General features: G+C 37.1%; 1 protein-coding gene and 1 pseudogene across 2 annotated transcripts; one reads left to right on the top strand and one right to left on the bottom strand.

Moving 5' to 3' along the window:
• Positions 1-1,313: 1,313 nt before the first annotated feature.
• On the top strand, positions 1,314-1,750 carry LOC113939100 (annotated as a pseudogene).
• Positions 1,751-11,043: 9,293 nt separating this feature from the next.
• Positions 11,044-54,202, bottom strand: SUZ12 (SUZ12 polycomb repressive complex 2 subunit). Of its 2 annotated transcripts, XM_027567678.2 has the most exons (16): positions 53,696-54,202; positions 51,379-51,425; positions 51,227-51,291; positions 46,736-46,804; positions 37,369-37,418; positions 34,109-34,194; positions 31,470-31,701; positions 30,455-30,548; positions 25,229-25,334; positions 21,470-21,647; positions 19,380-19,471; positions 19,017-19,160; positions 17,965-18,122; positions 17,374-17,572; positions 16,828-16,907; positions 11,044-13,536 (listed from the first exon to the last, which is right to left on the bottom strand). In XM_027567678.2, the coding sequence occupies exons 1-16, from the start codon at positions 53,967-53,969 to the stop codon at positions 13,191-13,193; spliced, it is 2,220 nt and encodes a 739-aa protein (XP_027423479.1). In that variant the 5' UTR covers positions 53,970-54,202; the 3' UTR covers positions 11,044-13,190. The 2 variants fall into 2 exon arrangements, with proteins under 2 accessions (XP_027423479.1, XP_027423480.1); XM_027567679.2 differs by lacking the exon at positions 46,736-46,804 and having other exon boundaries at positions 11,181-13,536.
• Between the last annotated feature and the right edge of the window lie 6,746 nt (positions 54,203-60,948).

Below are 60,948 nucleotides of genomic sequence, written 5' to 3'. Positions count from 1 at the left end.
GAGTGGGAGAGGGAGAAGCAGGCTTCCTGCCAAGCAGGGAGCCCGATGCAGGGCTCGATTCCAGGACCCCAGGATCATGACCTGAGCCGAAAGCAAACGCTTAACAACTGAGCCACCCAGGCGCCCCTTTTATCTACATTTTGTAGTCTCCAGCATACAAGTTCTACAAGTTTTGTTACATTAACACCTAAGTGTTTTGTCTTAGTGATTGTAAATGGTCTTGTATTTTTAATTTTGGTTTCCACATGCTCATTCCTAATCTATAGAATGTCTTTGTATGTTTGTCTTGTATCCTGCTGAATTGATGAACTCTTTTTCCCCCTCAAGATTTCCCATTCAACTCATGGATTTCCTAGAAATGTGTTATTTAGTTTCTGAGTGTTGGGAGATTTTCCTGTTATCTTTCTGTTATTGACTTCTGGTTTGATTATATTGTGTTTGGAGAACAGTCTGTATGATTTCTATTCTTTTACATTTGTTGATTTATATGCCAGGATATGGTCAGTTTTGGTGTATGTTCTATGGACACTTAAAAAGACTTGCATTTTCTACTATTAATGGGTAGATTGTTTTGATCTTGTAGAGTTCTGTATCTTTGCTGATTTTCTGTCTAGTTGCTCTATCAGTTCTTGATAGGGGAGTGTCAAAGTCACCAATTGTAATTGTGGATTTGTCTGTTTCTCCTTTTCTATCATTTTTTGACTTACATCCTTTGTAGCTCTTTTGTCTTATGAATACACACTTAGGATTGCTGTATCTTTTTGGTGGATTGACCATTTTATCATAATGTCCCTCTCTGCCTCTGGTAATTTTCTTTCCTCCAAAGTCCACTTCATCTGATATAAATCTAGTCTGTCCTTTCCTCTGATTAATGTTTGCATGATATGTATTTTCCATCCTGTGCTTTCAACTTTTCTATATTAATATATTTGGAGTTAGTTACTTGTAGATAACATATAGCTGAATCATGTTTTTTTTTGTTTTTAATCTACTCTGTCAGTCTCTGAGTTTTGTGTGGTCTATTTAGACCATTTACATTTACTTTTACCATTGATATGTTAAGGCTTAAGGTTGCCATTTTTCTTTTTTGTTTTCTGTTTTCTCTGGTTTTCTTTTTTCTGCATTCTTGTGGGTTGCTTCAACATATTTTAGAATTCCATTTTGATTTATTTATAGTGTTTTTGAGTGTCTCTTTGTGTAGCTTCTTTAGTAATTATTCTAGGTATTAAAAATATACATATAGGACTTCCACTTGTGCGTGAGGCGAGCAGAGCCAGAGTTGAGACCAGAGGCCGAACTCGGGATCTGACAAGATGGCCGGGCTGCCCCACAGGATTATCAAGGAAACCCAGCGTTTGCTGGCAGAACCAGTTCCTGGCATTAAGGCAGAACCAGATAAGAGCAACGCCTGTTATTTTCTGCTGGCCCCCAGAATTCCCCCTTTGAGGGAGGGACTTTTAAGCTTGAACTATTCCTACCAGAAGAATACCCGATGGCAGCCCCTAAAGTATGCTTCATGACCAAAATTTATCATCCTAATGTAGACAAGTTGGGAAGAATATGTTTAGATATTTTGAAAGATAAGTGGTCCCCAGCACTGCAGATCCGCACAGTTCTGCTATCGATCCAGGCTTTGTTAAGTGCTCCCAATCCAGATGATCCATTAGCAAATGATGTAGCAGAGCAGTGGAAGACCAACGAAGCCCAAGCCATAGAAACAGCTAGAACATGTGCCATGAATAATATTTAAAATCGATCTGATCATCAAGTGTGCATCACTTCTCCTGTTCTGGCAAGACTTCTTGCTTTTTTGTTTGCATTTAATGGACACAGTCTTAGAAACATTACAGAATAAAAGCCCAGACATCTTCAGTCCTTTGGTAATTAGAAGCACATTAGCAAATCTATGTCTTGTCCTGATTCACTGTTGTAAAGCATGAGCAGAGGCTAGAAGTACCATCTGGATTGTTGTGAAACATTTAAAAGCAGTGGCCCTTCTCTGCTTTTGTTCATTTCCCCCATCATGGTTTGAGTATAAAGCACTGTGAATGAAGGTAGTTGTCAGGGTTAGCTGCAGGGGTGTGAGTGTTTTTCTTTATTACTTTTTTTGAGGGGGAGAGGTAGTTTTATTTTAATTTTATGGGCTCCTTTCCCCCTTTTTATGGTGATCTAATTGCATTAAAAGGAGCTAACCAGTTCTTTAGAATATGCTCTCTAGCCAAGTCTAACTTTATTGAGACGCTGTAGATGGACAAGCTTGATTGTTTGAACCAAAATGGGAACATTAAACAAACATCACAGCCCTCACTAATAACATTGTGACTTTGCTGTCAAGTGTAGAATCCTTCCTTCAAGAAAAAGCTTGTGACCATTTTGTATGGCTTGTCTGGAAACTTCTGTAAATCTTACGTTTTAGTAAAATATTTTTTGTTATTCTAAAAAATATATATATACATATGTATATAACCCACCTATATACATAGAATACACATATATACATTAACGTATATACACACATTTAAGTGTATTATACATATTACATATATATGTTGTGTATGTTTGTACAGATATATATGTGTGTATACCTACATCCACATTAGTATGGTAATGGCTTTTTTAATAATTGCAGAAGTCCTCTGGATTTCTTTGCATTAGCGAAAACAGGTACTAATGTAGGTCTTTCGTAAAGTAAAGTGGTGTAATGTGAACTTTCGGAAAGCAGGGGATATTGTTCACTTTATGCCATTTCAGCTTATGAAAAGTTTCATAGGAACATTCCACTTTCGGATAGCGGAGGATATAATAAATTTATCAGTTAATTGGTGTCATCATTTTATCAGTTCAAGTGAAATAATCCTTATGTCTCTTTATCCTTCCCCATTTACAGCATAATTTTGTTTCTTAAATATTTTCTCTATATACATTTAGAACTATCAGTGTTGCCTTAACCATAAAAAAAATTTCAGAAAACTCAAGAGAAGAAATGCCTATTGTATTTATATTTCTGTGTTATGTTCCCTGTATGTTTGTGTTCTTTTTTCCTTCATGATGTTCCAAGTTTCCTTCTGTTACCATTTCCTTTCGGTTTCAAGAACTTCCTTTAGCCATTCTTTTATAATAAGTCTGCTGGTGAAAAATTCTCTTTGATTTCTTCTGTATAAGAATGTTTTGATTTTCCCTTTATTCCTGGAGGATATTTCACTGAGTATAGGATTCAAAATTCTTTGGCGGGGGGGGGCGGGGGGTGGTGGGACTTGAACTCATGACCCTGAGATCCAGACCTGAGCTGATAGCAAGAGTCAGATGCTTAACTGATGGAGCGACCCAGCTGCCCCAACAATTCTTTTCTTTCAATACTTGAAAAATATCATGGCACCCCCCCCATGGCCTCTGATGAAAAATCTACTGTCATTTCATTGTTTTTCCTTGTAAAGTGTCATTTCTCTGTAGTTGCTTTGAATATATATATATTTTTTGTTTTGTTTTTTTAAAGATTTTATGTATTTATTTGAGAGAGAGAGAATGAGAGAGAGAAAGCACATGAGATGGGGGGAGGGTCAGAGGGAGAAGCAGACTCCCCGCCGAGCAGGGAGCCTGACGCGGGACTCGATCCCGGGACCCTGAGATCATGACCTGAGCCGGAGGCAGTCGCTTAACCAACTGAGCCACTCAGGAGCCCTCAATATATATGTTTTTGTCTTTAGTGTTTAGAAGTTTAATTATGATGTGTCCTTGCATGGGTTTCTTTGGGGTTATCCTGTTTGGGTCCCTCAGCTTCCTTAATTGTTAGGTTTATGTAACATGCCACCTTTGGAAAGTTTGCAGCCATTATTTGAAGTACTTTTTTCAGCCTTGCCCTCTTTCTCCTTTCCTTCTAGGACTCCGGGGACACAAATTTACATCTTTTGTGTATTCCCACTGCTTCCTGAGGTTTTGTTTGTTTGAAGTTGGTTTTCTGTCTGTCGTTCAGATTAGCTAATTCCTGTCATTTTGCTTCCAGTCTGCCAAGTCTGGCCTCTGTCACGTCCCTTCTGCTGTTGGGCCCATCCACGGAGCTTTTCATTATTTATCTTGGTTATTGTATTTTTCAGTTCTAAAACGTCCATTTGGATGATCTTCATACCTTCTATTTCTGGGCCAGGCTCTTTATATTCTTTGCTGAGGCCATTCATTTTTCATCTGTTTCAAGTGTGTTTGTAAGTGCCTTTTGAAACATTTTATTTATTTATCCATTCATTCATTCGTTCGTTCATTTATTTTTAAGATTTTATTTATTTATTTGATAGAGACATAATGAGAGCAGGAACACAAGCATGGGGAGTCGGGGAGGGAGAAGCGGGCTTCCCGCTGAGCAGGGAGCTTGAGGCGGGGCTCGATCCCAGGACCCTGGGATCATGACCTGAGCTGAAGGCAGATGCCTAATGACTGAGCCACCCAGGAGCCCTTTGTTGAAACATTTTAATCATGGCTTTGGTGATGGGGGGTCTTTTGTGTCCATTCCACTGGGCCAAGGGATGTTCAGATAGCTCATTAAAACATTATTCTGGTTGTTTGGTGAGGGTGTTTCTGGAAAAGATTAGCATCTGAATTGATGGACTGAGGAGAGCAGGTAAGACTCTTCCCAATGTGTTGGGCCTCATCCAATCTGTTGATGGCTTAAATAGAACAAAAAGGCAGAAGAAGGTTGAATTTGCTCTCTATTGAGCAAACATGGATCTCCTGCCCTCAGTGCTCCTGGTTCTGGGGCCTTCATATCTGGACTGGAATCTACACCTTTGGCTCTCAGACCTTTGAACTATATCACCTGCTCTCCTGGGTCCCCAGCGTGCAGACAGCAGATCTTGGGACTTCTCGGCTTCTATAATCATCTATTGGTTCTGCTTTTCTGGAGCATTCTAATACAGTGCTTTTAAATCTTTGTCAGATAATTCAGATATCTTGGTCAGCCTGGTGTCAGCATCTGTTGTCTGTCTTTATTCAGTTTGAGATCTTTCTGGTTCTTGGGATGACAAGTGATTTTCTACTGAAACGTGGGCATTTTGTGTTATGTTCTGAGACTTGGGATCTTATTTAAACCTTCTCTTTCAGCTGGCTTTTTGACGCCGGTCCAACAGGAAAAGATTGAGGGGCACTGCCTCATTACCGCCACATGGAGATGGAAGGATGGCTTCCCCTTGACCTGCATTGACAGCCAAGAGGGGAGCCCTTGTTATTGGTTGCGTGGGCAGGGGAGTTCCAGTTCCTTGTGTAGTCTCCACGGACGCTGCAATGGGGGTGGCCTCGTTGCTCTAGGCAGTGGTAAAAGTCTGGAGTCTCCACTGGTTTTTTCTGAGGCTTCATATCAGAGAGAGGGAGAGCGATCCTGTGACTGCTGGTGGGGGCGGAGGTCCAGGCTCCTCTCTCACCACGGAGGTGGGTGGCTTCATCGCTGCCCAGTGGGTGACACCATTTCTCAGTGCTGTTGGGGTATCTTGTTATAGCCTCATGAGTGTGGAAATCTGGGCTCCCCACTTGGCCTTTGCTGGCGTGGACCAGGGGCAGGACACAGTCTTTTCTGTAGTTGTAGTTCCCTAGGGCTTCCATCACAAATTTCTACAGTCTGGGTGGCTTAAACAGACAAATTGATTCTCACAGTTCCGGAGGCCAGAAGTCTGAAATCCCGATGTTGGCAAGACCGGGCTCCCTCCCAGGGGTCTAGGGAGAAGACTTCCCTGCCTCTGCTGGCTTCTGGAGGCTTCAGGGCCTCCTTCGCTAGCCACCGCCTAACTGCAGTCTCTGCCTCTGGCTTCTCATGGCCCCTCTGCTTCTTACAAGGACACCTGTCCAGATTTAGGACCCGCCCAGGTAATCTGCAACGATCTTATGTCAAGATCTTTAGCTTATTTATATCTGCAAAGATTCTTTTTCCAAATGACGCCACATCACATGTTCCAAGATGTGGACATGTCTTTTTGTGGGCTACCATTCAACCCTGTACAGTGGTGTTTGGTTTGAAGAGAGCCATGGTGGGCGACAAGTTTTCTGTCTTACGAGGCTGCCCCTTTTGTGGTCCTTTGGCAAGAGGGACCAGGCGTGGAGCCCAATGCGGGGCTCGAACCCAGGACCCTGAGATCACGACCTGAGCTGAAACCAAGAGTCAGATGCTCAACCGACTGAGCCACCCAGGCTCTCCCTTTTCTCAGAGAAGCTATATATTTTAATATCAAAACATAAAAATGGAATAGTAAGTAGAGACAAACAGTAAAGAGAGCCTTTATGAGGGATTTGCCTGTAGAAAGGTAAAAAGTAAGCATCTGAGGGCCTCTGTTATATATGAAGGATTAGGGCAAGAACAAGAAGTGAAACATAGGGGCGCCTGGGTGGCTCAGTCATTCAGCATCTGCCTTCGGCTCAGGTCATGGTCCCAGGGTCCTGGGATCGAGCCCCACATCGGGCTCCCTGCTCAGCGGGAAGCCTGCTTCTCCCTCTCCCTCTGCCTATCCGCCCTGCTCGTGCTCTCTCCATTTCCTGGAGAGCTTTTAAAAACAGCAAAAATTCTGATGTAATTGGTGCCAGCGGAGCTCGGGCTTTTTTTGGTGTGTGTGAGTGTTTTAAAAAACAAAATGGTTTTATTATGAAGGCAGTAACTTGGGAGTTAACTGCTCCAAAGTAACTAACTGTCAGTCCCCACCATGATTGTTTTGCAGATCTAAATGTGTTCTACTGAAGACTATCCTTTATTCTGAAATAATCTTCCTTGCTCTTTTTGTACTTTTATAAAATGAAAGTGCCAATAGGTGTCAGGTTTGATTATTTTGTTTGCAAATCCTCTTACCAGACAAAACAAAAAGAAATGTGAAAAATGTGTATTACTGCCCAATGGGTGACACCATTTCGCAGTGCTGTTGGGGTATCTCGTTACAGATGTGTGTACTGTGAAGTACACAACTCGGGGATCTACTCAACACCCCGCATCGCCTGACATATGGCCATCTGAAAAATTCTTTTTTTTTTTAAAGATTTTATTTATTTATTCATGAGAGACAGAGAGAGAGAGAGAGAGAAGCAGAGGGAGAAGCAGACTCCCTGCGGAGCAGGAAGCCCGATGTGGGACTCGATCCAGGGACTCCAGGATCATGACCTGAGCCGAAGGCAGTCACTTAACCAGCTGAGCCACCCAGGCGCCCCTCTACTTACTAATCTTACATATGGCAATGTTAGAAAGCTTGTAGTTTTGTAGGAGAATTAGACTATGTCAATACAATCTCGGGAGACTTTTCCATGTTCTGAAAATAGCTGTGGAAGAAGAAGTTTATACAATGGAGCATGTGATTCTCTTTGGAGGTGAGCACGGAGATTGAAGTTGGTTGTAGGAAAGGAAATGGTGATGTAAACCAAGAGCAGGTTACTGTGCTAGGTATCTTTTGGAAGGAGGCATTTTAATCTCATTTTATGGTTGAGGAAACCCACTCAGTGTGTTTAAGTAACTTTCTGCATTTTGAAGCTGCAAAAGCACCAAAGTTGGCATTCAGATCCAAGCCTATCAGCTCTCAGTTCTCCCACCACTCTAAGGGTAGTGTCCACACTAGCCTCTGTCCCCCAGGACACTACTTTGATATTAGATACTTTGGAATGTGGTTTATTAAAAGATAGTTGAATGTTTCCCTCTCTGGAATTTAAGATTCATGAGGACAGGAACAATGTCTGGCTTATACATCTTTGTATAAACATGCCTAGCTAAGGCAAAGGCCATAGTAAGTGCTCAGTAAGTATTTAATGAGTGAGTAAGTCTCCGTAAGCCTAATGACTCACATGGTAACCCTGGTCCGACTACAAAGCCTCACAGAAGAACTAACCCCCCAAATAAAAGAAATAGGGACACTATAGACAGAATCCACTCAAAAGAAAATCTCAGTTGGATCCCTGCTATAGTTTGGTAGTGCACTAGGTGACTCATAAATTTAAGTGTCAAAATATAAAAAGCTTTTCTTCTGATACCTTTATAACTTCACTCTTTCTCTGCAGTTACAAGCAATGAATCTACTAAAGAAATAGATGCTTATTCAGGGACAGAAGGAAAAAGAAAAGTGACTCTGGTTTTGACCCATGAGGCCCCGGGAGAATCCTTGAAACAGGTTCTGAGTCTTATTCAACATCTCATTCCCTGCTTGGGACAAGCGTTGGCATATTTAATAGATGAATGAAAAAATGGCTGCTAGTGGCCGCATGCTAGAAAGGCAGGTAGAAGCTCTTTGGGTTCTGAAAAAGGATGGAGTAGCTTGGACACAATATGATGGTGCACCTGCACATGGCCCCTGGTTGAAGCTTTGCCATGTGGGTAGGATGGTAGTCAAAAATGGGAAAATAGATAAAATACAGTAGTCCAGGAGGTATCAACCCTGCTGTCTAGAACCAGCTTTATAGAGTGATCCCATGTGACGTTAAAGTAACGATCTTACATTTGTCTCAGAATGTACTTGAGTAAATTTTTATTCCTATATAAAAATGGACCATACCCTCATAGGAACTAGTACATAGGAACAGAAGATGGTCCAGGAATTGGATCATAGACTACATACTGAGAACACCAGAGTGCATGTATGTACTTAGATTCTGCTGTGCCCTGGGACTCCACTTGTTTGGAGGGGGGACTGCATACTGAGATAAGACTGGAGAGATAAATGAAGTCAGGTCAGAAAGAGTATGATTTTTATTGACAACAACCCAGGAACCATTAATGGTAAGATCTCTGCTTTAATATGGTACTTGACATAATTAACAGAACCTCACATATTTCCACTTTTCTAGGAGGGGCATACTATTTGTTACTTTAACAAAATATAAATTGAATTTTTAGAAACTATTTTTGACAATGAACTTCCTGTTTTACTTACTAGAAATTTACTGTGTTCTAAGCTGTGTACTAGACACTCATCCCTTCTGCCTTTTTCCCAATGAGAACATCATCCTTCTTGAACTCCCTTTTCTATTTTCTGTACTAAAAATTGTTTAGAGTGGCGCCTGGGTGGCTGTTGGTTAAGCGGCTGCCTTCGGCTCAGGTCATGATCCCAGGGTCCTGGGATTGAGCCCCACATCGGGCTCCTTGCTCAGCAGGGAGTCTGCTTCTCCCTCTCCCTCTGCCTCTGCTTGTATGCTCACTCACTCTCTCTCTCAAATCAATAAAATCTTTAAAAATTTTTTAAAGATTTAAATATAAGAACTATAAAATTTTTTAAAAATGGGTAAATTGAGATGTCTCAAAAATGGCAGTGAAAAGCCTGCCTCTCATCTGTTTTCTCCAGATTACCTTCCCTAAAAGCAGCTGTCTCTATGTATCCTTTAGACATGCTATAACCCAAACAAAATGGGCACATTAACTTTTCAATTAAAAAATTTGGAGCACACCAGAAACTGTTCTGTACCTTTTATCTTGGCAGTTATTTCACATTGGTTCACACACAAAAAACCCAAACCCTTCCTGACCCTTTTTTTTTTATTACTGTATAGTATTCCACTTACACGGCTTGTATAATGTAGCCAGTTCCCTACTGATGACTTGTGTCTAATCCGTTTTCAACAGTGGTAACAATTTGTAATTTTACATGTGTTTACCTGTAGGGTAACTACCTAAAGATGGAATTGTTAGAGCAAAGGCTGAATGCATTGTTATTTTTTAAAAGATTTTTGAGAGTGAGAGAGATCACAGAGGGAGTGGGAGAAGCAAACTCCCCAAATGAGCAGGGAGCCTGATGTGGGCCTCGATCCCAGGACCCTGAGATCATGACCTGAGCCGAAGGCAGACGCTTAACCCTGAGCCATCCAGGTGCCCCGCATTGTGATTTTATTAAAGTACCAGAATGCTCGCTCTCTCTTGACATTGTACCCATTTTGCCACCAGAAGGGTCTTGAGTGCTTGTTAATATGCCAGTAGTGAAACCACTTTCTATTGACAGCAAGCTGAATCCATCTGTGTTCTTGCTCTCATTCCTTCCTTTTTCTGGTAACTTGTCTTTGGCTTCTGTATATCTGCAATCCTGCTCAACCCTCCCATCCACTCTCCCCAGAATTCTTAACTTTGCCTGTCTCTGTATGGTATGGCCCCATTTTCACATACTCTTCATGTGTGAAGCCTCTCCATCTCATTTCCCATGTACTAGACACTTTAAACCCGTTTCCTATCATGTCACTACCCTGAAGTTGCCATCTGACTCATTTTCTGTGCTGCAGGACTACTGCTTCCTCTCTGAAACCTTCTCCTTGGCTTCATCGCCCCTCTGCCCTGCAACAGCACTGACCGAGGACTTCTCAGGCATGTACTTCAGGACAGGTAGTGTTCTAGTAGTTGAGTATTTCACCTGGGCTACTACTCAATAGCATCCTAGTAGTGGATTCTTCCTGTGCAGAGCTTCTCCATTCTCCAATTCTTAGAGCCATGGCTCGCCAAAAACACAGGTTGATTTGTGTCCTGTCAATCTCCAAGTACTTCCTTACTGCCCGAAATCCAAACTCAGCACAGCTTGTAAAACCCTCAGTTCAGGTCACCAAATACGTATCTGAGCACCAACTAAAACCATTAGGCAGTACTAAGGTAAGTGAGGTGGACCTTGCAATGTAATGAGAAAGCAAGTGTTTAGAATAAACACCTAGAGTGAGCGTTGGAAGCACAGAGGGGCACTCAGCTCAAAAAACACACAGCAGGTGTATAGGAGACACGCTATTACCAGTAAATAAAGAAGAGCTCAACTGTCAGCTCGTCTGTAAAGTTTCTCCTAACTCTTCCAGAGTTAGCTTCAACAACTAACCTCACAGAATGTTGTATTTTATTATACACTATATCATTTTACTTTAAAATTCTCATTTGTATCCCACTCTATAAACTTTCTGAAGGCCAAGATAAATTTTTTCATTAAAAAGAAAAAATCTACAACCAAAGATGGATAGCTGTTAGGTTGACAGCTACACTGACATTACTCTGAACTTATTATAAAAAAAATTTTAAGTATTACCATAAATAACATGCCAGTTGCAACTGATGTTACTAGAACTGAATGTAGGATTTTGCACTTTTTTTTTTCTTAATTTCTTATTAACTGACCGATGGGTGTTACTTTTTCTGGATCCTTACTATCCTAAGCCAAACGAAAATCTTAGTACACACATTAACAATGCATAATAATAAAAACCAAAACCAAAACAGAATACAGCTTTTATATTATTGAACTTTATGTACAAAATCATTTGATTTCAAATAAACATTTAATGTAAAAACAAACGTTCTTTTAAACTGAATTTTTTTTTTTTTTTACATCTACTGTACCATTCAAATGCTTTATCATCTTACATGATTTCTTCAAAATCTCTTATCAAGGGTACATATAGAAAAGCATTTTTTTTATAAATAGAAACAAAGGGATTTTTCAGCTTTTATTATAAGATGACATAAAAAGTTTACTCAACAGAAGTAATTTCATTACTATTTGGGGGAGGGAATCACCAACTTTTTGTGCAAACAATGCTAGCCTTCTTTTAAGCATTAAGAGCATAACTGCTTAAGAAATGACGTAAGCAATAATTCTACACCTACATCTCCCCTAAAATAATCTATTTTTTTTTTTACATATGTGCACAGCTTTAGCAAATTAAAGCCCGAGAGAAATGCTCGAGATTCACTATCCAGAGGCATGATCAGAGTTTACTGTAACTCATTTAGAGAGCTTACCAATCAAGGAGTCTGTAATGAAAGCTGCAGTTTCCCTCTTTCCTATTTTTCTTAACACAAAAATCAATGACTAAGAACTTAATACTGGATGACAAGTCACATCCACACTATTAGTTAAATAGCCTCACAGTTAAACACATCTTAAAAGACCAATCAAATCAGTATTTACATTTTATAAATTTCTGAAGACACCATTAGAAAGCTTATATATCCCTTCATTAAACAAAATAGGGAACTGCATCTGATGGTGGTGGAATGAAATTAAAAAATTAAAAATACCTGTATTTACAGCAGCATTGATCCTTTATAAATAAAGAATATGAAAATGCAATTATCTTTAAGGATAATAAAAAATTGAGGTGATGTTACTCAACCACAGTGCTTGGAGTTGGAATAAAAATCTATTGGTGCTTGTTAATGTGCCAGTAGTGAAACCACTTTCTGTTGGAGAAAATCCAACTGCAAATATGTGCATAAAAACACATATATCACAGGGCAAAATTGCTCACAACAATTCAAGTCAGCTTATCTGTATTGGATATTCTAATCATGAAATACATTACAAAGACATCCTTGCAAAGAAAAAAACAAGTTATAACATTTTCTGGTTCATTTTTATAGAACATTTCCTTCCTCGAAAGTGGCATCTTAAAAATCCCAAACTCATTCTTCCCTTGGTTTATAATGAAAAGATGTGGACAGCTGAATTTTCAATGTGTTTACCATACTGAAAAAAAAAAAAAACCCCACAAATCCAAAACAGCAAATGTTCAAGTTTAAAAGAATATACTGGGTGAGCAAGGCAGTAAAAGTATCCACATGAAAACAAAATGGTCAGTAACCTTGTAAGCCAACACAACATTTCACGGTCAACAATGTGAAAAACTGACATTTTCTCAAACAGGCATAAGATGAAGAAGTGCTATTTTAAAATTGTAAAATGAACTTCTGTAAAGAATCTTACGTTGTAATTTCTCATTCCAAATTGATAAATGATTTCAAAATCAAGGATCAAGGTTTGATTGCAAATAATAATGCAACATAATTTCCAAAAATCTTCAATTTCTAAAAAGGAATCCCCTCCAATTTTCCCTCCCCAAAAAAGGTTTCACAATTACAAAGTAGAAAAATGGCCAGTCACAAATGCAAAAAACATTGTAATTTAAATATATGAAATAATTTCTAGATTATCAATTCAATGTATTTCATAAGACAATTGCTGAAGTTAAAAATACTTTCTTTGAACTATTGCTTTTCATGCTCAAACCAGAGTGTTGTAATGACATCAATGAAAGGGACATACATGTAATGCTACATGACGAAGTGAAGTTGAGCCCTGACACAAATACCCTTGTTGAAATCATTTACTTCATCTAACAGTGCCTGTTTGAAACCTATGATTACAAACGAAAACAAAACTCTTCCTAGAGGCTGAATTCCCTAGAATGCAATTTCAGTGTTTGTCCATAACATGGGGTTAGGTTTCTTCTTTTCAGAGTTTTTGTTTTTTGCTCTGTTTTGAAACCCCTGAGACACCATCTGCTTCCAAAGCTTTCTCTTTTGAGTTAATTTCACTAAAACCATTTGCTGTCCCATTTTGTTCTTCAGTGATTTCTTCATTTGCAGGGGAAGCAGATTCTCCTTTTTCTAATTTTTGCTGCATTTCACGGAGCTTGGTAACAGCTTTATCTATTGACATTATGCTAATAAGATTAAAGTCATGCATGCTGACTAGATGAAGCATGAAGTTTCGACATAAATTCTTCTTAATTATTTTCTGTCCATAGTTTTCTACAAACAGCATACAGGCATGATTCATTTGATTGTCAGCAATAAACCTATTTAATAAAAATAACACAAATATCAATAGTGATATAAAGCATTTTTGTCAAATGCAACATGGTAACTATGATAGACCAGTAAGTGATTTAACAATCAGTAAAACTACAGTGAATCTGAGATTCAATGACCTGAATGGACTTACCATTTTAGAAATTTAAAGAGATTTAATTTAATCAGAACTTCAACAGATGTCATTTCTGTTTGCCCTAATGAAATGGCATACAGCAGTATTAAAAGTAGAGAGCATTTTCTCTTGCCAACACCACTTTCATTAACTCTCTACATACACACTAACTATCCCCCTTTAGTCTCTTTCTTGACTTTGACATACTTTCCTAGTTCAGAAGCAGTGTTTCTCTGCATTTTCACTTCAAGGAAAACCTTTAAAGAAACGAAGATGCCACATTTGTGACAATATGGATGGACCTTGAAAGCATTACGCTAAGCCAGCCAGAAAGACAAACACCGTATGCTCTCACTTATATGTGGAATCTGGAAAAACAGAGGTGCCTGGTTGGCTCAGTTGGTGGAGCACAAGACTCTTGATCTCTGGGTCGTGAGTCTGAGCCCCATGATGGGTGTAGAGATTACTTAAAAAAATAAATAAATTTGAAAACAATAACAAAACTCACAGAAAAGGAGATCAAACTTGTGGGTACCAGAGGCAGAAAGTGGGAGGAGGGGAGACTGGAGGAAGGTGTTCAAAAGGTACAAACTTCCAGTTACCAAATAAAGTACTAGGGATATAACGTACAACATGAGGACAACAGCTAACACTGTTATATGATATACAGGAAAGTTGTTCAAAGAGTAAATACTGGGGCGCCTGGGTGGCTCAGTTGGTTAAGCGACTGCCTTCGGCTCAGGTCATGATCCTGGAGTCCCGGGATCGAGTCCTGCATCAGGCTCCCTGCTCAGCGGGGAGTCTGCTTCTCCCTCTGACCCTCTTCCCTCTCGTGCTATCTCTCATTCTCTCTCTCTCGAATAAATAAAATCTTTAAAAAAAAAAAAAGAGTAAATACTAAGAGTTCTCAACACAAGGAGAAAAGACTTTTTTCCTTTATTCTTCTTTCTTTTCTTTTTAAATTGTACCTATATGAGAAGAGGGATGTTAGCTGAATCTATTGTTACCATTTCACAATAAATGTAAATCAAACCATCATATGGTATGTCTTCAACTTACAGTGATGTATGCCAATTATTTTTCGATGTAACGGGAAAAAAGCCATGTTAAAAAAAATTTGAAGGGCGCCTGAGTGGCTCAGATGGTTAAGCGTCTGCCTTCGGCTCAGGTCATGATCCCAGGGTCCTGGGATCGAGTCCCGCATCGGGCTCCCTGCTCCTTGGGAGCCTGCTTCTCCCTCTGCTTCTCTCTCTCTGTCTCTCATGAATAAATAAATAAAATCTTTAAAAAAAAAAAAATTTGAAGGTGTCACAACAAATGTGGTTACAGTGTGGCTGTGTTGATAGAAAGCAAGTAGGGTGCTCCCACAATGAATAAAATTTGAAAAAATCAAATTAAACCAAACAGGAGAATGGCTGCTCAGTTACGCACTGAAACTGAGTGTCCAACAAAGTCTGTAAGGCTTGCCTGCAGAGGCGCCTGGGTGGCTCAGTTGGTTAAGCGGCTGCCTTCAAATCAGGTCATGTTCCCAGGGGTCCTGAGATCAAGCCCCACATCGGACTCCCTGCTCAGTGGGGAGGCTGCTTCTCCCTCTCTCCTCCCTCTCCCTCTGCTACTCCCCTGCTTGTGCTCTCTCAAATAAATAAAATCTTTCTTAAAAAAAAAAAAGCACCTGCCTGCACAGATTCTAAAATCTAAAGTTTACCCAACTACCTGCCACTTTATTTATTTATTTATTTTTTTAAAGATTTTATTTATTCATGAGAGACAGAGAGAGAAAGAGAAGCAGAGGGAGAAGCAGGCTCCCAAGGAGCAGGGAGCCCAATGTGGGACTCGATCCCAGGACCCCGGGATCATGACCTGAGCCGAAGGCAGACGCTTAACCATCTGAGCCACCCAGGCGCCCTACCTGCCACTTTATAATGCTAGTATAGCATGAACTCCAATAGCTGTTATGCTAACAGAGTTAGATCAAGGAATGAAAATGGAACCCTATAAAGTAACAGTAGGACTAAAATTCCATCTTGAAACTGACATATCAGGACAAAAGAAAAAAGAGACTTAACCTAAGTTTCGAAATACAGAAATTATTCATAGCTGAGTTTTAATCACTACACCAAGGACCAGACAAATATTTTCTGTAAAAGGCTAGATGAGTAAACATTTTAAGCTTTGTAAGCCATGTGCGATCTGTTGTCTTTTTTTTTTTTTTTTCAACCCACTAAAAATGTGAAGACTATTCTTAGCTTAAGGCAGTGTACAAAAAAAGGCTATGGCCCATGCACCCCAGACATCTGGGCTGGAACTATGTACCAATTCCTTTTTACTCCCAAAGAGTAAAGAAACAAAAGTGCCCCTTACCATTTATTTCATTATAATTGAAAAAAATTTGGTTGCTTATGTTATAGAAGAAAGCCTTAAATGAGGATCTAATAATAATAAAGGTACAGAAGAAAAATATGTGCATTGACAGGCAAATAGTTCACACACAGGGAAGGAGGGAGATCTGCAGGAAAAGCAACGCTCTGGAAGATAACTTTTAGCCATAATGGCACAAGAAATAAGTACTGTTCTACCCTGACCATTATACAATGGTAGTAAGAAATCAGAAAAGCTACTTATATTTTATTCTCCAGAATTAAGCAATTTTAAAAAACTGTAGTAATAATATGATAAGCAATTTTCAGATTTCCAGGTATGTAGCAAGGGACATACTATTTTTTTAAATCCTTGGCAATAAAATAAAATTGGGTCATTTAAAAAAAGGGACACAATAAAAATGAAAACTGTTAGATGGAGCTAACACCTTTCTTACATAAAACCATTTTTCTTTCTGCAGTTATAATACTTTGGATTAGGGTAAGATTTAGGGCACACTGTATCTAATTTTATTAATATTTTTTAGAGGAGGAGAGGGGAAATGGAGAATCTTAAGCAGGCTTCGCACTGAGTGCAGAGCCCAGTACAGGGCTTGATCACACGATCCTGAGATCATGACCTGAACCAAAATCAAGAGTTGGGACGCTTAACCAACTAAGCCAGCCACCCAGGCATCCCTAAGCCAATGGAATTTTAAGTAAGATTCAAACATAAGATTTACAGAATGTGAAGCAGCAAGAAGAGCATAAAGGAAATAGAATATTTAAATTTAGAAATACCCTACCCATGTTTCATGACATGGAGATTCCACAGTTTCATCACTTCTTTCTCTCCTTCATTAACGTCAGAAAATTCCTCAATTTGCTAAAAAAAAAAAAAAAAAAAAGAAAGAATACCTATTAAATACAGAAAAAACAAAATTGGTATTTCTAAGAAAAAATTAAGACTGTCATAAACAGAATTTTTTTAATATCACAACTCATTTATACAGCAAAGTGGCAACATTTGTTAACAAAACTTTTATTTAAGTAATTTTAAAATGGAAACCCTAAGTTATAAAGTAGTTGCCTACTTCAAAAAGACCAAAAACATGATACAAAATCACAAGAAAATCTTTATATGTCCTTCAGTTGGTAACTGTTTAAATGACACAATTACAAAAATTGTGGATTCCAAAAAAAAAAATTGTGGATTCCTGAATTCCATCATTTAGAAAGAGGTCCTTTACACTAAGAGTTTAATCCATATTACACAACTAATAATTTTTAAGCATGAATCACTTCATAAGATTCTAAAATCACAGTCAATGGTGGTAATAGTTAATACTCACTGTAATGGTTTTTTCTCTTAGCCATTCAGGATCTTTTTCATCTTCACTATCTACTTCCATTTCTTGTGGACGGAGAGGTAAACAAGTATCACTATGGAAATATAGACGATTGTGTCCACTACTATACGTTCGCTGCTGTTCCACTTCTCCATCTTCAGATTCAAGAAATTCAGACATGCTTGCTTTTGTTCGTTTTGGTCTGATGAAAAGAAATATTGATGTAACATTAAATGACAGGGATGGGATTCTTTCTATTTTACACCTCTCAAATAGAGTACATTCCTCTGGTACAGGTTCCTTTCTAGGTATGCACACTAACTTCCACTGGGAGAATTCTTTAATCCCTCTCATCACTGTAGCAGTAGTGACATTAAGATTTAAGACACAGGAAAAAGTTCTAAAGAGGAAGTGAGAAAATCACTACAGGGGCTGGGGAGGGCTATAAAGCAGTATAACCACCTCAGACACTTAGCTAATAATCTGAAATAAGGACTCCCACCCTAAACAGTAGTTCTGTCTAGCTCTCATTTGTGCCTCCACCATCACCAGTAAGTCAGAGAATGGGTTTTGTTCTATGACCTTTTTACCTACCTGCACACAAGAATATGTGTGATAGGTGTTCTCTTTACTGGCCCATTGCGACTAAAAGCAAATCCAGGTTGGCGATGAATATCCTGAGGATTTCCTGCATAGGAGCCATCATAACACTCGTTGATAGAAACATCTATTCTAGCACCCTTTGGATGATACTGTAACAAGAATGGCAAGATGCTTAGAACAAGGAAATATTAATTATCTCTACCTTAAATACCTACCACTTTAATTAATTAAAAAGTACTTGGGGCTCTTAATGTTTTGAAAACTAAAATGAGCCACACATACAAAAATGGTGAAAGGGAAGTCAGAAGACCTGGAGTCAAGAAGATCTGTTAAAATCCTGGCTGTAACATTTATTGGCTTGGTCACTTTGTACAAATTATTTCTTGTTTAAGAATAAAGAAATCAATTCAAAGAACAGATGTGAGGATTATATAAGTCAACATAGATGCACTATGCAAATATACGTAAACTGAATCACTGTAATTCATGCATATGGCAATCCCTCAAATGCAAAGATTTTGGCATTTTGTGCAGAACAATTTATTATTTTTATTATTTTTATTATTTTTAAAGATTTTATTGGGCGCCTGGGTGGCTCAGTCGTTAAGCGTCTGCCTTCGGCTCGGGTCATGGTCCCAGGGTCCTGGGATCGAGCCCCGCATCGGGCTCCCTGCTCAGTGGGAAGCCTGCTTCTCCCTCTCCCACTCCCCCTGCTTGTGTTCCCTCTCTCTCTGTGTCTCTCTCTGTCAAATAAATTCTTTAAAAAAATAAATAAAAGATTTTATTTATTTGAGAGAGAGAAGGAGAGAGAGAGAGATTGAGAGAAAGAAAATGAGCGGGGGTGGGGCAGAGGGAGAGGGAGAGCAGGCTTCCTGCTGAGCAGGGAGCCCGATGTGGGGCTCAGTCCCAGGGCTCTGGGATCATGACCTGAGCGGAAGGCAGACGCCTAACAAACAGCCATCCAGGTGCCCCAGGAAGCACAGTTTTTCAAAGTCAGATTGTCTTATATATTATTGGAAAGAAAAACAAGAAAAGTCACTTACAACATAATTGAAGATAAATCTGCTATGGCAGAGTTTAAGATGCTTGAGTAAACTATAAAGTTTGCGACAGTTCAGAGTACACCACGGGCAGTGTAGGTCATCTCTTGCTTCAGTTTGTTGTCTTGTATTGTTGTTATAAAGGAACTTTAAAATAACAAAAAACAAAAAACAGCAAATCTTCAACTTAAACATCTCAAGGTATTTTGTTTCAACATCACCTTTAGAAATACTTAAAACAATTTACAAAGAAAGCCAAATTAGAGACATTCTTTTCATTTAAATATGCCAAAATATTTCAGAAGTAACATGCAAAAACAAAGGCACTTCATGATTACTTAAAAAATAAGGGCCAGCTATGTTTACCTGATAAAATATTCTTAATTTTTGTCGGTTTTCATTTGAAGTATCTTTTTCTTTTCTTGTTTGTAGGTCTGTATTCAATGATTCTTTAACAGCTGAAAATATATACTTTTATATTTAATACAAATACATGCTTACAAAAAGTGAAATATATCTTGTAAAACTAAAGTTTTCAAACAATTCTACCTATAGTACTTAACAAAATTTTTTTTTAATTTTATTTTTTTAAGATTTATTTGAGAGAGAGAGCGCACACACAAGCAAGAGAGGGAGAGAGTATCTGAAACAGACTCTATGCTGAGTGAGGAGCCTTATGCGGGGCTTGATCTCACAACCTTGAGATCATGACCCAAGCCGAAACCAAGAGTGGGATGCTTAACCAACTGAGCCACCCAGGTGCCCCACTTAACACAAGTTTTGTTCTCATCCTCAAGTTATTAAGGTCTTTACTGGCAGGACCCATTTTTTCCCTTTAAAAGTCCATCTCTCTCCCTCTCCACCCGCCTCCAAAAACAACAGTAATAAAAAAAACCCACCTCTTATATTCTAAGCCATTATGAAAGTAACCCCAAATAATTATATGTAGTCACTATAATATTTTATTTTTTTTAAGTTTTTTTTATTTATTTATTTGAGAGAGAGAATGAGAGACAGAGAGTACAAGAGGGAAGAGGGTCAGAGGGAGAAGCAGACTCCCTGCTGAGCAGGGAGCCCGACGTGGAACTCGATCCCGGGACTCCAGGATCATGACCTGAGCCGAAGGCAGTTGCCCAACCAACTGAGCCACCCAGGCGCCCGTCACTATAATATTTTAAAAGCACTTTGAGATCAGAGGTGGTTTTGATTGGTCTTTGTATTCTCAGTGCACAACAGTGAGCAGATATCCACCGAGTGTTGATTTAACAAAAATTAAAAATGACTGTATTAGGATCACCCCAAATCCAAAAGATAATGGCCATTAATAATTTTGGTATATTTCTTTACAGAGAAAAAGATGTAAAAAAAAAAAACATTTAAAATGTTTTTCTTTTCCCTGACATAACTAACCATTTCATATGTACAATTTTGTATAAAACTTTCTTTCTCTGTTTCTTTGAAACACTTACCTATTAGACTGGCCACAGAGTATTTTAAGAAGTGCCCAGACCACAATTTACTTGGGAAATCTTTGCTCTGACAGAGGCCATTTCTTACATCTCTTTGACTCTTACGGTAACTTACAATGAGTGGACATGAGTGGTCAATGTCAAAAGACAGCTGTCTTAAGCCTTCTGTCTTCTTTAAACAGATTAGATAAAAACACAAAGATACTCTCAATTGAGGGCAGTGTTCCTATCAGGCAGATACAAGATGACAGAACACTACACTGCACCTGAGCCTTAACTCAGCAGAGTTAACTCCATTTGTAAGTCTTTTTCCTCCAAAAATTTCCTGCAAAATTTAACCTGGTAAAATTCAAGTTATGATGATCCTCTTCCAGCCCTAAAACTGTAAAAACACTCTGAAATACTGAATTCAGTTCTACAACATATACAAATCTTTACATTAATTATAAAAAGCATACAGTTCCAAAACCCTTTATATAGCTGCAGTTCCAAAATCTAAAAAGGTATGAAAACCAACTGTTTTTCTCATGAGCTTCAGAGAAATTTATTCAGTGGAAAAACTTGTCCTAAATTGACATGAGGCTATCTATAGATGGTGTTATATAACATATGGCCTATATATATATATATATATGTATATATATATATGCATATATACATATACTATATATACACTATATATTTCATCATGTTTTTAAAGTTTTCTTTAATAAATTCCCAGATACATCTGTCACAAAACATAAAGAACTGCTGATATTTCCCAAAGAATAATTATTAGAGCAAATGGCAAACAAATTAATCTGAACCAAGTCCTAACTCTAACTCTACAAAACATTATTATTATTTTAAGTTTATTATTTTTTTTTTTTTGGTAACCTCTACACCCAATGTGGGGCTCAAACTCACAATCCTGAGATCAAGAGTTCTTCCAACTGAGCCAGCCAGGCACCCTTGCAAAGCACTATTTTGACAGCAATGTTTTCTTACCTATAGTCTGAGTAGGTTTAACTGAACCAGGCTTGTTTTCTTGATGAAGACTCTCTGAATTTCTAGTGGCAAGAGGCTTGGCAATAGGAGCTGTAGATTTGTCATTGGTTTCTCCTGTCCAACGAAGAGTGAACTGCAACGTAGGTCCCTGAGAAAATGTTTCAAATGGAGGCAGCCTCTAAAAAAGAAAACATGAAAAGAGTGAAGATTCCACATAATGAATTTGAAAGAATCATAGGAACAAAAAAACCCTCCTCATACCTATTCTGATAAATTAATGTGGATTTGAAAACCTAAAATGCCTACAGAGATGGCCAGGCAAGTAAAGCTATACATACATGGCACAGTCCAGACTGAAATACCGGAGGGCTCAGGTTGCCTGAAGAGGCAGCCACTTAACAGCAATGGATGAATTGTTGCCATGTGCAAACAGAGCCCAGCACAGCCAGATTTTCAGATTTTTTCAAAAGAAGTCAGAAATCCAAGTTCTCATGGGAAATCTTCCAATGCTTACATGTTGGTAGTCAATGAAAAATGGTTTTTAAAAACAAAAAAAACTGTGGTAACCAAAGCCTGCCGGTTTACAACCTGTTAGATGACCAACTACTTTCTTTTTGTAAATTGAACACTTACAGAGATTAATAATTTTCCCTGACTTCTTCAGCTTCAACAACAGCTACCCTTGTTTCTCCTGTTTGGGTTTTGGGACTCTGAACTCTCTTGGCTTTCCTCCTCAACCTCTAATCACTTATAGGACAACTCTTCTCCTGGTCTCCTTAATTCCTAGCTAACATTTAGCCATTTGCCCTAATCTCTCACCTATCCTTAAGGATTTACTTAAGGCTGGTGATCCCAAATTGATTCTCCATTCTTTATACTGGAGCTCTAAAACTGTATATCTCAACTGCCTCTTAGACATTGCCATTTGGATGACATCAATGTCACCCTGAACTGAAAATATGTTTAGACATGATTCTATTTTCTTTCCTTCCCAGGTATAGTTAGTTTTGTTCCTAGCATTATCATTCTACCACAGACCCTAACCTAAAAACTTCAGAATTACATTTGACTCCTATTTTTCTTGTGTTTCTTTTATATAATCACCAAGTATAGATCCTTACTACCTTATTACTACAGTATCTCAGCTACTCTCCTCCTCCTAATTTTTACTTCTCAATTCTTATATAGAAGACCAAATAATCTTCTGAAAGATTGCTTTCATGCTCTTCCAATAGAAAGCTGTTTATTGGGACACCTGGGTGGCTCAGTCAGTTAAGCAGCTGCCTTTGGCTCAGGTCATGATCCCAGGGTCCTGGAATGGAGCCCTACAATCGGGCTCCCTGTTCAGCGGGGAGTCTGCTTCTCCCTCTCCCTCTGCCCGTTCCCTCTCTCAAATAAATAAATAAAATCTCAAAAAAAAAAAAAAAAGAAACCTGTTTCTTTTACTGCCATATAAGCCTATACTCCTACATCTTTATTACAAATAATCCTCTTAAAACTATTAATTTTTTAATAGTGGACAGGAATGAAGTAAAAGTGTGCTTTCATAAACCAATTTTGAAAAACTAAGTCTCTCCATACCTAGGTATTTATCTCATAAAAATATCTGCAATGCATAAAGATACACGTACTAGTATATTCACATTTGTGAAAATGTAATTAATATAATTGAATTATCCATTAAAATAGCATTGGTTTAGTAAATTATGAGACATTTATTTAAAAGAATACCACAAAGCTTTTAAAAAGAACCAAATCTAAATGCTCTGACTTTAAAGGGATGCCCATATCATATTGCTTCAATTTCTTGGGGAAAACTAACAACTCATATTATGTAATTCTTATTTTCTTGTGAATAAAAATTTAAACTTTAAATAAGAAATTTAAAACATAATGAACTGCATGAAATTCAAACACTATAGATAAGCATAAAAAATAAAAATTTAAAATCCCATCACCTAGAGGTAACCACCATTAATTTTAGAAAAAGTAGGAATATGTATATTATTAAGTAAAAACTAAATACCATGGAAATCTTCTTGTCAAAGTATTTTTTTTTAAACTATCTTTTTAGATTTAAGGTATTTCCAATTTCTACTTTAAAAATTTTTGACAGGATGTCAAAATAAAATAACTAATGAAAATGAATCATTTCTCCACTGTAAAAATCTACATCTTTTCAGTTAACCAGTTACTACACCTTGTGACAAAACTGAGGAACTGGGCTTAATTGTTAATGCCTATAAACACAATTTAAACTGTCATCCATACTGCCAGTCTGCCCTCCAGTAAGGCTGTCCCCAGTTAATCTCACATTGAAGCATTATGTGAGAATACATGTCCTCACATCTCCAACTAGACACTGTCAATCTTTTTGTCAAATTACTGAAGTATTACCTGATTCTATCTACACATCTTTGAAAACTAACCAGGGTGGATCTCTTTAAAAGCTCGCTAGCTAGTCGTCTATACTTGTTGCCTTAAGAATTGCCTGAATGTCCATTAACCATTTTTCTAATTAGATTGCTTATTTTTCTTTTTGATTTATAAAATTACACATTCATATCAGCTTTTTGTATGTTACTTTTTCCCTGGCCTATCATTTGTTTTTAACTTTAGATTTTTACGATGGAGAAATGACTCACTTTCATTATTTTATGCTTTCTAACTTTTGCATCATACTTCTAAGCGCTTTCTTCATATTAAGATTATATTAATATTCATCTACATTTTTTTCTGAAGTTATGTAATGTTAATTTTTACATTTCATTTATGAATCTTCTGGAATTTATGAGGTCTAAGTTTATTTTCAGATGGCTAGAGACCAGTTCTGTCACAATGAATGAATGGTCTTTCCCACACAGATCTAATACCAATTTTATCATGGACTGAAGTCCAAATGCACATGGAACTATTTTAAAACAATGCTTCAGTGATCCACTCATCTATTCCCATGTTTATTATACCATACAATTTAAGGTTTTTGGGTTTTTTTACCTTTATAGTATGTTCTACTAACCGTTAAGTAAATGTTCTTAGAAAACTTCCACAATATTCCTTCCTATTATTACATATTGTCCTAGGTTAACTTGAGACTAATTTTAAGGCTTAAAAAAATCCTGGGATTTTGTTTGTGATGGCACACTAAGATAACATATTTGGAAATAAGTGACATTATTATTCTGTTGCGTCTGCCTACCCAAGAAATATATTTATTAAGTCTCAGAAAAGTTACTTTAAGTATGATTTATCTAAGTTCTGCAGATTTCTTGATAAATGTATTATTGGTCATCGTTATGTTGCCTGCTATTACTATGAGCAGGATTTACAACAGTTTGTTGTTGCTGTTGTTTTTAATTCAAGTTAGCTAACACATAGTGTAGTACTGGTTGCAGGTATAATAGTAGTTAACATTTATTGAGCACTTATTTTATGCCAGGTACGATGCTAAGCATACTTATTTCATTTAATCCATCAATTCTATGCCTCGTTTTCTAGATGAGAAAACTGACACACAAAAGCTTAAATAACTTGCCAGAATGCCACACAGCTAGGTGTGGAGATTTGAACCTGGTACTCTGGCTCCAAGGACAGTGCTTTCCATTGAATACTTTCACTAGGTAATCTTTACTTGTATATTTTAAAGTATAAACACAAAGGATTCTACTTCCAACATGAATTTGCATCTGGGAAAGAAAACATCAATCAAAAATGGGAGTTCATAACTATAATGTGCTCCACCTTCTAAGTAGTCCATACCTTCCCATCAAGAATAGTCTCCCATGTTGCTCTTTTCTTGCTTATTGGACATTCTTCCATTTCCTGCATGGCTACTTCATATTCCCCATCTAAAAGCTGTAAGCGCCTGTTAGACAAACACATACACTTTAAAGTAACCTGTGTGTTATTGTAAGTACACAAATTCTACATCTTCAGATTTATACTAAAAAGCATTTATTAAATTTATAAACTAGCTTACATACCCAACGAAATTTTGAAATATACCTACTCTCCATTCCTGACAAAAGCAATTTTGATTTGCACTAATAACTATTACTACTAAAGAATTATTTCATTACTGTAGCTAGTGAGACATAACTTATTATACTAACATATAATATGTGCCTAAATTCTCAAAACTTGGTAAATTTTAAACATTAAGTATAAAGCACAAGTGTAGGCTTTATACTTTAAGAAAATGGGATAACAACAGTGTTACAATACTTGCCTTAGGTAACCACTAAGAATTATGCCTCTGTCATTTCTGACTATTGAAAAAATTTGAACTAGAATTCTTGACTTTCATTCATGACCAGTAAACTTGATTATGACTCTGGTAACTATAAGATCCTGGGGGCACCTGGCACATATAGGTGCTCAATAAACATTTCATGGATGAATAAATGAGTGAAATACCAGTTGAATCAAAGAATTATGCCCATACTCACAGTATAGTTTTAATGTATGTGTACATATATGTGTGTGTACATACAGTTTGTGTTATTTTTTTCATACCTTTTAACACTGGTAACACTACTACCCTAAACACCATTCTTCAACCATGCTCAGTGACTAATTATATGTCACAAGAATCTGGTTTCTCTTCATCAGTCTTGGAATAGTTCTGTTAGGACAGCTAACATTTATTGAGTGCTTACTATGTGCCAGGCATTATTTGGAAGACTTTACATGTTTCATTTAATTTTCCCAACTCTATGAAGTAGATTACTTCACTCTTCAGAAGAAGAAACTGAGGCAGAAAGATTAAGTAGCTTGACTTAAGGTGACAAAGTAGCCAGCGCTAGCAACTGAATCTGGGTAGTCTATCTCTAAGTCTGATCTTAATACCAAATGATTTTGAGACTTAAGAATTTTTGTCTTTATGCTGTGCGCCTTGAATTTATTCTACTACAACCGTATAGCAGTAAAGCTATTCAACTTAACATTTTAAAAAGCTATTTTTATGTATTTGTATAGGTAATAATACATTCATATACTTCTAACCTGAAATGAAGCTTCCCTCATGCATTTACATGGCTATATAATATACTATTTTATAGTTGTACATTTGACAGCTACAATCCAATTTACTCTCCTACCTGTAATGCATGAGGAGGCCCTTTTTTCCCCACAGCCTCATCAACAGTGCTTTATCAGTTTTTTGATCTCTGCCAAACTGGTAAGTGAAAAAATGACATCTCAGTGTACTTTTATATTCAGATGTCTTATCTTTTAAATGTTTAAGAGCCACATATATTTTCCTTTTTTGTAAACATTTTTATCTCTAGCTCATTCTACTGGGCTGTGGTATTTTAATGAGTATGATCTTATTAAAGAAATGAGACATCAAGCTATATAGTAGGAGTTGAAATTAATTCTCCCTTATCATTTTATTGACTTAGTTTAAGAGGACTTCTTTGTTTTCAGAATAAGTTTTTAATTTTGCTCAATATTTCATACTTTTTCTATATGGTTTTTGAATTGTGGTCATTTTTTAAGAAGACCTTAACTTCTCTGAGATTATAAAAAGAACTTTTTACACATCTAACTCCTCAGATCTTGGCTTGCAAATACTTTTCCCCCATTAAAAGGAATCAAGACTAGGAGCGCCTGACTGGCTCAGTCAGAAGAACAAGCAACTCTTGATCCTGGGGTTGTGAGTTCAAGCCCCACGCTGGGTGTAGAGATTACTTTAAAAAATAAAACATATTTTTTTGGGCTCCACAGTGTGGTGCCCACTTAAAAAAAAAAAAAGGCAAGGGGGTGGGGGACACCTGGGTAACTCAAGTCAGTTAAGCATCTGATTAATGCTTGGTTTTGGCTCAGGTCATATCTCAGGGTCATGAGATCAAGCCCAACCCCCATGTCGGGCTCTGCACTAAGCAGAGCCTGCTTGAGATCCTCTCCCTCCCTCTCTGACACTCCCCTCGTTCACACTAGCACATGCTTGGTCTCTCTCAAATAAATAAAATCTTTAAAAGAAAAAAAAGGGAATCAAGACTTTGAAGAAATGGCCAATTCCAGAGCAGAAGTAGGAGAGGGAGAATATAAGCCTGGGGTATCTTACTATTCAGAAAATAAGGAAAAACAAACAAAAAATTAAGTAAAAAAGACATATAGGACCCTGTTTAGAGGGGCTCCTCCTGACTAAATTTGGGACAACCTGAGCATTAAAATGAATAACAACATGAGTAGATTAAAGCAGAATGAATAAAAATGGAATTTGTTACTGATTAAGAGGAAATACTGATTAAAAAATTGATAAAAATGTTGAGAGGAATTATCTTCTATTTTATAGGAAAAATTGCCTATAAACATGGAAGAAATGATAAAATGTTAACATTTTGGCAGCTGCCATAGGAATAATTTTTTCAAGCAAGAATCACTGATGGATGCTAAACTTTTGGGTGGAAGGTTATTGGGCAGAAAATGAACATTTACCCAGTTGAAACTGAGATTACCATAGAAATTACGTATTAATTAAAGGGAAAAGAACCATTAAAAATGGAGAAATACTGGGACCATCACCATAACCAAATGATCAAACCTAATTTTACCTGCATCTATGATGTACACAAAGAACACATTACTGTTCAGTGTATCCTGCCCAAAATGTTTAACCTGAATCTAATCATAAACTGAAGAGACATTTTGCAGAACTACAGACCTGTACTTTTTTTAAATTTTTAAAAATTTTATTATGTTAATCACCATACATTACATCATTAGTTTTTGATGTAGTGTTCCATGATTGTCTGCGTATAACACCCAGGGCTCCATGCAATACGTGCCCTCTTTAATACCCATCACCAGGCACCCATCCTCCCACCCCCCCAGGCCTGTACTTTAAAAAAGTGTCACAAATAACAACGAAAAGAGAAAGACAAACTCATAAATACAGAAAACAAACTAGTGGTTGCCAGAGGGGAAGAGTGTGGGGGATAAGCAAAATAGGTGAAGGGGAATAGGAGGTAAAAACTCCTTATTTTTCTTCAGAACACTCACCAATAGTGAATTACTGTAATTTTTGGGTGGTTATAAAATAAATAAATCACAGGGATGAGAAGTATGAGATACGGAATACAGTCAATCATACTGTAATAACTTTCTATGGTGACCACACTTACGTGGTGAGCACCACAAAATGTATGCAATTGTTGGAATCACTATGCTGTACACCTGAAAGGAATATCATGTATCAACTATACTTCAATGTAAAAAAAAGGCAATATACGAATTATAATTAACAACAATAAAAAGTGTCACAAAAGGCAGAAAGAAAAGAGAAAACAAAGGGTTGGAGAACCATCCCAAATGGAAGGAGACTGAATAGATATGGCAACTTGCTACAGATCAAATCCTCGGGGTGGGGTGGAGGTAGGACAGCTACGAGGGGCATTATTGTGGTCAACTGGGGATAGTATTTGTTGTGTTATGTTAAAAGTTCCTGAGTATGACAGGTGTATTGGTTACACCAGTGGTTATGAAGGAAACTGTCCTTGTTTTTAGGAGATACATACTGAAATGTTTAGGAGTGAGGAATGAAGTAGTATGTCACATTCTAACTTTAAAATGGTTAAGCACAAGATTAAATACACACTCACAAATATAGCAAATGTGGTAAAATGTTAATGCCTGATGAATCTAGGTGAAGGGTATGTGGGTATTAATGATCTATCTATATTGCTTGACTTTTTTATAGTTTAGGAATTTTCAAAATTATCGGGGGAAAATTCTCCCATGGTTTCTACTTGGTACTTTTAGTCATTAAATAGAAAGCAGCATTTCATACATACAAGGAATGTGTTAATACATGTGTAAGGCAGAAAGAATTTTAAAAGGCACACAATACCCACCCCCATGCTGCCTAAAACAGAATACTGACTAACATCAATGAAGCCCACTGTGTCACATCCCAGTTGCTTCTCCCACAAACGTTAACTACGATCTCCTAAAACATGTTTCTATTGTTTCCCATTTAAATCTCTAACCTACAAATTTCTGACTGTAAGAAGACACTGTAATGGTTTAATATAAAGTGATATATTCCAATAGTAATATTAAGTGATTTATTCTAAGACAATATAGCAATACAGTAGCCAGCATTTATGGCATTATTCCTAACCATCTTTGCTTTCCTATTAAAAAGACTTGTAACTTTCCTCACCTGGTGGCTAATAAGTGACAGTACTTTTTAAAGAGTAGGAAGAATGTACTAATTGCTTTACTTGCCTCTCTCCCCTATGCCTACCTAACTGTGAACTGTGTTAACTACCAGCAAGCAGACAAAAACAAGAACTCATGGCACATTACAGGTTCCATTCCCCAATCCTGTCAAAAAAGAATGCTGCCTTTGCCTCCTAGATATTCTTTTAGTGGCACTAAGATGCTTCACTCCCCAGTGAAAAAACTGGAGATGGTGACAAATCCAGGTGTTCTTTGCTACCCTGTGCCAAATGCACAGAGCCACATGATGACAACACACAGATTTCTTCCTTAATTTGATAACACATAACCTCAAGATTTGCACATGGCCCATTTCATTCAGGTCTCTTTCAAGTATGACCTTCTCCTAGACCTTTCTCTATAAAACAACCATTTATTCTCTTTATTTTTCTTCAGAACACTCACCAATAGTGAATTACTGTAATTTTTGGGTGGTGGTGTCTGTTTCTTCCACTAGAAGTTAAGTCCCATAAAGGCAAGGATTTTGTTGCCTTTTCACTATCTAGAACAGTGTCCGACAGAGTAGACACTCAGAAGTGAACATGCCTAATAAACAATCTTAACTGAATCATTCAAATAGCAACTCATCTATGTTTATTGCTTTCTATGTGACAAAGAGAAAAATTCAGTATTTATAAACTTGTTTTATCGTTTATAAGAATAAAGAGAAACAAAGGCAAAGAAATATCACTATATTATTCTTCAGAATAAAAACATTTCTAGAACATTAAGGGAACCTCACTTGTCCATCAACATTACCTGTTTTTATCAAATACGGTCATTTGTGCAACAAATGTCTTTTCCCCATCTTCACGATTTCGTTTTCTTCTAGCTGGAAGTTCTTCATTGACATCTGAATTTCACAAACATTTCTTGTGAGTCAAATATTCAAACACAAAGGTCTTTTTTTATGATATGGTCCCTTATCCCAAATTAGGTACAAATTACAATTAATTTGTGATATAATGTCCAGACTTACACTTTTCAATTTTATGTTTTACCGTATGTGTATGTCCTTACTAGGCAAGGAGAAAAAAATCCTCACTATGGTTACTTTTCAACTTCAAAGGCTACTTCAAGACTCAAAGATTATTTCCCCAACGGTGCCTCTCCACTGAACTTCACATATACCTCTATTATACCATTCATCATTTTGCTACAATTATTTCTATCTATCTCTGCACTCTAGGTTAGCTTTTATGAGCTTCTGGAGGATAGGACTGAATGTTTTAATGATCTTGGTATTTCCAGCACTTATATGTTGGTTGAATGATTACCTCAAATGTGGATTCAGAACTGCTGGGAAGACAGAAGGATAGATATGTGATAAGCAAATATAATAAAATCTTAATTACAGAATCTAAGGGATGGGTAGACAATGTTCACTATATAAAACTCTTTGGACAGTCATATACATATGAAATTTTTCACAATAAAATGTGCGTGTGTGGGGGGAGGGATGAATTCACTATTTCGTTTGCCGAGAGACTAATTTGAAATACCAGTCTTCTCCATCCAGTGTTCAATGTACTTTTTTTACTACATGAAATATGTTTCATCATGTAAAAATGAAAACTTTACAGATTAAATACCTAGTACAGCACAACAGCCAACCGTTTAAGATCCAGGGTAATCTACCATAAAATTAATTATCTCATCAGACTGTAAAATATCTGCAAATAAAGGTCATTTCATGCCTTTAGAATGCATGCAATTTACTTCTAGTTCTGCACCATTTCTTCCTTAGAAAAGCAAAGTTTAAAATAAAAATTACCAATATTTTCATTGGTTTCTCCATTAATCATTCCATTAAATTCTCTTCTTCCCGGACGAGTCACTCTAAATAGCAATGAGTAAGACTTCACCATATGGCTGTTACTAGGTTCAAATTCATTACTGGAAACTGCAAGGGACGGGAAATTTCCAGGTTTTGTTTGATTGAGATCAGGATTCAAAGGCACCTGCTTTTTACCTGTAGGAACTTGCCTTATTGGACAACTTACATCCTGCAAAGGCAAAGATTATGAAATTATACTTATTTATGCATACGCAATTATTGTAAGAATTATAATAAAACTTATAATCACAGATATAGGAAACGTCATTACCAAATGGCATGCTAAAATTCTAACCATACTTCTGAAAATTGTGATGAAGCAAAAAGAAAATTTGGAACAGCTATATCCCAAATATTAACTATTGAGGATTTCCTCAATACAATGAAAATAATGATATAGTATATCCAATATTTAGCTAATGGTCATCTGAAATAGTTTTAAATTAGAAATATGGAATTAAAACCATGCTTAAAATGTTAAGCTCATATAAATTAGTAATCTTTTCCCTTAAATTTTCTATTTTATTTTATTTTTTTAAAGATTTTATTTGTTTGACAGAGAGAGAGAGATAGTAAGAGAGGGAACACAAGCAAGGGGAGTGGGAGAGGGAGAAGCAGACTTCCTGCTGAGCAGGGAGCCTGATGCGGGGCTCGATCCCAGGACCCTGAGATCATGACCTGAGCCGAAGGCAGACGCTTAACGGACTGAGCCACTCAGGCGCCCCTTAAATTTTCTATTTTAACAAAATAATTGATAGGACCATTAGAAATGAAAAAAGATAATCATAAATACACCACTGTAAATGTTATGAAACAGTAAATCCATGTATTTAAATGTTGCTTACTAGGAGCAATATTGTTCATCTTATGAATAATATTTGTAATTATATAACTGGAATTATGCTTAGTTGAAAAATTGGAAGATGTGGAAGACCTTTATAACTAGATAGTAACTTCTTTTTGAAAACAGAATACATTCTTGGGGCGCCTGGGTGGCTCAGTTGTTAAGTGTCTGCCTTCGGCTCAGGTCATGATCCCAGGGTCCTGGGATCGAGCCCCGCATCGGGCTCCCTGCTCGGCAGAAAGCCTGCTTCTCCCTCTCCCACTCCCCTGCTTGTGTTCCTTCTGTGTCTCTCTCTGTCGAATAAATAAATACAATCTTAAAAATATATATATATATATTCTTAATATATTAAAAAAAAAATTCTATTCTACAAGAGTATAAAATGAGAAACATGTTTCCCCCACCTCCCCCAGGTCCTAGAACTCCAGAGATGACTAGTATTAGCAGTTGGTTATGTATATATATATTTTTTAAGATTTTAGTTATTTGACAGAGAGAGACACAGTAAGAGAGGGAACACAAGCAGGGGGAGTGGGAGAGCGAGAAGCAAGCTTCCTGCCGAGCGGGGAGCAGGACCCTGGGATCATGACCTGAGCCGAAGGCAGATGCTTAATGACTGAGCCACCCAAGCGCCCTATGTATATCCTTCTAAGCAAATGTTTAAACCTACTCTTTTTTTGAAACACAAGAAGGACACTATAATTATATTCACATTTTTCTTGCCTGAATTTTCAAGAATGTTCACATCATTGCTTATCATGCATATGGAGATTGCATGGGAGTGGGGACTGATATTTCTTAAAGTTTTGAATATATACTTACACTGTTGTCTCCTATCACCTTAGTCCACTCCATACGAGTGCTTTAGTAGTGCTCAAACCCTGTGTCACCATACTATGATTTTGGAAGAACATCAACAATAGGAACCTCTATATAGGTCATTCCTAATCTTAAAATACCCAAGGTCTTGAGGCTACCAGAAGTATATCTGTTGGCTGTAGTGGGTTACTGAGAAAATTTAACTATCATAACATGTTTCTGTGGTGAAAGGATTTCACCTTATAAATAAAAACTTGAGGCAATGTATTAATAGGTCAATGGCTAATAACACTGGCAACAGAATTTCTTTGCCGGAGAGTAGTGTTACAAAAGGTAATCCTTTTGGGAAGAACTCTTGCAGCCCTTATTTAAATTTCAATTGGTACAAATTGCTAAAAAGCTGAAGGATCGAAGTGGTAGGGAAGCATCTGAATTTATGTCCTAAGATGCTAAAAGATAGCTTCTTCCCTCAATGTAAAACTCGTATAGCAGAAAATTTTATGCAGATACCTCAACCAGGCCAGAAAAAACATGAAGATCTGGACAGTTGGCAAAAAAGTTATCAGTTTTTTAATTCAGCCATCAACATATTTAAAAGCTTTCTAGGTTTGGGGTACCTCAGTGGCACAGTCGGTTGGGCGTCCGACTCTTGGTTTCGGCTCGGATTGTGATCTTGGGGCGGTGGGATCGAGCCCCTCCTTCGGCTCCGTGCTCTGTGCTTGTCGCAGAGTCGGCTTGGGACTCTCTTGCACCCTCTCCCTCTGCCCCTCCCCACCACATGCTCGCTCTCTCTCTCTCACAAAAAAAAAAGGAAAGAAAAAGCTTTCAAGGTTTAAAAGCACAATACACATGCATGAACATACTCAAATAAAAATTATTCCTCATAATCTACCAATATTGTGTTATATGTTACCTTTCTTTTTTTGTGGCAAACCTTCACAAGCAGGACTTCCAAGGTAACAGAATTTTGTTCATTTTCTGAGTTTTGTGATGGCTTATCTAAATAGAAAATCAAAACTTTAAAAATGTTTTTGTTTAAAAATATAAATATTGTACTTATTTTCCTAAGAAGTCTGGGAATTTCCAAAAACAAAAGACTTCTCAGAAGTTTACTCATTTTTTCCCCCAAAACCAGTTCCAATTTGCAGCAAACTCTTTAAAAGCCTTTATATATAAAGTCATTTAAATAAACCTTTCACAATACAATTATAATTAGCTTCCTACAATACTGTGATTTCCTTTTGATTCAAATAAAATGTTTAATTATTTTAATTAATACTAAAAACATTTACTGATTATATGGCTATAAAGATTTAACATTTATGATAATAAGAGAATATAATAAACTACTAGTCAAAAATATTTTTGACAAATACAGTTAAAGCTTCTTGGCAGAAAACACAAATGAAACAGTCAAGAGAGACAACCACACACCAAATAAACATTTCAAATTTTTTTCCTTCTCCCAAAATCTATTATTAGAAAAATTACTTAAAGATACACTTAAATTGAACTAGTTACTATTATATGTTTTATTTTGAATGCACAGCGATATCAAACCAGAAAGTTCTTTATTTGACCAGGACTTGTGATCAAAGGAATTAAAATAATGGATTTCATATGTAAAAGTTATATAAACAACTATGTTATCATTTCACAAGAAAGATAGCTAGTTTTTTACCTTTTCCCTAGAACTTCTCTAAAACTTGAACAGGATAGCTAAATTTAGGATATCATTTACTACCTAGGGGAATCTCTCTCGGTTTACAAAGTTTAGGGATTTTAATTTTAAATAATAGTCTATATTCTAACAATTAACTGACAAAGGCTTTTGCAAATTAAGGTTCTAAAGTACTTCTCTATAACTTATTTGTCTTTAATCCCAGAGGCATTATTAATAGGTCAAACTATTTAATCAATCATCACTAGGTTTCAAAATATACAGTACTATAACAACTGAATCTATAAACATAAACAAAAATAATTTTCCTTCTGAGATTTTGTACACTTTTTTTCTACTTAAAAACATTCTTCTTATATAGGGTGTGTGCATAAAATACAATCAGTCTCTTTGAAAGTTGTATTCAGGATAAAAAAACTTTAATACAGGGAAAAAAAAAATTCAGTGTTTAAAATACAATAACAAAAATGCTCTCCAAACCATACTCACCATAAAAATAGTACCCTAATAATCTTTGTGTATTCATTCTAAGCAGTTTCAAAAAGTGATATATAAACAAAAGTCTTCATTTAAAAACAAAAGGAAAAATAATCAGATTTTAGGGATCTTGATGTTGGTTTTCTATCTTGATTTCTTAAAAATATTATTTCTTAAAAAAAAACTACAAATATACCTTGATTAGACAAGAGAGGCAATATAGCTGCTTCTTCCCAACTTCCACTAATTTTCAAAGTTATAATGGGAAATTATTTTCTGGAAACAGAAGTATCAACAGTTTACTTTCTACATTTACCTCTAACATCAGAAAAAATAAAAACTTCAAGTGAATTTGAGCAATTTTGAACTCTATGTATTTTGTCATGTAGACAGGAAAAAAGTTTAATCAAAGACTACTCTCCAATTAATTTCAACTAATTCAAGTAAAATTAATTCAACTTAAATATTAATCAAGTAACAATATTAATTAGTAAATATTCAATTAACATCCATCATCAATTTCAGTTATGAATAACTTAAGTATGTTTTATGTACGTCCCTGGGAACAAAGGGCTAAGGAACCTATAAAATTCAAACCATAAGCTTTAAAGTATTAGAGTCCATGTACTTTAAAAGTACGACAGAAAACCAAGTATAAAGAATGATTAGAAATAAGGACTCTATTAAGATGATTATAAGTAATTTAGGAAAAAACATAAAAATGTTATTCAGTTTACTTCCATATAAAAATGGATCAGATCTAGGCAAAACCGGAAGTAAAGTTACATCAGCTAATAGAGGTATGACCAGATTTCAAATTCTTACATAAAAAACCTGACTAGTTATCAAACTGTTCTAATATAACCATATTATTTATTAAACTTTCTTACTAAACAATACCAAGGATGATCACCTTAACATGTTTCTTAAGATTTCATTCCATTACACGATAATAAAGATGGATTAGGCAGCATTTTATCCATTTTGAAACCAACTGAAACTTTACCCAGCATACTTTTACCTCTTTTAATGAAGTAACAATTAAGACTATATATTTTTCTTTGTAAAATATCTAACATATTGATATATCCCATTGGTAGCAGTGGTTGTTCCTATTTTTTTATTACTGTATTAAAAAAAATACGATGCAATACCATCAACTAAAAATGCTCATGCAAAAAGGATTCCACTCAGGGGACTCTTCACCTATTTCAGGTTCTAAGACCATTTGAAGTCCAAAAAATATTGGAAATAAAAAATAGCAAAATATAAGAAATTTAACTGTACTGAAAAGATTTTCCCATTATTTTCTAGTTATAACCTCTGGAAAGATGATGGCTCTAAGTAGGGTAAGATAATGTTATATAGCTTTTTTTTTTTTTGTATCAACAGTTAGTGTCCTAAAAAGTATGGTTTATTAGCGATAAGAGTTAGAATTTCATACAGCAAACATTTACCTTCAAGAATGATCACACACAACACGGAATAATTTTAACAATTTCAAAATCTTAAAACTTAAATGGCTAGCAGGAAAGCAATAAGGAAACCAGGCTATGAACAAGATTTTATATATATGGTCCACCTACAAAAGCTTTTAAGCCAGTTTCTTAAAATTTGTTCCTCAAACAACCTACTTCTGAATTATCTTGGTGCTTTATTAAAACGCAGACTCCTAAGCTGTATCAAAACCTTACTAGATCCGAGTCTTTGTCCAGGTATACATATTTTAAACAAACTGCCAAAATATTTCTATACACACAAAATTTAAGAACCTCTACTTTTAAAGTTTAAACAGGTACAAATTACATCTTCCACATCCCATCATCAACCACACAAAGTAGTAATGAAATTGTTGGAGAAGTCAACTAAAGAGAAACTGAACTATCAGAATCGACATTTTTTTCCACCAAGTGTAATTTTATAAATTTACACACATACACAAAATAATTTCTTTTTTTACATTCACAAAGGCATTCTGTTGTTAGAATGCCAATATATTTACTTTAAGTACATACCATTTTTGTGGAAGAAACCAGTAAATGTAAGCTGCAGATGGGCTGACAAGCTAAAACAAAAAAACAAAAAAACAAAACAAAACAAAATTTATCACTTTAATGCTCTATAATAATAGCCCTAAACTTTAAAAAAATAACACTGAAATCAAAGTTACTTCAGCTAATTTATAAATGTGTGATTTTCTTATTAACTTTGTGCAAGCCCATGACTCTACATGTATACACTTTCTATATACATAAAAACAAAACAACCCACAAACACACCAAAGGAGTAAGTCAGAAAAAAACAAGATTACCAAATGAGGGGCAAGATTATTTACTGTGTTTTAGTACTCTACCTATAAAATGTGGACACATTTCCCCTCCCACCCCTCAAAAGAAAATTTTGATAAGGATAGCGGAGTTCATGCGAAAGTGTATATTTTATTTTAAATAAAATAAATTTTAATATTTTAAAGCTATGGAAATTCAATCTCCTAACAAATGATACAGAACCATCACTTTCTTCTTCCATTAGGGGTGAAATACACAATTACAGATCTGCTATAGATTTGTAATTTATTGTCTCAACATGTCATTTTCATTTAGTTTTAAAAGCAATGGAAAAGGAAACATAAATTAAACGGATCCTTTTGAAAATTATCCAGTAACAACAGAAAAACTATTAAGATGAGAGAATAAACAGAAACATTCATAGGCTTTTGTAGTACCTTTAAACTGCAAAAGAGAGCAATCAGTTAATTAGAAGCCATTCATAACTTTCTAGAACACAGTTTTTGTCATGTGATACAGACAGACACCAGATTATAAAGGACTAGACAGAACAGATGTTGGGGGAATGGAAGCGATACTGATTCCTTACTCAAAAAATGTACTACTGTAAAAGGCAATAAGGTGACAACCTAGTCATTCTTATAATCAGAAGGAAAGAGTTATATAAAGACATTGAGGCAAGAGAGTTTTAAGGAGCAAGTAATGACTGAAAATAAGAACATATTATAAAGAAGTTAGCTTTGTAACTCTGCCCAGGATTCCTCTCGTTCTTAGAGAAGTAAGAGGACAGTGATCCTTCAGAAGATGTGAGAATGCCTCTATCTTCTTACCGAGGTAAGCCATGAAACTGTATGCTAATAAACTACAGGGTGGGGGGGTCTCAAAGGGCATTTCCAGAACACTACTAAGAAAAGTATGCTAGGATATCAGTAGAGGACAAAATGACTATGGAAGAGTAGAAATGGAAGGGTCCAAGCAGAGTTTTGAAAGCATAAATATGAGAGAAAATGAAGAATAACACCTATAACTTCAGTATCAACAAAATAAAAATGATACACAATGGGATTCTTGAAAACAGGTAATTCATGTGTATTACTTTCTGACATGAATCAGATAATATTTTTAAAACACATAAGGAGTGGGAAGAGGAGGGCTGACCATAAAAGGGGCATGAGGAAATTTTTAGGACTCTTTATCTTGATAGTGGTGGTTGTTACCTATGTACAGTTGTCCAAATTTAGAACGATACACCAAAGAGACTGAATCTAACTGCATGTAATCCACACCTCAAAAAAAGTACATTAAGGGGACATACGGTAGAGGCCCAAAGGAATTTTTCAAGATGATGGAAACATTCTGTATCTTGATTGTGGTTATGTATTCTTAACTTGTACACATTTGTCAAAATAACTATTCTTAACTTGTATACATTTGTCAAAACTAACTATATACTTAAGGTGGGTGTATTTTACTGAATGCTAGTTATACCCAAAGCCGATTTTAAAAAGTATTATCTGCCATCTACAAAATCTACATGCCATTTTACTAAAAGGTAACTAGCGTTCTCCTATAAAAATAGTTCCATAAATGTCACCTTACAAAGCAGAATTAGTAAAACTCCAAAACATAACTGAAGACAAAGGGGGATGTTCTATAATTTCCACATGTTAGAAGACAATCCACTAGCCACAGCCAAATCTATCCTATTCTTAATTGCTTGAGTTAAACCTACACACCAAGGCCAGGTTATTTTTCTTAAAACCCCATTCTGAATGTATCATTCCTCTCTCCAAATTTTCCAATGAATCCCCAAATGCCAAATCTTTTGTCTAACTGCTGTCTGTAATATGGCACCCTTTTCTTTTTATCTCCACTAAAGGCCTATGTAGAAATAAACAGGTCAGAATGGTAAAACAAACAGAAAAATCAAGTTTAAATTCTAGCTACAGTTATTAGCTGGACCTGATACCTATAAAACGAGGGAATGACCTAAGATTGTGAGGCTTACATAAAGTATCCATCAAAGTACTCACTCCCTCTTCTACTATGGCCCCATTCCCAACCATCCCAGAGCTTAACGATCACAGCTTCATCTCAAGTACCTGTATTTACCACTTTTTTGTCACTTTTTTCACACACATACTACCTTTTGAGACAATCTTTTTATTACATCAGTGTCCCTCGCACCTAGCAGTGTCTTACAGAAAGGCACTCAACATACTTTTCAGAAGAATAGCAATGTCCTCGTAGAGTAAGATTTTTTTGTTTTTAAATTAAACTCTATGTCCAACATGGGGCTCAAACTCACGACCCAGAGATCAAGAGTCACATGCTCTACCGACTGAGCCAGCCAGGCACCTCTAGAGTAAGAGATTTTTAAGGTCAGGGATCATGACCCATTACATTGTAGTGCTTATAATATTATTTACATTGTTTTTATAGAAAATGTGGTTCAAAGTTCCAACTCTGAAATACCAGAAACATCTTGCATTGATCTACCCCAGAAAATATTTTAAACTAGTGCTACTCAACATATGGTCTGCAAACTGAGGTCACTAGGGAAACCTGTTACCATTCCACAAGGTAAGAAACTGAGAGTAAGACTTGAACACTTCTAGAGAAATTTAACATTGCCATAACATCCTTCAAGCTTGTAAGTATATTTACAAAACATCGATCTATGCAAGACTGAAAATTAAACACAAGTAGGTCTTTCACCACAGGTGGTTTAAGGTACAGTTTTAAATGGTATGTTTTAAGTTAAATAAGATAGGAAGCACATTCAGCTATCATTCTAACATTGTTTCTTTAGGAAAAGGAACCCCAAATTTCAATTAACCAACTTAAAAAATAACTTTGTGAATGTGATTTGCTACGTACAATTTCCCCTCTAACTCCCCCTCCTAAAAGTAAACACTCTAATATACACCTAGAATAAAATATAACAATGAGGCCTGGTTTCTCTCTTCCACAGATGGCTTCATTCAAGAAAAAAGGGCAATTTTCTTTCCCTTCCTAATTTACCGTACCTCTTCCCTCTCTTGTGGCTGTATCCACATCTTAATTGTTAAACTAAATCAGAATGGAAGGCAAAGAAACACGTAGGATTGGTCAGGCCTATTTGGTTTTAGGCTGCATGTGATCTAACTTAATCGGGATTAGATACCAGGATAAGGATTTGGTTCATCTTTGTGGTACGTTCCCTATCCATACCTTCTGAGGAAGCGAGCAAAGGGACCACAGGAAACCAGGTGAGGAATCTCAAATTCTGAGGTAAGATTTCAAGCATAAACATCTAACATTTCTAAAGCTGTCTGCAGAATGAAGTTAAGTAAATTTAAATTCGTGAGACTAACATTCTGAGATGACATTCATGTAGAAAACTCCCAATTTTAAGAATAGCCAGATCTCACTGAAGGACCAAGATTTTATGCTGGAAAGAGACCAAAATTAGTGCCTCTAATTTGTACACATTAATCTAATAGTGGCAGATGTAAGGTTTCATTTCTAGAGTTATTACCTCATAAAAGGACGATAAGCTACTTGGCATCTACACTGTTAAAAGTTAGTTAACCAACTTTACTTATACATTTAATGCTATGATGTATAAAACTGAGAAATTGGTGACTACATCAAGCCCATTATTCTGGGAATCCACGGTTTCTTCTGAGGTTCAGACACAAGAATGGGAACACTTTGTAATGAGACGATAAAGTTGAATGAGGGGAAGGAGTCCTTTACAAATAAATAAATCCCCTTCTAGAAGTACAATAGACAAAACATAAAGGAATTATTGTTAACTCAAAGATTATACAAGGAGAAACATCTTAAAAATTTGTTCTTAATGCATCATGGAACACTGCACCAAAAACTAATGATGTAATATATGGTGATTAACATAACAATAAAAAAATTAAAAAAAAATTTGTTCTTAAACACTTAGATTTTAAGAATCAGATATGCACTGAGCAACTGATAAGGCACTTTCAGGGAAGTATGTAAAAAGAATCTATGGCCCAGGTGCTGAAAGAGGAACAACTAAAATTCAAACATGAAAAGATGCTGATTTAAAAATAACTTCAAAACTTGTAGCCAAGGGGCGCCTGGGTGGCTCAGTCGTTAAGCCTCTGCCTTCAGCTCAGGTCATGATCCCACTATCCTGGGATCAAGCCCCACGTCCCTGCTCAGCGGGAAGCCTGCTTCTCCCTCTCCCACTCCCCCTGCTTGTGTTCCCTCTCTCGCTGTGTCTCTGTCAAATAAATAAATAAAATCTTAAAAAAAAAGGGGGGGGGAACAATCAGATCTTAATGGTGGAAAAGACATACAACTGAGCTAAGAAGCAGACTTAAGTTTTAAAAATGCAGCTAAATCTACAAAAGAGAAGAAATGCCATTAATTCAATATATCTACTTAAAGTATTTTATAGCTTTCTTGGAATACAGACCAACATCCTTCAATAGCCTCCAAGGCTCTGCATTATCTGGCCATGGTCATCTGCTCTAGCCTTAGATACTCTCCTTACTCTTTCTAGTCAACTACTCTGGCCTCAAATGACATATCTATAATATTCCCTTTATTTAGAATCACCTATCTGTTCACCCTCTCAGTCCCCATTTTACTCCTATATCCATCTTTCATATCTCAGCTCATTTTTTTAAGGAAGCCCTCCCTGACCACCAATCACTATTCCCAAATCCAACATCTCAAACAAGAGCTGGAACACCTGCTTCAAACATTCAGTTTCCCTATATTTTTCTTTCCTAGCAATTATTTTACAACCGTACATATTATACAATTATCTTTTTCCTCCATAAAGGCAAGGTCTTCACCTGTTTTGCTTACCATGATATCCCCTAGGACTAGTATAGAGTTTTGGACCTGGTACACTAAGAAAACGGGAATCTCAAACAAAACAAAACAAAACAAAACAGATCTACACTTCTTTATACAAAAGATGCTTAGAAAAGAAAGATTACGAATTCAAAAGCTTAGGTGATGAAAAGAAATTTATGTTATCAATCTACTAAAACACTGGCTTGAAATGCTCCTAGTGAAAGTTCTAGTTCCAGTATCTTTGGAGGGGATTTCTCCAGCTGCTAACAGAGGACCAGGAATGGATGATGATTAAGGGGAAGAGAGAGGAGACATTTTGCTTTTCATTTGACCCAAATACTTTTGCAAGCAACTCCAATTTGGAAATCCCTTCATGATACCTTTCAGCCAGTGGGCATGCACTTAAGAAGTCAAAGGAGTTAGGACTACAGAATTCCAAAACTGGTAGTACCAATAGCACAAAAGACTCCTGGGATCCTGTAGGATAGAAAACTAAAGACTAGAGATTTATTCCAGTAAGCCATAGTACTTGGTCAAAACCCAAAATAAATTCAAAACCCACAATAAAATGGAGTGCCAGAAATAAGAACTGAAGAAGACAGACTATAAGGAATTATGTCAGACATTCTAAAACGAAAATAAACATATTTTAAATATACTCCATTACACCAAAAAAGGAGAAACAGCACTAAAGGTACAACCACTATGAATTTCTGAAATCTGCTAATTAGTATGGAGTTTTCAGAGGCCATTCTTCAAGAAAAGAAACAATTTTTTTTAAAGATTTTATTTATTTGTCAGAGAGAAAGGGAGAGCGAGGAAGAATAAACAGGGGGTGCAGCAGGCAGAGGGAGAAGCAGGCTCCCTGCTGAGCAAGGAGCCCAATGCCGGACTCAATCCCAGGACCCTGGGATCATGACCTCAGCCGAAGGCAGACACTTAACTGACTGAGCCACCCAGGCATTCCAAGAAAAGAAACAATCTTCAAGGATGGTAGGGTTTATTACTGAGGTAGGGTTACAAATGTCAAATATGGCCTATTGCCATGAGTTGACAGACATCTTCAAGAAGTAAAAACAATGAAATGTCCTTTTTTTCCCCCGTCAACCGCTTCCCCTAATATATTCTGCCAATATCTGTGACTAGTAAAGACAACTGTAGATCCAGAATATAAAATAATAAAAGATCCTTGAACACCAACTTCATTTTGCACAGATAATGCTGGGAATTTGGTTTGGTTTATAACTCACTACAAATGACATATATAACTCAGGCAGTTGATTATTCTAACTTTGCAGCTGTAGTACTACAGTATTTGTATATCTTGATATTCCCCCGAACTCTAGAGAATGAAATACATGGGGATTTGGGAGTAGAAATATTACAACTTTGGAAGTGCTGAAAGAACATAAGTTCCAATGGAAGACTCCCAGACTACCACTGTTGAACAAATCAACTAAACTGATTAAGATCTGAGATGGAACGGAATAAAAAATATAAAGGGAAGACAGATACGTTTTTGTATATGATTTAACTTCTACTAATGTCAGGGGAAAACAAAGATTAATTTCGTTCTCTTGTAAGAGAATTTGACCACAGATTTTACAAAGTTTTATAGTGCTGGCATGACATATCGGTGTCTAGGGAATTTCTTACAATGCTATGTGATAAGTTTAATGGAACAACAGGTTCATGCCTAATTTGAGATGAGAAATACATTGAAGTAATTTAATAATCCCGAGCCTTGAGGGTAAACTTAAAACAAAGCAATATCCCAATTTAGTTTAGTGTCTCTGGGAGTGACACCGAAACATTCATAAAGATCTTGGGGGCGGGCGCGGGGGATACTGAATCACTTAGCACAGTAACTCAACACCTTTGGGGCCTAAAGTGCCTTGTTGGGCATTAAGCTCCAACATAGTTAGGTCTGTTATTTATTTATTTTTAAGATTTATTCATTTATTTGACAGAGAGAGAGAAAGCAAGCGCAAAAGCAGGGGGAGCAGCAGAGGGAAAAGCAGGCTCCCTGCTGAGCAGGGACCCCGGAGCAGGACTCTATCCCAGGACCCTGGGATCATGACCTAAGCCGAAGGCAGATGCCCAACCAAGCCACTCAGGCGCCCCCTAGGTCTGTTATTTAAAAAAAAAAAATGGGGGGGGAGAGAGGGGGGAGAGGGAGGGGGGAGAGGGAGAGAGGGAGGGGAAGAGGGAGGGGGGGGGAGAGAGAGAGAGAGAGAGAGAGAGAGAGAGAGAGAGAGAGAGAGAGAGAGAGATCGATCAGTCTTGGGGGGTTGAAATGGCCAATTCACTAGTCCCACCTGGATCCTAAAGATTGAAAAAGTTGTTTTTCAAAATTGCAGGAAGGAATTCTTGCAACCCTCTGATGCTTCTGTGAGTTAAAAACACCTCTGTTACAGTACCGGCCTAGCTCTTGAACCCACTGGGTCAAAAGGAACAAAATTATTGGGTGAGTGATTATTCAGAGAGAACTGACTAGTATTACCTATCTCCCTCACAACACACATTCTAAGAGAAGCTCTGTAGTATTTATCAAAGCCAATGTCACAATGAGATAGTAGTAGGTTTAGCAGTGATAAAGATAGAACCTTGATGGGAAAGATAAAGAAAAGGGTCAAGTTTTCTTCTTGGTTCATTCTTCCTTCCCACACAAACCCTGAAAGACCTGGAGGGCAAACTATTAAAATGTTCAGGAGAAAAGAACGAGGAAAGCTCAAAGATGAGGTTCTGACTACAGCTTATACTTTTAAGTAAAAAAGGCCCTGAGGGTCCCAAGAGCTCTGTCTAGGATAGGTGACCAGACAAGGATCTGGAATAGAAATTCAAGCAACAGAGTGTGTATGTACTGAGAATATTCTCAGTCCTATTTTATGAGGTACTCCTTGGGCACTAATAGATTAGGTAAAGATTTGGGATCTCAGCTTCTAGAATGGACTATCACAGTTTATTCACAAGTCAAGACTGCCTAGATTTGGAAATATAAATTATAGTTCAGTCCTACAAAAGTGTAAGACATATAATTAAAAAAGTGATTTTACAATTCAAGTAAAAAATACCTAATTCAAAAGCCAAACTTAAAGTATAAGCAAGTGTAAAAATGACATCCTATACCAGTTACTAAAATGAGAAATCATAAATGAAGCATCAGATGAGTCAGTATACATCTTATCTAAATCAATAAGGTATGATTTAAAATTTCAAGAACAGGGGCACCTGGGTGGCTCAGTTGTTAAGCATCTGCTTTTGGCTCAGGTCATGATACCAGGGTCCTGGGATGGAGCGCCGCATCCGGCTCCCTGCTCTGCGGGAAGCCTGCTTCTCCCTCTCCCACTCCCCTTGCTTGTGTTCCTGACCTTGCTATAGCTCTGTCAAATAAATATAATCTTTAAAAAAAAAAAATAAAAAATAAAATTTCAAAAAACAATCTATTGTGGCAATTTTACCAGCTTCGTTTTTAAAAAATCTAACATTTTTAGTTTTCTATTCTTCCGGAAAGTAGTCAATGAATAAACAACTACCACCCAAGTTCCTGTGTCTCTTTAGAATGATACTCAACTTTCTTTAGTTTACATATCAAAGAAAAAAATGAAGCACACTGTCTAGCTTAGGCAAACATTAGGCTAAGTCAGAATTTTTAGGGATTAGTTCTAGGTATTACATTTGAAAACATACAATAAATAGATTCTGTCCAAAGGGTTAAGTTTCTGAAACTCTTATGTGATAAACATATTTCAAATATAAAGGAATACTCTGACTGAAAGGTGTAAATATGGGGAAGGACAAGATGGAAAGGGAGCCTCTTTCAGATTTGAAGATGATAATTTAGAAGAAATGTGATGTTCTGAAGCACCTAGCATACCATCTAGTATAGAGTAAGTATACCATAAATATGAAATCTCCATCCCTCCTTATGTGAGGTAGTAGGATTAATATCAACTGCAGAAGTTATAGAAACTTTGAGTCAAAACGCAAGAAACTGGTAAATTAACAACAGTGAACGCAACTGCCTTAGAAAACAGCGAGTCCCCAGACTGGAGGTATTCGAGATGAGGCTTAAAAGTTCTCTGCCACGAATGCTATAGAATTAGCAATTCCTAATTTACATATTAGTTTGGACCAACTGACCTCTAAGGTTCCTTCTAACTCCTTACAATATTGGGGTGATCACTAGAGAAATGATCACTATAATTTTTTCTTCTTTCCTCAAGTATGTCACTTAATGTAAACTGATAGGTTATCTTACCTATGAGATTCTTGCTCTCCTTTCATTTTCTCTACTTTTGATAACATATCATCAACTTTAAATGTTTTCCTGAAAGAAACAGATAAACAAAATAATCACTTCTCAACTGGGAAAAAAAAAAAACAGATTACACTTTATTGTCACTATAATAGGCAAGTTGGAAATCTGATTTTGATTATTTTTAATAAGATAAATTGTGGATGGTTAGCCATAACAATGAATACTATATTGAAACAGTGTATGTTATATACAACAGACAACCCTTCAAGTCCCATCTCAAATGCTATCTTTTCCATGAAACCTTTTGTAATTATTTCCAAACCAGAGTGATTTCCCCTTACCTATGACACTTGGCTTATATTTATTTTGACATTTAGTCTCATAAATGTGAACTTGCATAAATATTTTATTTTTTCTCCTAGACTATAAGCTCCTGAAGGGCAGAGATCGCTTTTCTTCAAGGAAAGCTACATCATGGTACCTTACATTTGAAAGGTATTCAAGCATCTGTTGGACTGAACCAAACAAATGCAAATCATGTATTTTGAAACATTCATCTACTTCTATTAAGTAACCTGACAAATATGTGGGTGTACTATTACATAAAAATAAATACTTTATAAAAAATATCTGAAGTTAACAAAACATCCTCAAAGATTATTAGCAATGGCTAAAGTTAAATGATATGTCATATTAAAGAGATGGTTATCAACCACCATGGAAAAATTTGGAAGTTTAGGGGATATACCCACCAAATCATAATAAAATTATTAGCTTTTAACTTTAGAAGTTTAAGAGGAAAAAAGTACTTTTTCCACAAAATAGAAACTTAAGAATAACCCCCACACACTCCCAAGCAATTTAAGAATGAATGGACTCTAAAACAACCCTTAGTTCTTAAGGTGGTCTATTATTTTTGTCCTACAGACAGATGCTAAAAATCTAGACCCACATATGTTAACTGGAAATGAATATTTCTTTTTATGCTCATATATTTTCTTAAAACTTAAGACATGAAAAAATGTATTCCACGTAAATTACTTTGTAAAGCTTGAATTCATACACTAGAAATTACTAATATGCTCATTCCTCAAAAACAGCTATTGTACTCAACTACTATAAAAACTATCAGTAGAGAAATGTTAATATAAATATATAACAGTAAAATACTAATAAGGAAGAGCAGAACTGATGCAATCTATAGTTCAGGTGAAAAAAAAGCCTCCATTAACAAAAGATCTTTTAAAAAAAAAACTTCTCTCTTTACCTTTAGAGTTACTGAAAACTTCAATATTAATGTTTCATCCAATAGAGCATAAAAGGAAGTACTTTAGGAAGGATGGCAATACATTTTCAATCTCCACAGATAAGAGAGAAGAAAGAAGAAAAATGTAGGATTATTTTAGACTAATTACAAAGAACTTTCCAGTATAAATACTGAAATGTACTACTAAGGAAGGTTGTAAAGTTACTGGAAGCTTTTAAGAATAGTAAGTTTATCTTTATGCAATGATTAAGAAGAAATCCTGTCTGTAGAAAGAAAAGTTAAGACTGTAAGTCACAAGGTTCATTTCTTCCAATATTATGGAGGTGTGCATAGGAGAAGTGCATAGGAAAGTTGAATATTAACAACCATGTGAAATAGGTAAGATCATAAAGGCAATCCAGCCTTCCTTAGGAAAAAAACAAACCACGTAAGCAACTCTATGAAAGCAGCCTCACTCCCAGCACCAAGTATGTCTGTTCTTCACAAAGGTACTGCTACAGTAGCTCAGATTTAACAAGGGAAATAGTTATCAAAAGATCACCAAAAAGGAGGATATTTTTAAAATTCAAGAAATTCTAGGAAACTTTCTTAGGAGAATTCAGAAACAACTTACATGAAATCTAGTAAAACGGATTCAATAAAAGAAGCCCTTCTCCTCACAAATATTTCTACTGAATAAGTATTGTTAGTCTATAGAATTTGAATACCTCTATGAAATGAAACTAAAGTACAAGGCGAGTTTAACAAACATACCAGAATTAATATCACAACTGAGTGTATGATTTCAAAGGGAATGATATATTTATTCCAACAATGGGTATTATGCTGTTATAATAGTAAAAAAAGGAATTCCAAAAACATTGAGCAAAAGGATAGTATTAAAAGCAATTTTATAAAAGGAGTCCCACAAACATGTTTAACAAAGACCGCAATCACTAGGCTAAATTCACCACCTTTTAAGTCACCAACTACTTTGAAAAGAACAGCACTCATTTGAGGATATAAGCTGTATAATTTGTTAAAAATTAGTTTTAATGTCTTTTATAAGCTAGGCATATAACAAAAGCATTAAGTGATTCCTAATGTATGTTTGCATGGAAATAAACTATGGGATTTATATGTTTCTTGCCTGGTAAACTGCTGCAAAACTCCCCCAAAAGACAATTTTTTGCCTAAAGAGCAATAAATTAAGAAAAGTAATTTCTTCTACCAAGCTTTTAAAAGTATCTCCACCTATTAGCAGACAACAGAAACATATCCCACAATGAGACAAATAGTCCAATAAACAAACATGACAAGAAAATAACGAACTTAAGATTTTAAACGTATTTTATCTATTTATGGATTAACTCATTATTTTGAAAAAAACTTAATCACTTTAATCACTTAAAAAAAATGTTTAAGTAACCTCTACACCCACATGGGCCTCAAATTTACAACCCCGAGATCAAGAGTCTCATGCTCTACCAACAGCCAGCCAGGCACCCCCAAAAAACTTAATCACTTTTAAATTAAAATCAGGCAGTATCCTAAATGATAACTCAAATGATCTTCCATATTAAAAATACTAGAGAAAAAAGTTTACTAATCAAAATCTCCTAGTTTTATAGAACAAATCAGCACACTACCGACCATAGGCCAAATCCCGCCTACTGCCTGTACCCAGACCACAAGCTAAGAATGATTTTTGTGGATAAATATTTGCGAATGATTTGATATAGAACACTAACTCTAAACCCCAATTAAGGTAAATGTTGGGGCGCCTGGGTGGCTCAGTCGCTGAGCGTCTGCCTTTGGCTCAGGTCATGATCCCAGGGTCCTGGGATCGAGCCCCGCATTGGGCTTCCTGCTTGGCAGGAAGCCTGCTTCTCCTTCTCCCACTCCCCCTGCTTGTGCTCCTGCTCTCGCGGTCTATCAAATAAATGAATTAAAAAATCTAAAAAAAAAAAGGTAAATGTCATCTCTTCCCACCCCACAAAAATAAAAGTCTCACACTTCTCACTAGTAGGCGTATTTTATAAAATGCTATACTCAATTATTATATTTTAAATTTCATCAATAAAAAACTTGTGGACATTTGTTTTCTCTCTTTTTGTGTAAGTATCTACCTACATTCTCACTAATCTTAATTCTGCCTCCTGGACCACAAGCCTAAAATATTTACTATCTGGTCCTTCACAGAAAAAGTCTGTTGAACCCTGGCATAGATCAAATAATGGCACAGAAAGGCAAAGAACTGACACATTTAATTCTGTTGCCTAATCCAACACCTTCTTCCTAGTTATTTAGGCTCTTGGCAAGCTCCACCTATTAAATGTAATGCACACAAGCACACAATCACTCACATACTCTCTCTGTTCAGAAAGATTACTAGAAGACAAATAGTTTTAACATTTCAGTCCTTCAAAGTACACCTACATATATCTACAAAGCTAAACCAAGTCTTGCTGTATAGAAACATGATGCTTGCTTAGTAATCAGTAGGAGCCTCCAAAGGAGTTTGGTTTCAAAGTCTACCGGGATGGCTTAATGGTTTTAGTGAGTCAATACTAACAATACCAAATGCTTAATACGAGTTCTCTCCTTTAAACTTAAAAATTGTTCATTTGATACACTCAATAATCTTGCATGTAGGATAAGAAACTAGCATTCCATAATTACATACGGTTAAATATTAAATGTTTTAAACAAAAATAAGCTCTGATTGACACGTCCAAACTCCACTTGAAGACTAGATAATTAAGACTTCTTGTTTTTTAAGGACATTCAATCTACGGACTTCAAAAATATTTCCTCTTCTAGAAACACCACCACCAAAGATATAAAATGACACTTTCTGAACCTATCATTATGGAAGCAAATTCTTTATTGTTAGAACATATAAGAAATGTTTAAAAACTAACCTAAATTTATGTATTTAAGACAGTTCCCTCAGCCCTTTAATATTTAAATCCTCAGCTTCTACCAAATTTGAAAATACTCATAGCACAAAGTAAAAATATTATTCAGTAAAATTACTTCACTCCACTACTACATCATTTCTACTAGGAAAAAAATTGGTAATGAACTGGGATTTATAAAAATGAAACTATTAAAACACCCGGCAACCAATTCAACCAGTCACTTTTTCACCTCAGTTTTCATATTTAATCTTTAATTAGAAATAGTACTTTAAAACTTTAACATTGTTTGATCAACTCAAAATTAAGATTCATAAGATGTACCTTTTGATGTTTGTTCTGGAGTTTCGATGAGACATGTAAGTAAGAGTCCTGTGCAAAAATATTGGCTATAAAAAAAGTTTTAAAAATATTAAAATTAAATAGGTAATATTCTAAGAAAAAAATAATATTCCTTAATTTTATTGACTACTTACAGCTATAAGATTTCGAGTTCGAAGAAATCTATAGATCTGCGTTGGTTCTAGGTAACAGGAAACAAAAGGATTACTTCAGTTCTCAAGAAAATAACCAGTCCAGCCAGTATTATAACCAATGTAAACCAATCACCTATATGAAAATCATGTACTAAATATTGACATCAAGAAAATTAGTATGCACAGTAACCTCAAAAGACATTCAGTTTATGGCATATATTCACAAAACTCATCTACATTTATTTTAAATTTAAGGTTCTCTACAATCTTGTGCTTAAGCCTTGCATTTCTAAGGTAGCTACTTTTTAAACTAGTCCGTATGCAGATCTGAAGAGTAATTACACTGATTTAATTTTGCTAATTTAAACTATAACCCATCTCCTCCCCAAAAAGTAGCTGAAATGAGGTAGCTGGATTCATCAAAAGAACTTATTGATGCTAAATAACAAAATAAAATTTTCACTTTTTAACTGGTCTTTCAAAAAAATTTGTAGTAAGCCAAAACAGAGTAAAACGGTTTCCTAGATGTCCTAATGCAGATATGAAAGTCAGTCAATTTTAAAGAAATGAAACACAAACTATAGCTAAAATTTCCAATGAATATTTAGTTTTAATTGAAGTTTTTATCTATTTTGTTCAATGTAAATATTATCCCAATATGTACTACTTCAACACATATTCTTAATCAACAGATTCCTAGGCTTTTTAATGCTCTTTAGTTAAAATTCATTTGCCTTTATAGATAAAAAATATATTTTATATACAAACAATACTAGTTCCCTTAATGATTTAGTATCACATTTCTTTAAATAAAGGAGTATCAAAATGAACTAAAGATAACTGACTATATCAATAAAAATATCAAAGTATTTTAACTTCTCAGAAATTAAAATCAATATTAGAGAAGAATCAAGTTGTTCTGTGATAAAATCTAGCACTTGATGACAGTTTACTCCTCCAAGGTAGACTCATCAAAAAGCAAAATAGCTTCAAAATAGCTTAAACTTTCTTGGCAGATTTGTCTTCTCATAACATTTAGAAAGAAATGTTTAAATTTCCACTTAATCTTCAGTTAGTTTAGTTTTAGTGTCAAATAAACGAAAAGGAGAGGAGATAATTTAGAAGGAGTATAAACATGTATGTTTATTGTCATCACTGCTCTTCAGTTCTCCACCATTTTTCCAATTTAAAGCACTCCAGATTTTTCAAAGTAGATTAAGCAAAAGTAAGACTGTGAATCTCTCTCAAGCATGTTCAATATTCGTTTCAATAAAAACTGAAATTCCTTGTATTAAATTCCAATTAGAATTTCATGAAGCACTAATCAGAGAATGAAAGAAGGGTATTAAACAATGTAATACGTCTTTTCAAGCACAGCTGATACCATGCCTTTAAAATATGCCACGGTAAAATTGTAAATAAAGACATTAGGCGGTAAAGCCGAGTTCATTCAAGTTTCTGTTATTTAGCTATTAGTGATCATCCAAATCATAAAATGTACACAAAAGCAAAAAGGAAAACAATCACGATATAATACTTTTTAAAGGACAGTTGAGATATTTACAGTCATGGTATTTTTAATAAATTCTATTGTTTGTTTCCAGACACCTTGCCTTCCTCTCCAAGTCATAGTTTTGCCCCTTAAGACCTTAAAAGCCGAAGTTGACATAAGAAAATGTTCTGGAATTAAGACAAGTACAACGGGCAAAATTCCGAGGTCGTCTCAAGATAAGATACTTAAGCACTACCTGACTCAGTTTATGTACCCATGGAATGGGTGGATAGATTTGAAAGGTTTAAAGCATCAAAAGGTGCCATGTTAACATGCAGCACCAAGTTAGTGCGAAAGCATTTCAGGCAAATGACAATTTGGTCGATTTTACGGCACTCATCCCTTCACAGGCTTAATTTTGCTCCTCAAAACCTACAACCGAAAGCCTTGTACTTCTAGAGTAAGAAAAGACATGAAAGAAAGCAAAAACTAGTCTTGGGATCTGACTGCATCCTCAGTCCAACTGTAACCTCCTCATCTAAAGCCTGCTCTTAACGTGGGGCCCCACTGCCCAACCTCTCGTGTAAATCTTCAGGGAGTCAAGAACCTCACCTGCACCCCCAGTTCCACCCCCCCAAAGGCCCTACCTAGACTTCGGGCCCCCTGGACCGTAATCCCTAAAGTGGGAACAACCCCCTCAATTTCTCCCTCCACTCCCAAATCAAGTCGAGTCCCAGCGAGGAAGAGGGGCCCAGCACGAGTGTCCCGGCCCCCTAATGCTGGAAAACGGGGTATTCCTGCTCTCAAAGCCTCAAACACACTCACTCTCAAAGGCCTGGAGGAAAAGCTCGTGGTCAGCCTGGACGTGCTCCATTTTCGGCTTCTTCACCGGTAACACCGCAGCCCCCGCCGCTGCCGCCGCGGAGGAGGAGGAGGAGGCCGAGTAACTGCCGCCGCCTCCACAGCCCCCGCCGCCGGATTTGCCGCCCGACGCCGTCGCCGCCGCAACCGCCGCCGAACCCCCGAAGCCGCCTCCCCCGGACCCCGCGCTGGGCCCCGAGCCGCCCCCTCCCCCACCGCCGTGCTTCTGAGGCGCCATCGCGGTTCCTGCCTCCTCCCCCCGCCAGCTACCCGCCGGGCGGCCCCGGAGAGTAAGCGCCTGCAATACCAACCGCTCGCCCCAGCAGGCTCCGGCGGACCGAGGGGGGAAGGAGGAGAGAGGGGAGGAGAGGGGAAGGGAAGGGAGGAGGAGAGGAGGGAAGGAGGGAGGAAAAAAAAAGTGTCTCCTCCTGAGAGCCCCGCTCCGCTCGGGAGGCCGCTCACCCTAGCCTGGCCTCGCTCCGCCCACTTCCCCCGCCCGGGGTCCTGATTGGCCGGCGGGAGCGCGCGCCGCCCGGCCGCCCAGCCCGTTGGCCCGCGGATTCTCCCGTCAGTCACGCGGAGGCGCTTCTCTCGGAGGCGCGGCTTGGTTGGCCCGTGCGCGCTGCCGATCGCGGGCCCGGCCGCCTCTTTGAACTGAATTCGCGGGAAAATTAGGGGTCGGAGCGGCCTTCCTGCTGGCCGCGGTGCATTGTGGGGAGAGAGGGACCCGGCGAGCCGCTTAGGGAGCCGTTTCTCGCCTTCTGAGCGTCGTCAGTCACCGCCCCCAGGGGGGTACAACACCCCTGAAGGGAGGCGGGCCTCTGAGGAACTGGGGGCGCGGGGCCTGTTAAATGAACTGAGATCCATTACGGATCTTCGAGTCTCTAACTTAGCAGGAAGGGGCCTGACTGGGAGTTGGGTGGGTCGTTTCTCGGTAGAGGAACTCCCGGGGCGGGGATCGCGTCCCCTGTCCCCTTGCCACCACGTGCCCCAAGCCACCCTGGCCGAATCACACCCCGCAAAGCCCTTGAGAGAATGGGGGCTTTCCGGGGGCTGCGGCTGCCGCTGTCGGACGCGACCGGGCTCCACCAAAGGGAGCGGTTTATATGTAACAGGAATCACCTATAAAATGAGGAAAACTATTTTTGGTAGGTGATTTGAAGCTTCAGGATGGTTAACTGAGAAAGTCGTGTCTTCTCAACATGCTGGAAGCAAAACCTACATACTCGATCCCCCCTCAGCCCGCCAGGCACCATAGGAGTGGTCAGAGGGGTTAAACTGAACGATTTCTTAGAAGTACGTACAACCTTGAGAACCAATTCATTCTGCGCTCAAAAACTTGGGAGGGAATCCGTTGTTTTGCCTGTCCCGCTTAAGAAGATAGATGCATAGGCCCAATTTAGTCTCCTCGAACAGACAGGTTTGGAGTTAAGCTAATACTCTTATCAAAGATCTGAATTTCAGTTTGGACAAGGTGATCTCTAAGATGTTCTAGCCAATGCAAATACTGTGATCTTATATTACGTTAAAATGAAACATTAGCTTCCGAAATCCCAATCTATAAACAGAACCATTTCATACTTTCAATAACATTTTTCAAATGTCTGCTTTGGGACCTTTATAAAAGTTAACTGCAAACACTTTACAAAACAAGTATCTTTGGAATGGTTATTCAAGCGGTTTCCAAAACTAGTGTCTTTGGAACAGTTATTCAGACATCTGAAGTACTGCTTTTAATCAGAGCATTTATTATTTAAGAAAATGAGCTCTACAAATGACGTGTTTAATATAAAATTTGGCACTTCAGGAACACATCTGAAATAAGGTATACCTATTGCTGATTTTGAGTACAGCCTATATTTTCAGTCAGATAAAAAGCTCAGAATGCTCTCATTTGTTCTACTATTCTGTACTCTCTACTTCCAAAAAAAAGAGGGTTTTTTTTTCTTTTTTAGATTTCTGAAATAAGCCTTTTCTGAATTAATGCCACCCCACAGACGTTTGTGGGGTTTTAGATCTTGGCAAACTGCTCACCTTTAGCTTTGCAGGGTTAGAAAATAAGGTTTCATCATTTGGTCGGGGTCTGGAGAATTAAATCACACTAGACAGATCACAAAATATCAAGTTATAAACCAGAATGCTAATTTATTATCAGTAAATATGAATGACCAGCAAATGATCTATCATTTATACAGGATTTTCCCTTTGTGGGGGAGTGTGGGGGACAGGTACAATCGAAGAAAAAGGAAGTCACAGATTATCACCAGTCTTTGAAGAACAGAAAAAATGGAGGTAAGGGAGTTGGGATGTTCTTAAAGGGTATTTCCCATAAGAACTCCATGTTAGCAATCTTGGCTTCGGCATGCGCATGGTTTTGATGTACAGTAGTTAACCAGTACTGGCCATGAGAATCCAAGCCAGCCATGCTGTGGGAGAGGCATAGTATCAAATTCTCACTTTCTGTATTCTTTGTCTTGAATGTATGTAGAAAACTGAAAATATCATATTACCTGGGACAAGGTAGAGTTAATTGATGAGTTATCTTTTTATCCCATAGGTAAAACATTTAGAGGTCATCCCGTGGTTGGTTGTTTCTGTGGACAGCTAATTTATTTTGTGTTGTTATTTCTTAAGTTTGGGGTGGCAACTGTTTTTTAAACTTGTGCCAGTTCACCGTCAATGACATATATATGTTTAGTCTCCTACTTCATATGGAGTTTGAATTGGTTTCCAGGGTTTTATTTGTTTTAGCCTTCATGCCATATCTGGAATTGAATTGTAAACTCCTAAAAAAGCAAAGGCCATTGACATATACATATATGTGTGTGTGTGTGTGTGTGTGTGTGTGTGTATGATAGACTATATATATATATATATTTCCTAGCACAGGATCAGATATGTGAACAAGGAAAGAATAGCAACTGTTTTAACCTTTATAGTTATCAATATACTTTTATATGTATTATCTCACTTTTTCATAATGATCCTATGAAGCTGGCATTATTTTCATTTTACAGATGAGAAAATAGGCTCAGAGAAATTAAATGTTCATTTAGTGGCAAGGCTGTGACTTGAACACAGGTTTTTAAACTTCAATTCCTATGCACCTTCGCAATCAGAAGAAAGTTATTCTTAAATCACTCAACCTCAAAAGTTGACTGTTTTTTTGTTTGTTTGTTTTTAAAATGAGGCCCACCTAGCTTCTCTTACAAAACAGAATTGTTTTATACTCCTCCCTATTGTGCACTCTTTCATTAGTGCCCCCAATTTTCCTCACACAGACTTCTTCTGTGCTGGGATTTTTAACCTTTCTTATGCCGTGGACCCCTTTGGCAGTCTGATGAAGCCTATGGACGCCTTCTTTTAAAAATGTACAAATATGGGGTGCCTGGGTGGTTCAGTCGATTAAGCATCTGCCTTTGGCTCAGGTCATAATCCTGGGGTCCTGGGATCAGAGTCCCAAGTGGGGGCTGGTGTCCCTCCTCAGCAGGGAGTCAGCTTCTCCCTCTGCCCCTCCCCCACCACTGGCAAGAGCATGGGCACTCGCACTCTCTCTCTCTCTCTCTCTCTCATATAAAGAAATAAAATCTTAAAAAAATAAAAATGCATAAATAACCTATCAGATTATAAAGAAAATCAATTACAAACAAACCAAAATAGTAAAAAATCAAATTGTGATGTAGGTGCTTCTTTTTTTTCTTTTAAATAAGCATTATGGCCAATGTGGGGCTCCAAAGCACAGCGCTGAGATCAAGAATTGCATGCTCAGGGTGCCTGGGTGGCTCAGTCGTTAAGCGTCTGCCTTTGGCTCAGGTCATGATCCCGGGGTCCTGAAATCGAGCCCCGCATGGGGCTCTCTGCTCCGCAGGAAGCCTGCTTCTCCCTCTCCCACTCCCCCTGCCTGTGTTCCCTCTCTTGCTGTGTCTCTCGCTGTCAAATAAATAAATAAAATCTTCAAAAAAAAAAAAAAGGAAAATACTAATTTCAGTTAGAGACTCTTTGAGTCTGATTCAAGTTAACCCCTGTGTTTTATTTTTTTTGAAGATTTTATTTATTTATTTGAGGAAAAGCAAGCTAGAGAAAGAGAGCACGAGCTGGGGGGGTGGGGAGAGGCGGTGGGAAAGGGAGAAACAGACTCTCCACTGAGCAGGGAGCCTGATTTTGGGGCTCGATTTCAGGACCCTGGGATCATGACCTGAGCCGAAGGCAGCCCCTTAACTGACTGAGCCACCCAGGCGCCCCAAGCCCTGTGTTTTAGCACCAAATCTTTTCCTTTCTACTTTGCTCTAAGCTCTTGGGTGCAGGGATGATGGGCAATTTGTCTTAATAACTGAGGTGTCTACCACTGTGCCTGGCATTGAATAGGGGCTCATCCAATGAGTTTTGATGAATAAGGGCAGACAAATATAGACAGTGCACAAATATAAATAACAATGATGATTGAGTGCTTACCATGTGCCACGCAGTATTGTACTTTTTTTTTAAAAGATTTTTATTTTTAAGTAATCTCTGTATCTAACATAGGGCTTGAACTCACAATCCCGAGATCAAGAGTCTCATGCTCTTCCCACTGAATCAGCCAGGCACCCCAGTTTTTAACATTTTTAACACATCAATCCTCACACCCACTCTCTGAGGTAGGCAATTGTTATTATCTCCATTTCACAGATGAGGAAACAATGGCAAGATTTCTAAAATAACTTGCCCAAGATAAGTAATGGAGCTAGTATTCTAACCTAGACAACCTGTCTCCAGAGCCTTCACTCTTGACCATCATGCTACGAAACTAGAGTTTTAGAGATATAAGATACCACACATGTCATTTCTAGGTCAAGAAAGATCAGTAAATATTACCTCTGATCTGCTGAGATAAATAATCATCAGTATTAAATGCATTTGCTGGAAAAGAACCTAGATATCATTTTTCCTTTTTAAATTGTACAGTGTCTTTCTATCCTCAATCCATGCCCATCAATTTAAGATTGGGTGCTGAAACTATTAAAATGAGCCAATAAATGCTATGTCAGAAAAAATATGTATAAATCTTGCCTTAAGGAAACTAAAAAGTTATATCTGCTAATAAGTCCTTAGAGAAAGGGGTGCCTGAGTGGCTCAGTTGGTTAAGCGTCTGCCTTTGCCTCAGGGTGTGATCCCAGGGTCCTGGGATCAAGCCCCGAGTTGGCTCCCCGCTCAGCACGGAGCCTGCTTCTCCATCTGCCACTCCCCCTGCTCCTCGCGCTCTCTCTCTCTCTCTCTCATCTCTCACTCAGATAAATAAATAAAATCTTTTTAAAAAGTTCTTAGAGAAATATAACAAATTTGACTTTAATAAAGGAATGGCCTCCCCAGTAACAATAACAATAGCCTTCCTTTTTTTTTTTAACTCTTTGAGAATAATTTTATTTATTTATTTATTTTTAAAGATTTAATTTATTCATTTGAGAGAGAGAGAGCAAGAGCAGGAGGGGGAAGAGGCAGAGGGAGAGGGAGAAGCAGACTCCCCACTGATCAGGGAGCCCCCAAGCAACGCAGGGCTTGATCCCAGGACTCTGAGATCAGGACCTGAGCCGAAGGCAGATGCTAAACTGTTTGAGCCTCCCAGACGCCCCTATTTTTTTAATTAAAATTCAAGTTAGTTAACATATAGTGTAGTATTGGGGCACCTGGGTGGCTCAGTCGTTAAGCGTTTGCCTTTGGCTCAGGTCATGATCCCAGGGTCCTGGGATCGAGCCCCACTTCGGGCTCCCTGCTCGGCAGGAAGCCTCCTTCTCCCTCTCACACTCCCCCTGCTTGTGTTCCCTCTCTCGCTGTGTTTCTCTCTGTCAAATAAATAAATGAAATCTTTAAAAAGAAAAAAATATATAGTGTAGTATTGGTTTCAGGAGTAGAATTTAGTGATTCATTACTTACATAGAACACCCAGTGCTCATCCTAACAAGTGCCCTCAATCCCAATCACCCATTTAACCCATCCCCCCACTGATCTCCCCTCCAGCAACCCTCAGTTTGTTCTCTATTATTTAAGAGTCTCTTATGGTGTGCCTTCTTCTCCATTTTTATCTTATTTTATTTTTCCTTCCTTTCCCCTATGTTCATCTGTTTTGTTTCTTAAATTCCACATATGAGTGAAATCATATATTGGTCTTTCTCTGACTGACTTATTTTGCTCAGCATAACACACTCTAGTTCCATTCATGTTGTTCCAAATGGATTAATAGCCTTCCTAATAAAAGTTAGTGTAAAGGGATAATTTTAACAGTTCTATTTGAAATTTAAAGTCAAAAGTTAATTTGTTTTTGTTTCCTTTATCTAGAAAAGAAAAACGTGAGAACCATGGAACGTTCCCTGTATATTATGGAGTTTTTGTAACAAACTGCTGATTTGTATGTGTGTGTTAATCTGAAGTTAACTAGATATAATAAGGATGGTAGTAGGCCATAGTTAGAACCCCTGGGACAAGAAGAAACTTGACACTAATAGCCTGAGGGAGGAAAATCCACCTGAGACAAATTGGAAATATCTAAACCTGAATTTTGGGAGGCACACATCTGGAGACAGCTTTATGCCCACTTTTTTAAAGGTGTGGGATAAGTTGTTTTATGTTTAATTTCAAACAAAAGCAGAAGCGAACTGATATTTATTGAGCATCCTATCCGTACAACAATCATAAGCAGTAATGTTAGCTGCTATCTTTGACCTCACATATGTGTAACTGAATCTCAAAGAGATTAACTCATCATCCCATAGCTTGTAAGGGGATCAGCTGAGATTTAAACACAGTTACAGGGGACTCAAAACCCCATGTGCTTTCCAGTACAACAAAGGTATCCAGGTTGTCATCTCAAAAACCCCAGAGTTTCAAGAAGCTACCCCAGGGAAAAGGCAAAGCTGCAATATGGTGGGCTCACCCCCAGTCAGCTACTCTGCTTTTATCTGTTTTAAAATTTGTTTGAAGATAATGGTTATAGTTGCTAATTTTTTTTTTTTAAAACACATTGCATTATGCTGCCTTTCCAAGTCTGGTAATGAGAAAGAATGAGTTAAAGTTGCACTAATAATGTATTCTGGGCTATACTCACCTCAAAAATTAATAGCATTAAAACAAACCTATGATGGGGTGCCTGGGTGGCTCAGTCATTAAGCGCCTGCCTTCGGCTCAGGTCACGATCCCAGGGTCCTGGGATCAAGTCCCGCATCGGGCTCCCTGCTCGGTGGGAA

Source organism: Zalophus californianus, chromosome 16 (assembly GCF_009762305.2).
Source record: "Zalophus californianus isolate mZalCal1 chromosome 16, mZalCal1.pri.v2, whole genome shotgun sequence".
Taxonomy (NCBI): Eukaryota; Metazoa; Chordata; class Mammalia; order Carnivora; family Otariidae; genus Zalophus; species Zalophus californianus.
Note: the sequence above shows the minus strand (reverse complement) of the source record. Positions and strands in the feature narration are given on the sequence as shown.

Bases quoted from the DNA above. Each gene is read 5' to 3' on its own strand.
- SUZ12 (XM_027567678.2), bottom strand. From the start codon at position 53,969: ATGGCGCCTCAGAAGCACGGCGGTGGGGGAGGGGGCGGCTCGGGGCCC. The intron at 51,426-53,695 runs GTGAGTGTGTTT...CCTGTTACCTAG, and splicing joins TTTCCTCCAGGCCTTTGAGA to AACCAACGCAGATCTATAGA. The intron at 17,573-17,964 runs GTAGGTAAAAAG...TCTTTTCATCAG, and splicing joins ACACATATTCTTGTGTGCAG to ACCAAAACGAACAAAAGCAA.